Below are 71,043 nucleotides of genomic sequence, written 5' to 3' on the forward strand. Positions count from 1 at the left end.
GGTCTGTCGTTTTAATGGAGCTACTCTTGACTTGCCAATCAAGAATGATACATAGACTTTCCCTTCTCCATTTGTCATTCTGAGATAGCTGACTGTTCCATAGCCTAGCTCGCTGGCATCAGAGAAGTGGTGAATCTGGGTTTGCACTGACTCACCAAAATCATTTGACTTAAAGCAGCGTGAAACTTTAAAGTCTGTGAGTTGTGAGAGACTTCCGGTCCATTTGGTCCACTGGTCAGAAAGTGTGTTGGGAATGGTCATGTCCCATCCAAGGTCCTGCCGGCACAATTCCTGTAACAACAGTTTAGCTGGCAAGGTAAGTGGAGACAGAAAGCCTAATGGATCATATATAGAGCTTACCATTGAAAGGATGCCCCTTCTGGTAAGTGCACGTTCACTGATGGTGATGTTGAACTTGAAGGAGTCACTTTGGACACACCATTGAAGTCCTAAGGCTCGTTCCATGGGCAATGGATCTTTGCTCAAGTCCAAGTCTTTTATCTCTTTAATTCTGTCTTCTTGTGGAACAGCACCAAGGACAGCTCTGCTGTTGCTTATCCATTTTGACAAATGGAAGCCTCCTCTATGACAGACTTCAGTGAGGTCTGAGATGAGTTCCATTGCTTTTAGTTCTGTGGGCATAGATTTTAAACAATCATCTACATAAAAGTGTTCCATGATTGTGTTTGTTACCTCAGGAGGGAAGTTGTTTGCATTGTCCTGTGCAGTCTTTCTGAGAGCAAAGTTGGCTATGCTTGGTGAAGAGACTGCACCAAACAAATGAACAGTCATGCGATATTCCACTGGAGCATCATCCACATTCCCTGGCCACCATAAGAAGCGCAGGAAGTCCGTGTCACTTTCAGTCACCTGGACTTGGTGGAACATGGCCTGTATGTCCGCCATCAGCGCTATTGGTTCTTCTCGGAAACGTGTCAGCACTCCAATCAGCGTGTTCGTCAAATTTGGGCCTTGGAGTAGTTCAGAGTTAAGGGATGTCCCCTGAAAGGTTGCACCACAATCAAAGACTACTCTAATGGTCTTCTTTTTTGGGTGATATACCCCATGATGAGGGATATACCAAACACTTCCATCTGTCCTATACAGTTGTGCAAAGGGAACCATTTCAGCGTAGCCTTTGTGAATGACATCACTGAGGAACTCTGTATACTCCCTTTGATAGTACGGATCTCTTTTGAACTTCCTTTTCAGATTCAACAGGCGCTGTTCTGCAACAACGCGGTTGTTGGGCATTGTGATGTTATCTGATTTGAAAGGTAAGTTAATGCAGTAGTGACCCTCTTTCACTTTCACAGATTCATTGACAATGTTCAGGAATTTCTTGTCATTCACTGACATTTCAGTTTTTTCTTCATAGGCCTTCTCGTTGAAATCTGTGTTGTATTGACTCACCAGAAGTTCTTGCAGGTCGACCAAGGAGATCCTATTGGCAGTCTCTGTGGCAATTTCCACACCTTTGCTGCATCCTCCCAATGGACCATTTATCACCCAGCCTAACAGGGTTTTAACGGCATAAGGCCCATGTTTTTGTGAATTGATCACTTGCCAGGGTTCCATCACATTTGCTGCATTCATTCCAATGAGCAAGTCAACATCAGAGTCTATCTGGGGTAAGTGGATTTCACTGAGGTAAGGCCATTCCTTTAAGTCCTCATGTGTTGGGATGTTGTCTTTTGTCACTGGCATGGACTTTTGAGTGTAAACTTCAGTTATAGGCATGAATTTGCTACTTTTCAGCTCACTCACTTCCAGTCCTGACAGCAACACACTCTTGACAGGTCTTTCATATGACAATGTTCTCAATAACACAGTGGTTTGTTTTCCTTCCAGGCTTAACTTCTGCGCCAGCCTTTCCGTGCAGAATGTTGTTGAACTTCCCGGATCGAGAAAAGCATAAGTTTGAATGATCCTGTTTCCTTTAACAGATTTCACTTGAACAGGTAAAATTGAAAGTGCACATTTAGAGTTCCCGGCCCCATTATGCCTACAGATGTTTGATGACACAGTTGGGATGGGCTGTGGTGGTTCCACTGACCTGGAAGTCTCACCTTTGACCTGAAAGTTGATGTGAAGCACACTGGGATGGTTTCGGTTGCACATGTTGCATGACAGACAGTCCTTGCAGTCTTTGCTTAAGTGCCCTTTGCACAAACAACCAAAACAGAGTCCCTTTTCTTTTAAAAGGTTTAACTTTTCCCTGTGGGTTTTCTTCCTGAGGTCAGAGCAATGCTCTACTTTGTGGGCACCTTCACAGCAGAGGCATTTGGGATCATTGCTGTTCAAGCTTTGAGCCACTGGAGTGCTCAGTGTTGCCACGTTTGCTGCATAAGAAGACTTGGGCCTAGAGATGGACTTACTGATATTGAGACTTCTCCTGCCCGCAACCTTGTCTTGTATGTCTCCAAATATTGGGTTGGAACATATCTTTGTTTGTTTCTCAATGAACTGAACAAGATCTGCAAATGTGATAGCGCTGTTGTTCTCCAACCTTTCTTGAGCTTTAGTCCGCCATTTATCCCGCAACTTGTAGGGCAATTTCATGACAATGGCTTTCAAGGTGGAAGCTACATTCAGTTCTTTCATGTAATCCAGCCTTTCCGTGGTATTACAGCATCCTTTGAGATACAAGGCATAGTCGTTCAAGGCCTTTGGGTCTTCAGGCTTTATGGTAGGCCAATTAAGTACTTTCTCAATGTAAGCTGTAGAAATTTTATACTCATTGCCAAAATGTTCGTGCAACAGGCGTTTGGCTCTGAGATAGCCTTGGTTTCTATCCATGTGCTGGCAACTTTTTACTAACTCTCTAGCTTGACCCTTTGTGTACTGCTCAAGGTAAAACAATCTGTCTTGTGCATCTTCAGTTTTCATCTCAATGTTGTGCTCAAAAGATGACATAAATGACCTGAACTGCAAGATGTCCCCTTCAAAGATGGTAACACTTTTGGGTGGCAATAAAGACAATTGCTGTTGCTTGAGTAGCATAGATGTGATTTCATTTTGTCTATTCAAAATATTTATCAGATTACCAGAGGTTGCACTGTCTTGTACTGGCCTGCGCTGTTCTTGTCCTTGATGTGTTTTCACAGGACCTTCTGTGTCTGCATGTGATTTTACAATAACATCATCAGCCAGCTGTTTATATTCTGTACTAAGCTCAATTCTTTCTGAGAGATCATGAGATTTCTCAACAATAGTTTGCCGAAGAACATTACCTCTTTGCACTGACTGTGGCCTTTGAGCTGCGCCTATAGCCTCTTGGGTGTCCTGGAGTAGCCAGTGTTCTTTGTCGTTCTCATCCGAACCCGCTTGTCTGCTGCGCGGTTGGAACAAGGGTATATTCTGCACACCATACCTGGGTCGAACAGTCCTTCCACCGAGCATGTTAGCGGTTTGAGGTCCTGCACGCAAGGTTTCCATTTCCTGTAGGTACTCGTTCATTCCATCCGCTGGAGTGGAAGTCACTTGCTCTTCAGCACCAGCCAACACTGCAAGCTTGGCATTTACAGCAGAGAGCTCAGCTTCAAAGTCCAGAGTCTCCTTTTGCCTCCTTAATTCCCCTCTTTCTTTTCTTAGACGTTCTTCCTTTTCTTCTAAAGCATGTCTTTCTTTCAGAGCGGCAGTCTTGACTACAAGAACGGCCTTCTCAGCCTCTGCTACCAGTCTGGCTGATGCTGTACTAACATTTGTCCCTTTGCTTGATGCCCGAGTTACCACAGAGATGCTGTCCTGAGGACCAACTTCCTCCTCTTTCTCAGGTGGTGGTAAAACTGGTGGTAAAATTGGACAAGATTGAATCCACTCTTCTGCCTTGGCCTTAAACATTTCAATGGTCCTCATTTTTGGTTCATACCACTGCTTTATGTCTTTAACATGCTCATCCTTTGACAGGAAAGTTTGATAATGCTTGTGAACTTCATTAAAACTCTCCAGCATTTCTATGTATTTCTGTAAATCCTTTTTAACTTCCTCCACATTTGCTTGATCAGACATAAGTTTATTTATCTTATTCATTTTGCGAGTCATTGCAGCACTTCTATTCTTTCTAGCATTTTTTGCATCTTCACATGTCAAAGCCTTTCTTAACTCAATTTCTTCCAGCTCTCCTAGAGGTGAAGAAGCCGTGGCCGTGGCATTGGCATCCATCTTGATAACTAACCAAAGTTCTTTGTTCAACTTGACAAACTTAAAAGTTATTTTTCTTTCAAACTATAACTCAATATTCCTCAAAACTGATTCTTCTTAAGATACTAAACAAGATTCCTTTCAATGTTTCTTCATTAACATACCGATTGATCCAGATTCCCTTGGATTAACTTTGGGCCTTCAAACAATCCAGAGTGACACTCACTTCCTTTGTTCCAGTTTCCAGTTGCATGCATAGAAATCCATTCATCCAATGTCATCCAATGTTCTAAGAATCCATCCAGGGAGTCTTTTGACTAAATTGTAGTAGCGTATAAGTTTTTCCTATTTTGTCTACCACTTGTGGCTGAGTGGATCCTAGTCTTGACGCGTGTTAAATGATGAGGAGTAGTGGTTTTGTTCCAAGTCGGTCCCTTCTGACCATTTATTGTTGACAGTTGTGGTAAAGTAAAACAAGTAAACACTATAAGGCTTTCTATTAAGTCCAAGTCCAAAGTCAGCACAGCAGCACGGTCAAAAGACTGTATGCCCTTCTCAGCCACGCCCACAAGCTGCGGCCTACAGCTCTTAAGGTCATCCCCCTGGGGCTCCACCTTCAGCAACCTCCTCCAGGATCCTGTAGGTGGGACAGACAGACCTGTGCCCATACTCAATCCAATCAACCACTCTCCCATACATACGCACACAGACATGCACACACACACTTACTCCGGTCAATAAACAAAGAAAATATAAGAATTACATGAAGTTCAATTTGGCTCCTACACCCACCATTGAGAAGAGAAAAACTCAGGGAACCCAAGAGCTATACAATATTTGGTGGCATTCTGTTTTGCATAGTTGTGATTTCTGAAAGTGAACCTTTACATGATATACCTGTCTTAAACTGTCTTTTGTTGCTTGTGAAATACATACAATACACATTTTTGTATTAACAGATTGTTTTGTGGTGTTATTTATCATATGGCGTGACACCATATCATTTGGTGTGACATCAAGAAATTATGAAAATAAAAAGGCTTTTGGGGTCTAAATCATACAAATCTCAATGAAACAGATAGAAAATAGGGTCAGCAAAAGTCACAAGCATTTTCTTTCTTTTATATCAAGGTATGTCAAAATGAATATGACGTTTATTGAAAGATTGAGGACATATGCCTTACTCTGTGTATTGATGAAGAAATATACTGTAAAATGTAATAAATTTGCACAAGGAAATGCTAGATCTTGATGAAGTAATGATAGAAGATTATAATACATTGCTCACATTAAAAACAAAATACCCCATTATAATTTTACAAACAATAACTTTCATGTCACACCATATGACAATTTTAGTCACTACCACAACTAATTAGTGAATAAATATAAATTTCAACACAAAATCTAAAAGACCATACATATTTTTGGGAATGGAAGGGTCAGTACAACATGACTAAGTGATTTCCATGCCTAATATCTGAATTTTTTTTCAAAAACTTTTCTTCGGCCTAAAACGTCAACCACCCCTATTCTGTTAGAATGACAACTACTTCAAAAGGAAAAGGAAGAGAAGGCCTTTAAGAACAATATCAATATAACTCAAATTTCACTGCATTTGGAGTCTTAAAGGTTCTCCTTGGGGGACATCCTATCATGGGCTCCTCTATGTGTGTGCAGTGACCCATAACAGCACACATACACCCAACCTCCACCTCCCGAAATACTTGTCCTTCCTTCCCTGAATATCACAGATGTACTTTCTTTTTGAAAGGAAACAGTCTGTCTGTGATCAACTTTGAACCAACAGTTCAGTGTTCCAGTGTTCCAGTTCAAGTCAATTAGTCAGTGTTACTTAATAGGGTCAAGAACTAGGCTCCATGTCTATTTCAACACTGTTGTTATGAGCTTCCTGTAACAGTAGCAGTATGAGATAAGTAGAGCTAACGGTATACATCCTGTCTCTGAGCTCAACTTATTGTTAACTGAAATGATTAATTTAAACAGGCAAAAACATTCCTCACTGGGGAGGAGCTACACTCTTAAAGTGAATGTGTTGTCCCCTATCTGGACACAGAGCTGTGTTAAAAACAACACAAGTTGTGTTGTTTTCAACGCATTCGTTTTAAGAGTGTAGATGATCTGCAGTACCTGGCTCCTCTGGTGTGGGTCTCACCTACCAAATGACAGACTTATAGACGCAATGTGACCTGTTCACCCATCTAGGCCATGAGCAGAGAGGTCACAGGGAGATGAATGATGCTGGGCAAAGTGGAGGAATTTGATGCCGGAATAGAGAGGAATGTATGAGGGTTGGTTGATGGATAACAGAGGCTTTCTGAGTCTGGTAAAGATAGACTAAAATCTGGGGGTAAGCCATATCGGAGATGGTAGGATATGGTCTTGATTTATTAAGTTGTGTACCAAAACTGATACACAGGCACTTGACAACGTTTCCAGAAATGGAACTGGAACTTTTATTCAACATAGACAGGTGCATTTGATGAGTTATGTGTTTTGTCAGTGAGCCCAAGTTCAGGGGAACTAGGTGTTGGCATGCCGGGATTTGGGGGGGGGTTTGGTCTTTTTTTTTCTTTCCCTCTGAACTTTATCTGATAGTCTTTGGTATGATTTCATCAGACTGGTTTTCTATGCCAGATGTGGCAGTATCAAGGTCAAAGAGAGTAGCTCTGGTAAGAAGGGTCATGAGTCCAATGCCCAGGAAGCGTAGGCTACATATCTGATGAATGGATACAGGTAAATAGAAGAAGCCAATACTCTAAAGAGGTCACACGGTTATGGTTATGGTTATGGGATTTAACAGACACTTTTGTCCAAAGTGACATACAAATAACAACAATACAATAGTTCAATTTAACAGTAAACAATTTTTAAAAAGTTGGTAGGACTACATTAAAGAGAATAGCAATAATAAATGATGTGAATTCAATCAATAGCCTAATGAAAATAAACAAATACTATACAAACCATACATTTAATAAACTAAGTGGATGTTGAGTAGATATAATTATGCCTTTATAATATGCCACATAAATGGCATAGCTGAGACAGGAGCAAGGAACACTGCCTCTAAGAGTGTCAGTTGTTGACTTCTGTCCTTCTTCTTCTGGCAAAAAAAAACAAATATTTCCACTCTGGAACTCTGTGTTTACTCTATCACTAACAGTCAGTATTGTCACAGATTAACTGTACAGATTTTTGAACAGGAAATGAGTAACCAGACATTCACCAAATATTTCTATAATCAGCAAAGGGGTTTTCCATGATCAATCCATTACACAGTGTCCTTCAATGTCACAAAACTGAGTTTTATACAGGATAAAATACTATTTCTAGGCTTCTTCCTGCCAGACATATTTTCCTACTTTTCATTAACCTGTCTTGCCCTTCTTGTTATGAGACTATTCCATTATCTGACAAATAACCATGTCATAAATTACTCCAATAAAGAGAAACTTAAATTTAGTCAAAGGGAAATTTAATAACTCCTTTACTTCTAATAATTCCCTCTACTCTTTTATGCCAATATTGAAAGTGTCAGGGTTGCTTATTTGTTGTCCACTTTTCCTGAATGATCAAAACACATGAGGCTCAAGAGATGATGCAACAAGGAAATGATGAATGAATTACTCCCAGCTTCCAGTTAATAGAGCAGTAGCCTGGAGCAGTCTGATCAAATGAGTCAACATCTGAACACAGGAGCATGTGTAACCCAACATGTAGAGACTGATGAGGACCTCTTGCTACATGTTACACCTGGGAACATCGAATAGGTGTCCAAAAATTCTGCTACATCAAACATTTGACATACTATCATTTTACCACCTTGGCTATTACAGGGAAATTCCGCAGATTTTCTGCATTCCGCAGATTTTTCACATAGATCTCTTTTTTTCGAGTACTGTCAGTATGGAAAAAACCCGAAAACAATTGGTTCTACCTAGCTTGAGTTGCTGCAGCCAATAGCTAAAGCTGTCAGGTAGTTACAGTGCTACACTGTGGGGGTATGTCCATGAGCCCCCATCTTCATGTCCAGAATTCTCCTTTAAGACACATTTCTAACCACCTGTATCTCACTAAAATCCTAGAGGAGACTGTGTCAATTATATACAGTACGCATACCATATTACCTTTATGACCCCCTTCCAGATTTTTGTTCAATATATGACTGAAACAGCCCTGTTATAAGTCACTAGTGATCTCCTCTTTTCCAGACACAGGTGCTGCTTTCTAGCCTGGCCACTCTCACCTAGATCTCCTTTCAGATAGATACTGAAGACTGGAACTGGAGCAATGGGACGTGTTTCAACCAATACAGGGGGGAAATGCCTCTGCACATAATTGATAGAGCAACGAAATAGCCTACTGTGAATCCTGTAGGGACAACAGCCAAAACATCTTTCTTCTGATTACTGTTTTCTGTTATTTATTAAAAAAAAGTTTTTGCACTGTCAATATCTTGTACAACAGACGTGATAGCGACATCTAAACGTCTAGCTTCTCTAGTGACACGCTTTTTGCTGTAAACAAAATCAACCGAGGCGTGCTCAGGTCATGTGAATGTACAGGCAACTTTGCTCATCTGTCCATCATTGTAGAAAACCCGCCTGGATGATTTGATTGGTATGGGCATAGAAGCTTGTCAATGGAGAAAGGCCAGACCGAATTTCCTGACCTCAATTTTTTTGGCAGGATTGAATTTGGGCTGGCTTCCAGGCTAGTAAACGGTAGTAGCAATGCCTGCAAACATCAAACATTGCAGTCAGAAGAGTGTATACATTTATTTACAGCAAAGGTAGGCTCACATACATTGTTTCCTGACTACCGATGCTGCTTATTGTCAGTTTGTAAAGTTTGTCAGTCCCTCAAGGATCTGTACTTGGACCCCTCCTCTTTATCATTTACAGTACATACCTTGCCTTGGTCATATCATCATCATGGTCTCCATTTCTACCCTTACACTGATGATACACAGATCTACATTAGTTAAAAATCCAGCACTGATTTCCCTCTCCCTGACTAATTCCCTGCATTCATGACATAAAACTCTAGCCTGACGAGCCAGACCCACATCAAGATGTAGGGTCTGGGCACTCACTATTCGCAGTGCTCAGTCTGAGGGGCAGGATAAACGGTTGTCTTTCAAATTCCCTCTGCACGCAATAGGATAGCGCTACAACTCATGAATCCCATGCGTTTTCCCACCAGAGGAGGCTAGTTGTTCAAACTTTTGCCAACTTAAAAAAAACCTTAACTCGTGTCACGCTGTTCGCCAACAGCAACATCCATCTTCTTTGTTTTCAAGTAGCAGGGAATTCACAGCGAACCATCACAACTCTGCGACTCTAAGCCTGCCTACCAACTCTATACATGATGTGATTGGCCTGATCCAAGTTTAATTTTTCCAGCTCGCAAGCCAACAGAGAGTTGCTAGACTACCCTGGCAGCAAATTACATTTTTGGTGCGTCTAGATTTCTAGGCTAATAAAACTCTGGATGACCAAAACATTTCCTTACACTGAAGTAAGAAAACCTATAGACCCCTTCAATGTTTGTAATCAACCAGAGCCTAGGTTGGGTGCACGTGCAGCATGGGGTCAGAAAAATGGCACAGCTAATAGACCAGCATGTTGAGCTGTCAAGGTATGCACTGTCATTGTTATCCAAGGGCTGCAAACCGTACCTTGATAAAATAGTCTCAGCTTATGGCGATTGTCTGCCTGATCCTGAGCTAATAACAGAATGAGTAGATGACGTTAGCAAGTGGCCAGAGATTCATTAGCCCACATATACAGCTATCTGGTTGACAAGCTCAGCGTGTATATATGCAAAAAAGACACATACACACACACAAGTCAATGGGATTCTGACCCCGACATGCGCATACCTTTTCTGTGACGTCCCTACTGAAAAAACCAGCCTGACCAGCTAAAGGTGGTTTGCTGGTTGACCAGCTTGTTGACCAGCTTGTTTGACCACCCTATGATGGTTGACCAGCTAGACCAGCAAATCTCTTGCGAAAACATACCTTCAGCTGGTTTACCCACCTAACGATGGTAATTCAGCTGATTTTGCTTGTCGTACCACCTCAAGCTGGTCATTTTAGCTGGTGTTGCTGGTCTACACTGCTGGTTTAACTGGCCGTGCCAGCTTATGTTGGTCAAACCAGCATGACCATCTTACACCAACAATGTCAAGCTTGGCAGGCTGGTCACCAGCATGACCATCTTGCACCAGCTGTATCCCACAAGACAGGCTGGTCAAACCAGCATGACCAGCTTCCTCAGATGGTCACGCCAGCATATCCAGCTGGTGGCCCAACCAGCTACACCAGCAAAGACCAGCAAGAGCTGGAAGAAAACCAGCAAAGACCAGCTAAAACCAGCTACCAGCATAAGCTGGTTTCTAGCTGTTTTTTTCAGCAGGGTGGTATGGGGGGGAACACATGGGGGGATGGAAAATAAAACATATGTAAAGGATGACAATATCATGCAACAACGAAATGTATCGCACCAGATAACAAGTTAGTGCTGTTTTGCTGATGAAAATGTATGGTCTTTGTGAGTGTGTGTGTGTGTGTGTTGTTTATGGAAATAAATTAGTAGTGTATAATGGAAATAGTAAGATGAAATATGTGATAAAACTAAACAAAACTCCAAACAAAATCATGCAACTGCTCACACGTGTAATAATATAGGCTATGTCAAATACGATATTGTATGACCAGGTTCCCTACAGACTGCTCTACATGCATTTCTTGGCAGGAGGGACAGAGAGCAGATGACTTTCACAAGCACAGAGCGAAGCAAATTCCATCGTGTAAGGGTAGAACAAAACAGCCACAGAGAGAGAAAGAGGGAGAACGAGAAAAAGAAAGAGAGAGAGCATTTTTGGAACTCTAATCACTACCTGAACATAGCCCTCAGTGTGTATTTTTGATATGTGGACCAAATGACAAGGTGAAGGCCAGAGAAAACACCACACCTGAATCTACTGTGCATTCTCTGCCAGGTTAGGTTACACTCAGCTGGGCTTCCAAACAAAAGGGTTTGTTACATTTGGTGTTATAAAATGACAATAATAGGGGCACAATGGTGCTAACAATAGCAATGACACTATAGATTTTTCTGTATTACTAATGCAGAGGGAGCTAAGATGGGAGCATGATGAAAGCATGGACCAGTGCATCTTGGTGGATTGAGTGGCGATGTACAATGTTACCTATGTCTGGAAATAGTTGAGGTCAGTGGTGGTGAGTGAGTCAGTGTATGTGGGGTTTAGGCTAAGTGAGTGTGTTTGATCGGTGTGTTTGAAAGTCTTTTTGTGGCCAATCGATAGACCCCTTCACGGTCCACCCCTGCTGAAAAAAACAGCTAGAAACCAGCTTATGCTGGTAGCTGGTTTTAGCTGGTTTTAGCTGGTCTTTGCTGGTTTTCTTCCAGCTCTTGCTGGTCTTTGCTGGTGTAGCTGGTTGGGCCACCAGCTGGATATGCTGGCGTGACCATCTGAGGAAGCTGGTCATGCTGGTTTGACCAGCCTGTCTTGTGGGATACAGCTGGTGCAAGATGGTCATGCTGGTGACCAGCCTGCCAAGCTTGACATTGTTGGTGTAAGATGGTCATGCTGGTTTGACCAACATAAGCTGGCACGGCCAGTTAAACCAGCAGTGTAGACCAGCAACACCAGCTAAAATGACCAGCTTGAGGTGGTACGACAAGCAAAATCAGCTGAATTACCATCGTTAGGTGGGTAAACCAGCTGAAGGTATGTTTTCGCAAGAGATTTGCTGGTCAACCATCATAGGGTGGTCAAACAAGCTGGTCAACAAGCTGGTCAACCAGCAAACCACCTTTAGCTGGTCAGGCTGGTTTTTTCAGTAGGGCATCCTTGTAGGTTATCCAGTTGGCTTTATAGATATTGGGCAGGGCTTTATAAATACAGGGCAGTCGTGGCCTACTGGTTAGCACCTCGGCCTTGTAACCGGAGGGTTGCCGGTTCGAACCCCGACCTTGAGCAAGGCACCTAACCCCTCACTGCTCCCCGAGCGCCGCTGTTGATGCAGGCAGCTCACTGCGCCGGGATTAGTGTGTGCTTCACCTCACTGTGCTGTGTGTGTTTCACTAATTCATGGATTGGGATAAATGCAGAGACCAAATTTCCCTCACGGGATCAAAAGAGTATATATACTTATACTATTGATCAGTCCATAGGCCTATCCAAAAGAATCACTGACAGCATTTTAACTATTTCAGATTTGTTTACTGGGTCAGCTGAGACATGTGATTTCCAAAAATGTGAGTGAATTAAAGTGGTATACTCATGTGATACACATCACTTCCTTAACAACCTCTGACATTTACCACTTCTTATTAGACTTATGACTCCAAATAGGCTTTAAGCCCTCTGTGCAGAAGTGAAAGTTATGTCTATTTTCTATCACTCCTGGGAACTGAACTTAACCACTGGGCCAATTTCTCCTTTGGGAGAAAAAGATTATCTTAAGGATTATCTTATCTTATAAAACCTGTGCCATGGGGGAAATTCACGTTCTTCAAATGTATTCCTCTCCTTTTCTGCTTTCCAGAAATGAGAGCAATGGTTGAGAATACAGAGAGCAGACAGGAATGGCAGCTCTTGTGAGCCTGGAGTCTTCCTGTGCCTTTCTTCAGGATTTTCAACATTGTTGGCTTCAGCATTCAGCATTGGCATCAGATGTGGCTTGAGATGCGTGGGGAGCGGGAACCAGCTACCAGATGATAAACATTCTACCGTCTCTGCTGGACAGCAGCCTCATACCCAGTGATGCAGCAGCTTACTCATCCTCTCGCCCACTCCTCCTCCCTACACAGTTGTCAGGTTTTCACGCAAAGCGTGAGCAGGCCATCCAATATGTGACTATCTATTATTGAGAATCTCTGCGCATCAGACATGTTCATTAACATTGATAAAGAACTGGTGGTGAAGGGTTCTGGTTCATTAGCATAATGCTTGCACAATGAAACCTTAGAACTGGAGAGGTTATATAATGTCCATTAGGAGACCAAGACAACCAGTTTGGAAACTGTTTGTTTTGTGAAAGGGAGATTTTGACCTGGTTGCCCAGACACAAGAATCAATGGTTGGATCTCTCTTTCTCTGGCAAGCTTGAGGTGACAGCGAGTACATCCAACAGTTTAGATCACATTCTTTTCATCATGCTGTGAGACCCTTGCTTTGTGTGATGATCAAGTGTGACTGTGCGTGTGTGTATATATGTGTGTGTGTGTCTGTGTCTGTGTGTGTGTGTTTTTGTGTGTGGAGGGGGGTGGAGGGTTACCATTTTTTTTATTATTATTATTATGCCTGGGACTGCAAATTCAACAAATATGTGCTTTGTAGGCTATTAGATTTCACACAAACACACATATCACACAAATTACACTCTAATTAAGATTTATTTGACCACGTGAGTTAGTACCCACAAGTAATTTGTTTACAGCCGATGGTGTCACTCTAGCTTTATAGACAATATAAACATTGTATAACACAATATATAGACAAAATACAATCACGCTGGTACCAACATGTTGCAAGCAACTGATAATGCCTACTTGCAAAGATATGTTTGCGGTTACTTTGTTCTGCTTTCTGGTACGCCCCCTTTCCAACATGTCACATCCTCCTCGTTCAGTTCGATTGTCATAGCAACGTTCTACACTTAATGACCTCAGGTTTGTCAAAGGGTCATGATTTTTGGTGGATTTCTACAAATCATTGCTGTACACCCAAGAGAGATTATTCATAGTTACAGAGATGTTGACGTCATAACCCATACTGGCAGACAATTTCTTGAAGTCAAGAACCTTGTTGTGTGATTAAAAGTGTGACTGTGTGTGTGTGTGTGTGTGTGTGTGTGTGTGTGTTTTAAATCATGCCTGTGATGGACTATGTTGAATGAGGGATTATTCACACAAACACACATCTAACACACTTTCAGCTGCACAGGACTTTTAGGACCTCCCTTCTTCAATCTTTTGCAAATTCAACAAATATGTGCTTTGTAGGCTATTAGATTTCACACAAACACACAAATCACACAAATTACACTCTAATTAAGATTTATTTGACCACGTGAGTTAGTACCCACAAGTAATTTGTTTACAGCTGATGGTGTCACTCTAGCTTTATAGACAATATAAACATTGTATAACACAATATATAGACAAAATATAATCACGCTGGTACCAACATGTTGCAAGCAACTGATAATGCCTACTTGCAAAGATATGTTTGCGGTTACTTTGTTCTGCTTTCTGGTACGCCCCCTTTCCAACATGTCACATCCTCCTCGTTCAGTTCGATTGTCATAGCAACGTTCTACACTTAATGACCTCAGGTTTGTCAAAGGGTCATGATTTTTGGTGGATTTCTACAAATCATTGCTGTACACCCAAGAGAGATTATTCATAGTTACAGAGATGTTGACGTCATAACCCATACTGGCAGACAAATTCTTGAAGTCAAGAACCTTGTTGTGTGATTAAAAGTGTGACTGTGTGTGTGTGTGTGTGTGTGTGTGTGTGTGTGTGTGTGTGTGTTTTAAATCATGCCTGTGATGGACTATGTTGAATGAGGGATTATTCACACAAACACACATCTAACACACTTTCAGCTGCACAGGACTTTTAGGACCTCCCTCCTTCTCTCTGTCACTCACAAACACACACACACACACAACGCTATGTATTGCTGGACTCGCTTGTTAAGTAAAGTTAAATATCTTGTTAAGTTAAATATCTGATTGCCTCACAGTTTTTTTTATCTGGAAGGGTTGTAGCTTAGGCCCTAGCCTTAAGAGGACAGCAAAATGTTCTGCATTCTTAGAATGTAATGTAGCATGTGAAAGCAGTAATCCAGAACGTATTCCCACTGTCCAACTGAAATAACAATAGCAAAACCAAGTTCATCTTCAGTTCTCAGAGAGCGTCCTGGCCTTTTCACTTGCCAAAAGGCACCTGCTTAAGAAACTGCGAAAACACTTATTCAAACCTTCTCTTGATAATAGTAATACATTCTTTGTTTCAGTGCAATGCTCAGGTGTTTTGATTTTTTTTTTTTGGAACAGTGCATTGTGAGCCGCAGACAACGTGTGGGTGTAGGCCTACTGTGGGCCTGACCTGCGTGTGGGCGAGTGAACAAAAATAGATGATGCAAAAAATAAACGTTATAAAGTTTTTTGGTCGCATAATTTAATCCCTATTTCAAATGACCTACAGAAGGTTTGGTTAACTAAATTTACACCAGCTGTATTGAACCTGCCTCTGTGCCATTGCTTGATTTCAGTCAGGGGTTGCTTCTCCGTCTCTGGTAAAGAGAATTTAACGTCAATTCGCGTAGATAAAGAGTGTCAGCGTATTACTAAGAGCCCTTTCTTCCAGAGAAAGCTGTGGGTCTTTCTTACTCAGGGAGGCGGAGTGCATCAGCACGTGTCCATTCTCTATTTTATCTAGCCCTGCATGTAACTCAATACAGAACTGAAATAGACTGAGAGACCACAGCAACAGACAGTGGACTACCTACGTGGATTATTCATTGTACATTTTCACCGTGCGCCTCGTTTGTCATTATTTTTCGTTAAGTGGAGGTTTGTCACGTCTTGTAAATGTATGTGGGAATTTATTTTCGGGTCTTTTTAAGTTTGCTGCCCTTATGGGTTGTTGGTAAGTAGCCTAACTGAACTTTTGCCTACATCAGCTCATTCTAGCATCATAGTTCAAATGACCACAACACTATTACTTTAATACTACTATTACTACGGCTACTGTAGGCTACATTTTGGTTTGGTTTGTGCTCACATGTTGAACATTTAGAATCTAATGTCTAAACTTGCTTTGAAAGATTTACGCCGAGTCATAAAACTTAAATCGTGTAGCCTAAAGGACTTGTAAACGAATGCAGCATAAATTGTAATAGCCAAGTTGATCACCCTACCCCCACATTAAGCAAGGAGAGAATAAACTGTCTGCGTTAAAATATTAGGGTTGGAGAGTTTAAACTTAAAAGCTTAACCACAGGAGGGCGGAATAATGCTCCCCTGTGTTTGTTCCTGACCACGATAACGTGAAACGCCATTTCGACACCAACAAATAGTTTTCTGTATTGTGTTTAGATGCAAATCAGTGTCCTGAAGGCGCGATAACAGTCAATCCTAAGAGACTGACTGTGAAATATGGGAATTCTGTGGAGGTGAACTGTAGCTCCTCAGTACCGCACGATGGGATGGGCTGGGAGTCCGCGGTTGGGAAGACGGGCATTCAGGAGGACGTCCAGCTGGTCACCTGGACTGTGGAAGCGTTAACAGACTGGGATGTGACAGCCCTATGCTTCATCAATCGTTTGGAAGAGTATGAAGGACAGTGTATGACAGACCTTACTGTCATTGTGTACAGTAAGTAGGCTATCACATTGAAAACCTTGATTATTTTCAGCTATCCACACACACACACACACAGTGAGTACATTTGCAATCATATTTTTCAGCTGGTGTTAACTAATAATGATAGCCTAACTTTCACTCCTTACAGAGGATATAGAACATGCACCTGTACTCTCCTCTAATCACACTGGACCAATGATTGAGGGAACGACATATAATTTCAAGTGTGCCATATACAACGTTGCGCCTGTCCGATACCTCACTGTGACGTGGTACAGGGGGAATGTACCTATAGGTCGTCGTGCCCTAGCTAACAGCAGCGATAAGGCCAGCCCAGTAAATGTGACAGATACCTTGTGGATCACCCCAACCAGACATGACGATGGAGCCCAGTTTCGGTGCGAGGCAGAGCTCAATCTGGGAGAAGGGGGACCCCAACCGCCACCCCCTAAAATGACATCTCAGGATGTCAACATCACTGTACACTGTGAGTCTGAAGCATGTGTTGCTTAAATCACGGCAAGAGAAAATTCTAATCTGAGGGAGTGTGATTGCAATATGTTTGTGATTTCAAATGAAACAGAAGCACTCTCAACCTTTTTCCCTCTCTTCATTTGTCAAATGATAACCTCATGCAATTTATTCTTCATCATTCATAAATGATGCCATAGATTCGTTTTTGAATCACATGCATTATACCTTAGCCTATAGGATTAACCAAGTATCTTAGGCTAATGGTTAAACTTCATAATGATACTCAAATATGTTTTTGGTCTCCTCAGATGGTCCAGTAACAAACAACTGTCCAGATAGCATTCAAGTATCAGAGGGGGAAGAATTGGCAAAATTTTGTTCCTATGAAGGAAATCCACATCCTACTGTTACATGGCAACGAAATGGGCTACCCATAGACCCCAGCCGTCCACTCAGCAGAGAGGACGTTGGTGTCTATACTGTCACTGTTACAGGGCTGATGCGGTTTGAAAAAACGATACTTGTCCATGTGATGTGTAAGTGTACTGTCACACTATCACACAAGGTCTCAGTTATGTCTAATGTATGTGAAATGCATGCTAAAGATTTCACTTCTTTATGTTCACATCTATTTATTTATTATTTATTTATTTTGCATTCAACTACACATCTTAATATACTTGTCGAGCGTACGTTTTCCTCCTTGAACTGTCTCACACTTTGTTTTTAGATGGCCCAGTATTCGACTGTCCAAACAGTTACACCGTAGAGGAGTATAAGTCTCATAACCTGTCTTGTGAGGTGGAAGGTTACCCTACACCTGACATGCTGTGGTTTAAAGATGGTGAAGAAGTGGCTTTGCCAGATAAACTCTCCAGGGGTTATGGGGGGCAGTATTTCATCCTGGCAAACAGCAGCTATGGAAATGCCTCTCACTTGCTTGAGATCAAAGTTCTCTGTGAGTAGTTTTTTTTTTTTTTTTTTTTTTTGGGGGGGGGGGGGGGGGGGGGGGCAGGGTAAACTTTTAGTTACATGGGATAGTAGAAACAGGAAACTTGTGGGAAAGAGATAATGTGATGCTATCAGGATATCATTTTTATTATCATTATCCTTTTTTAATTGTTAGCCTGTTAGCCCAGCTCTGTCAACAATGTTGTCACCATGTCTAATGGTCATGGGTGTGTTTTTTTTTTTTTGGGGGGGGGGGGGGGTAAACTTTTAGTTACATGGGATACAGGAAACTTTTGGGAAAGAGATAAGGTGGTGCTATCAGGATATAATTATTGGTTGGACTCAAACCTATGAGCACATGGTCAATATGGTAGTGGATGCTGCTTGTGCAATAGGTCTACACTTCATCTTAAATGCTTTACATCCATATATTTTAAATGACCATGTTTTCTCATATAAACTGCATGTTTAGCTTGTTTAGGGCTATAATATAAGTGTGTGCATCTTGATCTTACATCCTCAGATCCTCCTTCACGTATTACTGAACTTGAGGACAGAGAGGTAGACTTGGTGGGGTCTGAAGTGGTGCTGAAATGTTCCTCTTATGGAGACCCTCGGCCACAGTATAGGTGGAGCTACCACCGGGTCAAAAATGTGAGGGTGAACAATGAGGATGGGGTGTCCCTTTTGCACATACATGGAGCCACCGGAGAAAACATAGGAACATATACATGTTTTGCCTTCAACAATCTTGGAGAGGAGAGCAAATCGGTCAGAGTCACTGTGAAAGGTAGGCTACAGAATGTCATTCTCAGAGGTGAGCCTATGTATGGCCTTATACTATGCACTGGCATTTCTCAGTTTGTGTCCTGACTCCTGACTGTCCTGAAAACCGTTACTTTGGCATATAGCGTCATTTCATTTAGGCTGTTATTAATTTACCGTTGACCGTGTAGGTTACTGGCCAGAGAATGAATGTTGTGTTATGGGCAATGTAGCATATTTTAGACGTGGGGGAGGTCTGATAGGCATTAGGGCTACATTTAACCGGGAGCCAAAGGAAAGGAAGAGAGATTGGGCAGTGCTTTTCCTGAACCAAGGGAAACGCGCCTCTTTCCCCCCACAATGAACTTAGGGAAAAGCCAGAGAAGTCTGTCGACGACAGCCAGATGAAAACCTACCAGTTGTTAAACGTGAATCAAAATGAAACTATCATGGATAGAATTTGTAACTTTTGTTGTTTGGAGTCTTTACGGAGCGGCATTGAGTAAGTGTTTGAAGCATTTCAGTTTCTCTCTTGTCCACGTTTTGTTTAAATGGGGGGAATTTTAGTTTAGTCAACTTCCTGCTGCTGATGTGTGCTGCTAGAAGCCTACGTTTAAACTGGGCACAAAAACTAGGCTGGTGTAAAGTAGCCTACGTTTTGGCATCTTATAGCCTATCGTGAACCGAATGGAATAGTCTTTAGCTGCGAGCTTGCGTGATGATGCTTTACCGAACAAAAAGTGTTACATTATCGCGTCCTTCTCACTCGAAATCAGTTGCCCTTGTCAGAGCTGAATGTTAGACATGCTCATACGAAAAGCTGTAAATATTATGCCACTTGCTCTGGAACGGATTTGGTCTATTCTACAGATGTGGCTCATACACCATTAACCGCTCCGGCCATAGGGCGAGCTGATCTCTATTTTAGTGCCACGAGTGATAGTCACACTGTGTTGGTCATCTGAATACGCCCTTCCACCAAGAACAGCAAACTTTTTGTCTCTGTATAAATGGCTACTTCTTTATCGTTAGCCTTTGACTTCTCAAACAACTAGAGCTGTTGCCCTCAGACGTCTCTGTCAACGACTGTATGTTGTCTCCATGTCTAATGGTCAGTCAGTTTGTCGGGTGTTCAATTCGATCTGGCACACAGCTTTCCGTGAAAGAATGAGAGGAAGTTGACATCATAGCGGGCCTGCCATGCCAGTCATTCATTATATCCTATTGTATCCCATTAGTGTCAGGCTGCTCATTCAGGAACTATCACAAATTATACTTGAATTGATTGTTAAATTGTACTAATATAGCAACTATTGTCTCCCTTTTTTTACTCATGCAGGTGTACAGGCTCCATGCCCAATAGAGTTTTCCATTGATGGCAAACAACTGAATGAAACAGTGGTGGAATATAGCAAGAATGTTTCAGTCAAATGTAAAGTGTCTACCAAAGCACAAGCAACGCTTCAGTGGTTAGTTTCACACAAACACATCACCACAGGAGACACTTGGACAGAGAGAGCCCTAACAGACTGGGATGTGAAGCCAAACTGCACAGCAACTTTTGAAGGCCGCGACCCCTGCCACCAACTCTTCAGTGTTACTCTTTTTAGTAAGTTATCATTAGTTCAACCCGTTATTCAATTAATTGTCATATATGTTTCCTTCTGTCATAGGCAGAGCAATTTTAAAAATACTGTTTTTTTTATCATCATTGATTGGGGTTTAAACAGAAAACATTGTAGGCTGTACAAATCCAAGCATAGTCTGTAGCAATGCAGTTTGTATTGCACATTGAATACAGTAGGAAGTTTTGGCTAAAACTGCCAAGACGTCTAGATAATAGCCAACAATCTGCTTGTTATATAGTTTGTACATACTTTTGTGATCTTGTGGTTTAGCAATTTTTAATTTCTTGTTTGGTTTCTTATCCGGAAGGAATATGCACACGTTGCGCTGTTTACATACTGTGCAATATAAGTCTATTATTTGCTTGTTTTTCAATCTACCCCTTTGACAAGTCCAACTGGATAAAGTCTAGTTGTGCAGAGAAGAGTATATCTCTCGACAGTATGTACCTGCAGCTTGTCATAAAGGAAAAAGGGGAAAAACAAAGTCAGCGATTGCTATGCTAAGGTGTTTTGTCTATTTTTATTTCACAGAATCTCCAGAGGTGTTATCCATCCGTTATCAGAACCACTCTCAACCAGTAATTGTTGATGGCAACAATTATACACTTGTGTGTGAGATTCTAAACATTGCTCCAGTCAAGAACCTTGTTGTGAACTGGTACAAGGAAATAAAATCGAATGAAAAAAATAGCTCATCAATGGTTTATGAAGAACAGTTCTCGGAAAACACCAACAAGCGACCTCAAAATGTTTCCTCTACAATCCTCATCAATGCCAACAAATCCGAAAACGGGGTGCAATACTGGTGTGAGGCCACGCTGAGGCTGGGACCACACGGACCCCAGGAAGTGAAATCACCAGCCCTCACCGTCCACGTGCACTGTAAGTGATGTTTTGATCAGGGAAACTAATTAAAGGTACAGTTTGTGATTCTAGGCTTGTTAAAGGTTTTTGAGATCTGGGCTCAAACAGCCAATCAAATTACACCTATACTGTGCCTAATAATATCTTATAATAAACCTATAAGATAACCCAGAGGAAGTTGTCAACCTGATCATTAAAAGAACAGCCTGGGTGGCTTCAATCTCCAAACTAAACAAAGCCAAAGGGCTCTTCTATTAGGAGGTTTACCACTTCCTGGTTAACTTGCCCAGGTCTGCCACTTAACCATTACCATGGAATACACCCCAAATGCCAAGAGTTTGACACTGACAGGGTTGATTCAGGGAACCACTGCAATGGAGTTGAAAGGAAATATCCATCAATACATTGCTACATAGTATAACAGGATTTACCCCATTTATACTTGATCATAAATATACATAGATTTTGTTTGCAGTCAAAGATCAAATTATCGTGATTTTTGGTGGATTTCTACAAAACATTGCAACACCCAAGATAGATTATTCATTACATTGCATTTTGGCTGACGCATTTTTAACCAAAGCAACTAAAAACATGGTTAACAGTTTAAGCTTTTTGAAACAATTTTCTTAACAATTCTAGGACAGGATTAAAAAATATGTCTTGTACAATAAGAATAAGTGCATCAGTGAGTGCTGTTTATTAAACAACCGAGAGTCAGCTCTAGTCAGGTGGTAAGTGCTAGGATCAGCAAGACTAGTTGTAAATAGTGCTATGAGAGTAGATGTTCTCTGAAGAGCTGGGTCTTCAGGTGTTTTTTGAAGATGGAGAGGGATGTCCCTGCTATTCAGAGCTATAGAATATCTAATTGTACAATCTCTGCATGACGTGGGTTTAATACCCCTAATCAATTATCACTCAGATATTAGTACGATTAAACTTAATCATGAAGGTTCAGCTGATCCGGAACCACACACATACAAGATAAACACTCATGCTCATACACTGATCCTATGGATGTGTATACTCATGGACACATTAGTCACGTTCTGATCAAAGCGGCGGTACTGAAATAGTATTACAGTTCAGTACTGCATCAGAATATTATAGATGTTTTTTACAAAGCACTTATACTTATTCATTTGGCTGACACTTATAACCAATGCTACTTACAGAAGTAATTTATTACAAGGGCCAGTCTCCCCACATCAAACCCAAGGCTCTTTCCCATGAGACATGAGCGAGTGGGGAGGGAGAGGGAAGCTGTTGATAAGAGGAGCTGGGCAGGTGGGAGGAGGCTCTTAGATAAGGTCTGTTTGCTCACCGAGATGCTTGGGGAAAGGTGGGGATGGATTGTGTATGGGAGCCCACACTGTGTTCCAACAAAGTACATTTATTCATTTACAGACACTGTTGTGCAAAGCAACTTACATGTCAATTATTATAAGGGCTAGTCTCCCCAGAGCAGCTTGGGGTTAAGTGACTTGCTACTGAATGCTAGCCTAGCTCATTAGCCACTTTTTTATCAGCATGTGTGTTGTGAGCACATTGAACCCATGATATTGGTGTTGGTAGCACTTTGCTGTAATTGACGTAGCATTGACTTTCTGCTACCCTTTCCCATGTCTCTTCCTACACCCTTTAGATGCACCAAGTATCATGCAGCCAAATGTCAGTGTTGTGCCTGTGTTCAACGACTACAAGGAGGTATTGGTTTGTGAAGCAGATGGAAACCCCAAGCCAGAAATCACTTGGATCTTCAATAATCAATCCAGCAAAGGACGCGATCTCACCATCAGCATCGAAATGGTGGGGTCGATCATCTGCAATGCAAGCAACAAGTATGGCATCGCTTTGAAAACCATCAAGTTGGTGCCCAAAGGTAAACAAAATCTCCAACGATGCTTAAATGCTGCTTTAGATGCAATGGCTGCTTAAGTGTGTCACTAATGCTTTCTCTTTCATTATTATTCAGTACGTTGGTCTGTAGCCTGTGCTCTTGCTTTGTGTGCTTTCTGCATGTAGCCATTGCATGCTTCATTCCCATGTGTCCTTGTCCTTTGTCCAAGAAAAATGGTCCACAAAACTCTGATCTGGGAATTTTTTGTAACCACCAGAGTAGCAGTACTCCCACTCATTGCCATTGTTTCAGGGTAGATAGTCATGAGAATGTCAGTTAGTAGGTACTTTTTTCAAATCCCTAGAGATATTCATGATTAACATTGTATCTGAGGTTGAAGACTATTATCTGAGCCAATGGACTCTGTTTGGGCACACCCTGCACATACAGAACTGTTTTCACCATGAATTCTTAAGCAACAGTTTTCCATTAAGGTTCTCCTCCAAAACAAAAGACAAAAGTGATACAGCTTATTAGCATGCAGCATACTCTAATATGAGTTGAAGCTGCTTAACATGGCTTTTAATCCAGTTGAGGAGGTGTGTGTCAAGTGATCTTTGAGACTAAAAGGACATCAGGGAGTCCCTAAAATCTCCCTCGGCATGGTGGACTGAACAGCACTGCTTGAAAACCTTTTGTGCCTCGCTTTGCTCCCTTTAGAAGAGGCAAACTGCCTTGTTGATGCATTGATGCACAGCTGTTCTAAACTGGAATTAATTGTTCTTACTTTTGGATGATAACGTCATGATGGACGCCGTTTCCATGGAGAGTGATTGACAGCTTTTTGTTTTTGTTTCTCTTGCAACAGAGGACTACTTGCCCCTGATTGCAGGCTTCGTGGCTGTCGTCGTGGTGATCATCTCCGTGATCTTTGTGTTCATCTACTCCATCTACTACACAAACACCAAGATGGGCCACTACAGCCTGAAGGACGCCAAGCCCAACACGCAAAAGGGCGACGTAGCGCAGAACGGCCTTGACAGCAGCCTTCCCATGAAAAAGCTCTCCCAACAGAACATCTATGTCATGGGCATGACTCCGTGACTTTGATGCACCATCTGAGGACAAGCCTGACTTAAACAAAGCAGGCTCGAGATAGATTTGAGGCTCTGGAACAGCCCATGAGACACTTACATGAACGGAGAGGGTTATGGGTCCTGAGCCTGGTTCACACTTCAAAAGTCTTCATCCAAATCTGCTCAAACCTTGGCAGATCTGTTTAGCTTGGCAGCACAACAGAGAATGACATTGTTAGAGAATAGCAATGCCCCCCCCCCACCTTTGTGATATCTGTTTTGCCCTGGGAAGCCAAAGGACCCCTTGTGGTGAATGATTCAGTATGACACAGTACAGCCCATGCTGTAACCTAAAGCTTATACAGCTTACCTACTAAGTGTAGCCTACCAAGAGAATATTGCACATTCCAGCATGTTCTTTCCTCCGAGTCAGGTATGTAGTTTGGGTTCCTACTGCATATGCAGGAGGTGCTGTGTTCTGAGGTCATCACTACTACATTGTCATCAACATGCTGGACTGGATGTATGGCACCGTTTTGTTTTTGTTTGTTCGTTTGTTTGGTGCTTTTGTAGATTTCTCTTTCTGGCCCTGTGGATGAAATCATGTTGTGCTATCTCCTGCATGTTATGGGCCATATTAACTTATAATTGTATGTCAGTATGTCAGTATCTACATATATGAATGTAAATATGAAGAGTTCAGATGCAAAAACCCTCTAAATGCCACCTCCATCACACTGAGATCATGGTGGTGAGTGAATGCTCTCCACACATAGTCTACGTTGATCAAATAATTTTGTTTCAAAACCCGCTAAATACCACTCTTTACCTGGTCTGAAGTATCGAAAAATCTATTGGAGCCTAATGAAGAAATGCTCATTTAAAAGAAAAATGGTCAGACAAATTTAGAGGGTTTTGCATCTCTGTCATTACTGTTTGGGAATTTAAACAAGATGCAAAGCAGACGGCATGGGAAAATGCAGAGCTCCTGACTTAGATACAGCTGGGTTTGTTTTAGAGAGACGTACTGTAGCACAATATCCACCGCTGAGTGGAAATTATGAGTCGTTAAAATTAAAATGTAACTTATCAAATGGGCAAATACCCATAATGGGATATTTGTAGGACTGCCTATGGTATTTGCTATGAGGGCCTATATGTGCCTATATGAAGGATGTCCTTGGCTTTGCAGAAATGATATTGACTGCCTGCATTAGCATATATACCTGCCTTGATTCTGTAGCCCGTTGTACACTGGATGAGATCTGTGATATCACACTGTAGGCATATGGAGTCTGTTTTTACGAAGATGGAAAGCTAATCTGCATAATTGAAGGATGTATTTTATTTATATAAAGTATTTCATAATATCTGTTTTTTGACTGCTTCACTTAATCAGAATGTCACATTTATTTTGAATTTAGTGCACAGTTACATACATTGTATTGCACATGTCCTTCCAGGTATGTGCAGAATAGGCCTATGGACATTGCTAGTTTTTAGAGAAGCAAAATAGAGTCCACTGGAATACAATTTTTTTTTTCAATGTGTTCAGCTGTCTTGATAACGATCCTACTCAATCTACATGGCTTTCTCAATCACAAATCTGCTTATCAAAATTATGGTATCTTTCAAAAGTAGACAAAGTATGGTAGCCTATTACAGCCACATGAAAAAAAGAGAAAGAAATGATCACAAATTAAGTGAAATTCGAGAGATACTAATTGAGTAGGCCTACGTTTTTTTTGGATGTGTTGCTGATCGGATCATAAACGTCCACAGTAAAAGTAGTAGTGAAACAAAATGATTTTGGAATTTGTTGGTAGACAACCCATCATGAGGGTGGTGGGTCTGACTCTGGACTGGCAGACTCCACTATTGAACCTTTTGGAGGTGTTGTGGACCTATTTCAACGAAAAACACAGATGATGGAAGGTGCTTGCTTGATAACCTCAGTGAAATGCTCACGATGGCTGTTCTGTTGGTGATGTTTTTCACCCACAAGGGTTCAGGGTGTCCACGCGGTAGTAAAAGGTAAAAGCAAAGTCCTTTTAGGCAAGTCCCTCCACTCGGCGGCCATATAGCAATGCTTTTTGGGCACTCATCGGGCATCCTCTTCGGCAGAAATGCGCGTGAGCAAGGCTTCACGACACCAATCTTGCTCCAGCGGCGAGTTCACAACACATGATTGGCACGATGTCTTCACAACACACCATATGATTGGGTCAATGTATTTACATCACACCACATGATTGGCTCAATGTATTCACATGTCGACGTTTGGCCGAGGAAGGGGTGTGATATGTGTAGACAACGGCCATATTGGTGTTACAAACTAACCCCATTGATTTCTATGGAGGATTTTTTGAGTGCTGTGTCTCCTCATTAGAAAGTCTCTGGTAAAAGGGTGTGGTAGTAAATGGGTGGGTCACACTTATACCTTATAGTAAGTTGTGCTTTGCATAACTGCATAGTTGCTGCTGCTTGATGTCGTATTGGTAGTAAAAAATATTGTGGAGGTAGTAAAAAGGTTAGCCTGGGTTTCCCCATGATGCAATAGACATGCGATTTTATTCACGCTGCTAGGCAGTCTGGATTCCATGGACCAAATTTTTTACCTAAAAGAAGGAACCAATCACAGAACGGAGGCATTTGTAAACCACGTCTCGAATACGAGAAAATGAATGTGTAGTTCCCAGTTAATTACTTTTATAAAAAAGTTAATTTTGAGGTGGAAAAGTACAGCATGCTCATTTAAGTCAAGTAAACTATACTTGAATTGTTGAAGTTTGTGCTATAAGGCCATGAGACATGTTGGTTACTTCTAGGGATTGTGGGTAAATGCTATTTTCTTATTTCTAATGGTTTTAGACATTTTAGAGAGTAGACATACCTCTGGGTTCAATGCAAAATGTCTTACTTTCTCAACTAGCATATAACCTGCCCACTTGGCGGTGTCACAAAGTTGAATACTCAATGCTAACTTGCTTTATGTATCTGTACTTCCTCTTGGGGAGGAGTTGATGTTTGCCTTATAAGAGTAGATTCTTGGACCTTTTTAATTTCTATAATTCTATAAAAGCTTTAGCAACTGGACTAATAATTGTAAAAAGGAAGTTTATATTCACAATGTCAACACTGTGGAACTAAATTTGTGTAGGTTACACCTGTCTCTGCCTTCAGCACAATCAATACTTTAAACTCTGCACAGGATTAAGGTGTGTGGATGGTCATACTTGATGGTTTGTGGCACCAACAAATAATTACAACAACAGACATGACAACGATATGATATAGCCTTTAGTGTCACTGTCACTTAATTATGTGTTTTATTTCAAGATTACATTTCATTAAGGATTGATATGATAGATAGATATTTCATTACATGTAGGCCTACTAATAGACTAGACCTAGCCTACTCATAAACAGACGCAATAGCTGCATCTTTTGCTCGTTTCTCCTCTCCTTTGCTCTTTTTCCCTAACTGATGGCTTGACCCTTTCTTGTCCTGTGTTTATTTGGCACTCCAGAATCAAATCACCTATCCCTCAACACAGTCAACCATTGTCAAAATGAAGTGTGCAGATTCGTTTTGTAGGTTAACTTTTTAAAAAAAAAAATCACAATCCAGAAAAATAACACGTAACCAATGAAGACGGGCTCAAGAGAGGTGAATCCCCCGGCCGCCACTCCTCCTTTCCCTTCTCAACTTCTGTGTGTGAGAACTTCTCAGCAGCAAGCACGGGCGCATGCGTATAGGGCGCCCACTCCTCACATGTAGTCTGGCAGCCCAGAGCCTTTTGATCAAACGAAAAAGGTACCAACATTTGAGTACAGGGGCATCCAGTGGATGACCTCTCGTATGCAGATATGGATGTCTGCCGGAGCCCCCACTGCTGCATTTGGCCCCTGGGGGCCTCAAAGAGGGCTGAAATGTTTTTTTTTGTTTATGCCTTTAATGATAGGACAGTGGAGAGTGACAGGAAGTGAGTGGGAGAGAGAGCAGGGGTGGGATCTGGAAAGGACCACGGGGCGGGAATCAAACCTGGGTCGCCGGCGTACGGTGCAGGTGCCCCAGCCAGTTGCGCCACGGCTGGGGCCTGAAATGTTTTTTAATCTTGGTCAATTGTATGATATTGTATATTGGGGCCGCATTTGAGGGGTGTCTGGCAGGCCCTTTGCAGCAAGTAATTTGTCTGGCATGGTGATTTTTGGGTTCGGTAGGATGTGCTTTTTCATTTCATGGTTTCATGTGGTACCTCCTTCATTTGATCTAGGCCATATCTGAGGGCAAGGCCGTAGTCATGATGTCAACATGGGGGGCGGGGGGGCAAATCTGTGGTGGGGTCTGAGGGAACCATGCAGTTCTGTCTGACTTACGTTACCCCCTGCATTAGGCTATAGACTGGCTTCTGACAGAAATGACGTTTTGTGCCAACATGTAGAAACACTAGGCCTACTACAGCCTTTAATTGGTGAATGGAGGTGCAAATTCCTTTCTTAGGTTATTGTCTGCGATTCACATTAACTGTATCACCGCCAGTGCATTGTAAACGTTTTTCCAACTTGTGTGCCGTTGCCACATTTGAATCCTACGTTTTGCCTGCATGGATGCGCGATTGAGTACGCATCTAAATAATATGCAAGATGCAACAACCATTTCTAAGAGGCCTATAAACGGTAATTTCTGGCATTACTAGCATATGAATGCATTATTTATGTTGAAAGACATGTGAAAGAAATGAATGACACAGGCTTGTTCACTTTCGCTATCATTGCGAGAATAGGCTACAATATGCATGGGCGGATTATGAACTTTCGGGCCCCTGGGCCCAGATGTATTGAGGGCCCCCCACTTATTGTCGTATATGTGGGAGGGGGGATTTGGGGGTCCTCCCCCAGACATTTTTTCATTTGTTTGATGTGATTTCCTGTATTCTGGTGCATTTTGGGGATGGCCAATACTAAATTCAATCAGATTCATAGCCTATATCCTGATTTGTTGATATTGAGGCAATGATTCCATGCAAAGGCTTGGGCTACACCTTTCTAACAAGTTTTGTGAAAATTGTACTGGTAGCTTTTGCGATATTGTTGACAGCCCTACCTCACCGCAGGGTGCAGTAAATGGAAGCTTTTAACAGCGCACGCCACTAACGAAAAACGGAAAACCACCAGGACAAACCACTCAGGGGTGTAGGCTACTCTGGAACCATCACTAGGTCACTAATTTGTGTGTGATTTACGTTTGATTACAATATCAGATGCGTGTTGGTTTCCTGTAGGCCTAGTCTAGTTTCCTGTAGGCTTTTTTCTTTCTTTATTTTTCTGTATATTGCGGGGGACATTTTGGTCATATTTGAATATTGGGGGGGGGGCACGTCACCCTCAATGTCTATGGTGACTACGGCCCATGTCTGAGGGGCCCTTTTTTGGTGTCTGCCGGGCCCTTCACAGCGAATAATTTGTCTTGCAGGGGCCATTCAGTGTGTGACCTGCATGTTCATATCACATTGGTTTGAGATGAGGCCTGTTTGAGGCCTCAGCCCCTCTATTCATGGGTTTCATCAGGTCCCTTTCCACAGGTGTAGGCCTATTAATCAAGCACCATGCAGTCTGCATTCATAATCTAGGCGCTTGATTTTATACACCTGTGGAAAGGGACCTGATGAAACCCATGAATTGTATTTTGAGAGTGCAACATCGCGCGCCCCACTAGAAATGTTTGCGACTTCACGCACCCACTTGCTAAGTGTTCGCGGCCCCCAGTTTGAGAACCAGTGTAAAGAGATAAAATGGGCTACGGTGTTGGCCCTAAGATATGGAAGCATATGAGTAGCTTTATTCAAATGAGAATGCAATCTGCAATATGCAATTCAAAAAGACATTACATTAAGCAATTGACAATTCATTATGCAATTTAATATTGCAATTTGCAATAATATCCAACAAATTGTATTTTAATCTGCAAAGTGACAATGAAATCCTAAAATCAATTCCAATAATTTTGGTTAAAAAATAGAATAAACATGGATTGAATTGCATTCCATTTTGCCATGGTACTTCAGTCTCAAAATTCAAATGGCAATTCATTTTGCATTTTAATTTTCAATATTCAGTTTCATCATTTAACTGTCAATTCGTTTTGCAATTTAATATTTAAAGTGCAATGTAGGATTGCATTTTAAAAACATATTTGGCAAAACTGTCAATGCCAGCCTGAAAAGATTTTGGATTATTTTGGGCAAAACGTTTTGCAATCGTTTTTGAGGCATTTTATTCAAATGGAAAATAAATAGCGCCCCCTGTGATTGCATTGCACTTTAGTCACGCTCTTTGTGTTGCAAAATTCAAATGGCCATTCAATCTGCCAAACGCATTGCAATCTGTCAAGTCACTCGTCAAGGCGGGAACTAGGCTACGTCACTTCCGTGTTTACGTCTTACCCAGTTAGCGCTTGCAATAGAGCTGGTAAGTCCCGCCCTTTCCGCTGGACCTCTAGATTGAAAAATCGTCAATGCAAGTGAATGTGAGAAAATAATTATTTTCTGGTCCCGTTTGATTTGTGCCATGAATGTGAACATATGTCATCTGTGAATTTTTAATATAATTTTTCATGTTACGAGTTTGACAGTATATTATATGATTCTTCGGCTATCAGTTGTGGAAAAGACATAACGAAAAAGACTACATGTCGCCTGTGACATGAGCTAGCTCTAATCGCTAACATTAACTGAGATGCTAGTTTTTGTAACGGCAGGAATAAACACACATGGTAACAAAAATATTTGAAACATGTCTAGCTTCACTCAACACATTAACACTACGATACAGTGTGATTGTAAAGTTGTATGGTTCACTGTGTTCAAAGTCGATCTTAATAACCCTCTACATCTCGACCAACTGATGGTTGTTATGGGAAACTAGTGATCTGTCGTCTAGCGGAAAGTTGTAGTCCACAAAGTGCTCTCACACAAAGTTTAACCGCATCAAACTTCTACCCGCTCAATTGTAGCATTCTTTACACGAAAATTTATATTAAAAATTCACAGATAACATATGTTCACATTCATGGCAAAATTCAAACGGGACCAGAAAATAATTATTTTCTCACATTCACTTGCATTAACGATTTTTCAATCTAGAGGTCCAGCGGGGATAGCGGAAAGGGCGGGACTTACCAGCTCTATGGAGGAGTTTGCAGCCGCACTAAGGTCTCTGGCTGATTATGTAGAACACCACCGTGTCAACGAGTCTGACTCAACGGACAGATTACTGAAAATGGACGACAGAGTGGGTTATCTAGCCCTACTTGTCTGATTTGATGTCAACCTGGTCCGTTCAAAGATTTCTGAGGCCTTACAGCTAATGGGCGCTAGCCGGTGGGGAGACCTTCTGTGGATTCCACTGGAGGGAATAGAGGGTTACCTCTATTCACGGAGCTCTTTGGAGTTCACAGGACAAGTAGGGCTAGATCGCCCACTCTGTCGTCCATTGTCGTTAGTTAGGCTAAAACTCACACAGCCTTTCCTTGCCCTGCTCTCTCTCTCTCTCTCTCACACACACACACACAACGGAGACTCCCCTCCGTGGTCTGGCTAGCCTCATAAGCAGACCGGGGGGTGCGGTCGCTCCGGGCCCACGTTTGGCCAAATCGATCTCGCTGAATTGTTGTATACGATGCTTATTTGTAGGCTACTGATTGCTGGGGGGAGGGGGTGCTACTAAAGATGCCGCTGGTTGGCAAAGTTATCAGCAGCAACATAAGAGCCTTAATAATGTAAGAACACAGCTGGGTCTCGCGGACACTAGGCCTACTCGCGGTCACGGTTAACATTATTCATCAACTGTGACATGATATGTTTGCGCCGCCAACACCCCCCCAATAAAAAAAAATGTGCCCCCTTGAAAATCGCAAATGTCCCCTCTGTCACTGTACTCTACAGCCGGGTCTGTCGGCCAGAGACTGCAAACTCCTCCATTGCAAACGCTAACTGGGTAAGACGTTAACACGGAAGTGACGTAGCCTAGTTCCCGCCTTGACGAGTGCCTTGACAGATTGCAATGCGTTTGGCAGATTGAATGGTCATTTGAATTTTGCAACACAAAGAGCGTGACCAAAGTGCAATGCAATCACGAGGGGCGCTATTTATTTTCCATTTGAATAAAATGCCTCAAAACGTTTTGCCCAAAATAATCCAAAATCTTTTCAAGCTGGCATTGACAGTTTTGCCAAATATGTTTTTAAAATGCAATCCTACATTGCACTTTAAATATTAAATTGCAAAACGAATTGACAGTTAAATGATGAAACTGAATATTGAAAATTGAAATGCTAAATGAATTGCCATTTGAATTTTGAGACTGAAGTACAATGGCAAAATGGAATGCAATTCAATCCATGTTTATTCTATTTTTTAACCAAAATTATTGGAATTGATTTTAGGATTTCATTGTCACTTTGCAGATTAAAATACAATTTGCTGGATATTATTGCAAATTGCAATATTAAATTGCATAATGAATTGTCAATTGCATAATGTAATGTCTTTTTGAATTGCATATTGCAGATTGCATTCTCATTTGAATAAAGCTACCCATATGCTTCCATACTAAGACGTAAAATATAGTCACTCCCGCGGCCCGCCCCACCCTTCAACAAGTTCCAAACTTGCTGATTCGTCCAAAGGTTGTCCCTGCTGTATGAGTGACTAACATATCTTCAATTCATTTCGGCTACTGAACATCGACTGAGAAATGCAATTAGTTCTGCCAAACAACCGGTGCTATAATTTAGTCTACTCTACATGAAGACGGTCCACAATCAGATTGGTAAAGTTACCGTAGGCTGGTGGAGTTGTAATTTACAGTGGTCAGTGCTGTGGATATAACGTACTGTACTGGAACCGATGACCTAGACTTGTTAAATTGTATTTTAAGATTTTTGCTACCAAAGGCTGCTAAGTAGGCTAGCCTACTCTTATAAATCTAACGACCGAAAACTGCGGAAGAAATCATCTCAACGATGACTCGACTATACTGTGGACTGCTGTTTTACCTGGTGTTGCTTGGTTTTTCAGGTAGGAAATTGTGTCAATTCTCGCTGTTCTGCACTTGTAGCCTATGTGATGTGCTTGAGTTAACATAGGCTACTATTCGTGTCTCTCACTGTTCTTTCCAATTATTGTTGGATTCATATAATTTATATAAGTAGGCTAGCTCATGATCAACGCATAGGCTATAGACTGGCAACAATTTTTTCCACACGACTTTTTTAAATTAGTCATGGATTCGTCGATGGAGCAGACCTAGCCCATATTTTCGACCATGGCACTCATGTTGTAGCCTACCCTATATCTAAAAATACATCAACATGCTTGCGGGCTAGATATTGTAGTCAGGGCTCGTCTTTTGCTACTTGGATATAGGTTGGGGCTATGTTGAGTGCAGGCTAAATTCCTCCTGTTTTTGGACATTAGATTTTCTGGAAAATAGCACCCCCACGTTTGATGGGGGGGAATCAAATTTCCCAGATGACATCATAGGTGTGGCCTTGCTTTTCAAGGAATACAAGCCAAGTAATCCCAGATTTAGCAGTTTGATAGATGGATAGATGTCTAAATTCTAGGATAAACGATCTTAAGGGGTTTATCCCCAACTTTTGTAGGGTACCAATGAATATTATGTAAAGTATTGTAACTGTAAGGGCTCAGCCATTCCATTAATGAATGCATGAACATTTTGGTTAGTTTAATGTCTGCACCAAGATTTGATCATTTGTTTCTGAATTGAGTTGCTATAGGCAAGTGGCGTGTGCCACCAGGTGCAGTACAGTAAAGTTTTTGATCTTACAGCTACTGTTTTTCATTTATGAGCTAATACAAGGTTACACATGGCTTGGTAATAATTAATAACAACATAGAACATGTCCAATTAACTCAAATCCCAAAAAGTGAAACATATTTAAGCAGTTCCATCATACACTTCTTATGTATTGTATAATAGCAAGCTTCATATTTGTGTTCTAAGACACACTCTTTTTTTTTTACATTAAGTCTACTTTCATCAGATTCAAGGTAGAGAATGAAGTAGAGTTATATCATGCTATGGAGGCTCCTTTTTTATGCATTGCATGAAGCTGTAATTATCCCACTGTGTTCCCATAGGTGGCTGTCAAGTTGCAATCAGTCCCTCTTCTCTGGTGGTGAGGTATGGAGGTCCTGCTTCGTCCACCTGTCGTTCACTCGTACCCATCGACGGCATGGGCTGGGAGTCCCCTGTGGGGGCTGTGGGTATGGAGGGGGGAGTCACGGAGCTCAACTGGACGGTGAAGGAGCTGAGAGAGTGGACAGTGACTCCACAATGCTTCATTAACAAAAAGGATGGTGAACAGTGCATGAAAGAACTTTCTGTTCTGGCTTTCAGTGAGTCACCTTTTAATTATCTTGTAATGAAGCCTTGTGTGATATAACTGATTATCTTTTTTTATTTTTAAAAATTATAAATGTTTAAATGTCAGGGTTTATTTGTCATTGTTCTTTCTACAGAAATGCCAGACAGTGTGGCCCTAGTGGAAGATGATTCTGGGCCCAAGTATGTAAACAAGTCGTACAGCTTTGCTTGCCACATAAAAAATGTTGCTCCTGTCAAGAACTTGACTGTGAAGTGGTTTAAAGGAGAGAAGCTGTTGAAAGTAACGACTCTGCATGAAGATCACGAGGGTCAAGAAGGTCCACAGAACAGGACTGTTAAAATAGAAAGTGTCTTCTCTCCACCTGATGATGGATCAGAATATCGTTGTGAAGCTGGACTGGATTTTACACCTGATCTTCCTATTCAGTCACAGTCGGTCCTCATGGCTGTCCACTGTAAGAGACACTGCCTATGGGTCTAAGTTGTACATCAGTCAAGCATTTTTACAGTACAGTAGAGAAGACATTTTATACTCTTCACTTACAGAAGACTTATTCTACTGTAAGTCTACTGTAAGTCTTCTGTAAGTCGCTTAGGACAAAAGTGACTGCAAAATACTATAACAATAAGACAAAACATGAGGTGTTCACACTGTTTACTTGTTCTGACAGACTGACTTTAAGCATCTGTTTCTGTACTAAAATTCTGCACTTATTGAATAGTTAACTGAGTTCTACAATCAAAAGAGCAATGGAATATACACTAATAAAGTAAAATCATGTTTGCACCATTTTCAGTACAACCCACATTGAATCACAAGTAAAGTATAATAATGATAATTTATGTAAAGTAACTGTAGAATGGGACTGTATTGACTATATCTATTTAGCACTATTAGGTGCTATCAGAGTTCAGATATCACTGAACATTTTCTGCTGTGTACTGCTGATTTAAATGCCCATTTTAGAATGAGAGAACAGTGAGAGGAAATTGTGCCTGATGACTCAGTTTAGTGATGCCTCAGACTTCCTTTTTGCTTCTTTCCTCAGATCCCCCAGATCACGATCATTCAGAGATTGAGGTCTTAGTCCTGGAGGGTGACACCAAATTGAACTGCACAGTCAATGGCAACCCCCCTCCTGATTATGCCTGGACATTGTCGGGAGCACAAGAGAAGATAGAGAACAAGCCTGTCCTTGCTGTTAAACAAGCTGGGGACTATATATGCACAGCCTCCAACAAGCTTGGTAGTAGCAACAAGCATTTCAAAGTACAGTCCAGATCTTCAGGTAAGAATTTATAGCTTGGCGTGGTGAGAATCCTTATCAGAATTTGAGTCTAGTACCACGCTATTTGAATTTGATAATGGGACGCGTTTCAACCAAGCCTGGAAGCCAGCCCAAATTTACCTTGGCCACAGAATTTGAGAATGTCAAATGTTTTAGTTGCTGTTTTCTGTTTGTCTTTTAAAGTTATTGCGCTGTCATCGTTATCTTGTATCACAGACGCTAGCCTATAGCAGAATCTTAACATCTCACTTCTCCAACGGCAACGATTTAGTTGGAAACAAAATCAACTCAAGCGTGATCAGGTGACATGGAGGACTGCTTCACTGTTTCTTATCTGTCCATCATTGTATAAAGCCCAACCAAACGATTTGATAGGCCGGGACACATCCAGATCAAATTTCCCTCCCTCAAATATTGTGGGCGGGGTAAATTCAGGGTGGCTTGCAGGTGAGCAGCTCAGAAGTACTGTATATTTAAACGCCTCTTTCATCTTCACGCTACGTCATGGCTTTGGTGCTTATTGTGTCGGTAGGGAAAAAAGAAAGAAAAAGAAACTGTGCTTCCTATCTCGAGTTATCCTGCTAGTGCCTAGCGTAGCCAGGTGGCTACAAAGCTACTGTATGCTATGGGGGCAGAGTTTAGACTGTGGTTGTGCCTCTTAACAGACTCATAAGTGCTGTGCAACCTGAACAGAATCCTTACAAGACACCACTATGTGTGGTGCCAAGTGTGGAAAAAGTCACATACTTCTGTTCACTTCCTGTAAAGTCCAAATACTGGAGTCCAAAGTCCATGTTCCATCTTTTCACAACAGCCAGAATTAACACGATTGTTACTCAATCTAGTTCTAATTTAAAATACATCACACCTCTTTTACGAGGTGGCCTTAATACTGAAGAAAAGCACTGTGGGCATTCTTGGAGCATGTAGGGAAGAATACACATAACCCTAAAGTGTGTAAAGGACTTGGAATGAGAGAATATGTTCCTAAAAGCTTACGTGTCAAACTAATACAATTCAATAAAAGCATATGCTCAAGTTCGGCATCTGTTACATAAGATCGTATGGATAATGTTTTCCATCGATATGACATTTCTGCCACTTAACCTGGATTAAGTTGCCTCCTGCATTTTACTGTATGTGTGGTGATTGGTTGACTTGACTTTTTTGCACAGTGATCATAATTCTGCTCCCCTTCTCTGCGTTCTGCCACAGGTACATTCTGGACCATTATCATTGTTGGTGTTGTCGTGGCTGTGCTGCTAATAGTGTCATATGGAGTATGGAAGTGGAAAGCTGGTCCCAATTCGATTATCTGATCAACAAGCAGTGCATCAGATGCCCAGAGAACATGAACAATTCCCCCACCACCACAAGCAATGCATGCACTATTTTATATATTTACTTTTTTGCCTTTAATATTATGTATAGTTTATATGCTTTAGATCCCTCTGTGTTTTTGGAAGTCTTGCATGTGAGGGACTGTGGTATGGGGACTACAATGGCCAGGGTGAAGGGCACTGACGCTTGGGGATGAGGACGGTAAAGGTTTGGACCACAGCATTGTACAAGGAAGACTGGGCCTCTACCTGCAGCAGTGCACAATGCAAACCGAGCCTGTATCAGCAGCTGTTTGTGTTTTGTTATGCTTTTTTTATTTCTTTAAAAATGCTATTAATGCACTGAGTTATCTTTTGCTACTCTTTGTCTTTGTAACTTTTTAGCTTATAGGAAGTATTGTGTGGTTGATTGTGTGTTCAGAGCCTCATGTCAGTCGATGTGATTCAAATTATCGGTGAAATGTTATTTTATCATTTCAAACACCTCCAAATATGCTGTACAGAATAGTTGTATTAACAGTAGACACTGTGCCTTGTCCTTTTCAGCATTTAACTAAAGTACGTGCTAATGGCCTTAAATTATATACTGTTACTACTGTTTCTAAAATGTATCCTATCCAAAGTAACTCACTCTTACTCAAATGCCTTGTTAGACATGTGTTTGAGCAGCCATCTTAGCTTTTCACATTTGCATTGTATTTTATTTAGTGACCCTCAGGTGTTGAGTATGTTAACCACTGTGCCATAGCCGCTTAATTTAGTTTTAATCCATTTTGATTTTATTGACTCATAGCCACAAAACCTCTTGTCAGGCAATTGATAGATGGTCACTAGTCTGATTGGAAATCATTTTGCTCATAATGGCGACACTGACTGTTGCTGGGGATTTAGAATTAGATTGTTTCAAGGAATGTGACTTGATTGTTTTCTGGCCGAAGATATGTACAGTGAAACAGTATCTTTCAGTTAGATTTAACAGAGTTGTGTATATTTGTTATACTCAGGGAAGTGCACTATAAGCCATACCAGACAATTGTATAGACAATTGGTCAATACATTTGTCAGCAGGACTATAATGTATAATGTGATTTATGACTTCCAAAAGCTTTAATCTTCATGCTGACTTCTGACCACTTTGTAATGCCAGAGACACTTTTTTGGCAGTCTAACCACTTTCACTTTTCAGATTCTCAGTGGCTTTTGTTAAGTGCTCTCATTGTTTGTTTTGTGTGCCAAAGTTCTTGGCCTTAAGGAGAAATGAGTTCATCAACATCTCTCTGCCTTGAGACCGTGTTGTTAATACATTTTATCGTTTTGAATTCCTCCCTGTGGTCATCCCTCTTTGTTTGGCGGATGAAATAGTTTGTTTGTTTAATCATGTCTGTCATAGATTTACCAGTATTGCATCAGTACTTTGAAACTTTTTCTTCATGACTCACTCCTCATTAGCACATTGCCTACATGTTTAGATGGGAGAGAGAAGTGTAGATGAACTATGTTTCAATATCAGTAACAGTTGACACCCTTTAGGCACATGTTCTATCTGTCCAGGAGTAGTTTTTTGCTATGTAAATTCACTTTCCCTTTAGGAAGTTCTGATAGGCATGCTTCTCCTCCTCCATACCCAAACACACATCCGAAACTGACAGTTTATCAGTTGACTGACAGTTGACAGAAACTGTCCTTTGAAGAACTGTGACTATGGGTGAGAGCCTCACATTATCTGCTTCTAAGGTTATAATATTTTTTAAACCTTAATGTGCAGTAAAATTGGTGGGGCTCACACATGTTCAAAGTGGCCTTTAGGAGAATCGAGCATGTGCTCTTCTCCAAACATGGGATCTAGGAGACATCAGAAAAGGAATAATGCTCCTGTCCATATAAGCTAGCTTTTCGTATTTGTCTCAAACATAAACTGGCTAGTCAAATAAAAAAGGCTATCAGTAGGCTACTTTGAAACTTTTGACTTTGACTCAAAAGTCCTCCCCATAGCACATTGCTACATGTTTAGATGGGAGAGAGTGTAGAATGACTGTTTCAATATCAGTAATGGTTGACAACACCCTTTAGGCACATGTTTGCCCTTGCTATCTGTTGCTATGTAAATTAAGAGGGACCTTTAGCAAAGATTGTTAAGGCGGAGCAAGATATTTCATCAGGAGCCACTTCCGGGAACCCGGATCGCACGAGGGGGGGGTCAAAATCCCCCTTTATGCAGAGCAGAGACAGCGACTGCTCCATTGAAGTCTATGGGCATAGCTCAGAATTTTACCACATATGCTAAGGTCTTGGTTCTATAGAGTTAGGAATGTGAATTTCGGGCACGTTTCCATGATCCTCAAACCCTTCTGAACATTTCAGGTACATTTTTAGCATTTTTGAGCATTCCAGTCTGGAGAAAATCGACTTTATATCAGGTGTGCGCCGGTTATTTATGCCGCTGCTGTTGGCCGGTTGCAACGTATGCTCATCAATACGTCATCGACACGCCTCTTTATGCAGACAGGATTCGATCCCCATTTCGCGCCCATAGACATGAACTACGACGAAGTATCTTGCTCCGCCTTAACAATCTTTGCCTTTAGCTTTCTGAAAGCCACGCTCCTCCATGCCCAAACACACATAGCTTCTAATGAAGCAATGATATATTTTTTTAGACTTAAAGTGCGTATGTCAGGTTAAAAAACATTTTTGACAAATGAAGGGACATGAAGCAAGATAGTAGTGAGTAGTGATTTTTCTTGAAAAAAGAACTTTAAATGCAATAGAACAATATTTACAGTTATTTTTATTCGTTTGTGTCTCATGACGTCACTGTAGCTTTACGCCGCCATCTTTACGACCGATTCGGGCAGCTCAGCCGCCCAGTGGTCATACAACAGCTGACCGTCTGACAGCTAACAGCTGATAACCCACCACAAACTGCTCCCATAAAGTCACAATCGCCTCGTTTCCCTTCCCTTCATGTTCTTTCAATGAGTATAAACCATGGAGTGTATAAAATACGTATAAACACATCTTACATTAAAGGACATTATCCAGATTAATGACAGCTAGCTGTGAGCTAAATGACACTAAAATGAGTGGTAGGCTAGCTTGCTAGCTTAGAACTCACTACATGTAGTAAGAGTAAACTACCACCAAAATCATACATTTGAATTGTTTTTACATAATACTTACATTTCCCATGATTAAATATAAATCCTTGGTGGCCAGGTGCCGTACTTTCACGTTTTTGACCCATCCAGCCACAGCATATTGATAGGCAGGGGAGCAGTTGAAACACTTTTTAATTAGGTCTAACGTAATTTAGCCTAAAACCGATCGTAGCACACTGAAAGCTAATATTTGGTCACTATAACCTATCTGTCCTCTGTCAAATACAAATGCATTTCCATCTTTGAACAAAACCGTTCAGGAATTATTAGCCTACAGCAAAAGTGGGACGTGCGTTTCATTCCTCCCTCCTCGGGACAGTTGAATAAGGGGACGAATGAACATAGGCCTAAGACTACAATAATATAAAACGTCCCGCAACTTCAAAATGTTACTAGCCTACATATCATGAATGGTAGGCCTAGGCCTACTCCCAATAGGGGTTATTTTAGATAGATTGTTGCAAGGCTATAGCCTCTTCGTGCATGTCTGATAACTCATTGCCATCATCGTGAAGCGTGTGGCCTATGAAGCGGTGTTTGAAATATCATGCCCTGTGGATGATTCTGCGATGTTTATAGCTAGAACGGTAAGCTTTCCCATTTATATCATGTTTATATTGTTGGAAATGTCGTTTCACTAGGTTTTTACGTGGGTGGCCACGGCACATCCAAATAGGCCTAGGCTTAACGACCCACCGGCCGTCAGCGCATGGATAACATGGGAAAACTCGACCCCCCTGGTGGGCCCAAATGCATTTTCATCTTCCTAAAACTGTTTTTCCATGTCTCACCTCCATAAATGATTGTTTAAACACAGATATTTGTGCATTTAATTAAAATACATGGAGTTACAGCCTGGCCGGGACGATTGAAGCTTGTTTCAATCGTCCCGACACAGACATAGCCTATCACTAGGCCTAGCTTGTTTTGCTTTCCATGTAAACAATTATGCGATATGAAAGTCTGAGATTGTGGAGAACTAAATGGTCTACTTAATAAGCATGAAGTCGAACCTTTAAATGAAAATACTCATTAGGCTAACAATCAAAAAATAACCTCTAATGAAGTTTACTTTTGCGCATCAAAACTCGTTTATCGCCTGTAACTCCGTGATACAATGACATAGCAGGAAGATATTTGGCTGATAGAAGGATGTTAACATGCTCTATGTTTTGACCGAAGGACGTTTGTCTATCATCATTAGCCTACACTCGGAGAAAACTGGAATGTTTCAATCGTCCCAGCTCTCCTATACTCTTCAATGCCTTCCACTGTACGGGGAGGGGTTGTATGTATCGCGGAAAGCCAATTGGGCAAGCCTGGGGCAGATCATAAGGGACAAAATAAATCTGGGGGTAACAAATAAGGATTGGAGCCTAAAATTTAAAATTTCTCAACATATCTCTCTCTCTCACACACATTCAAATGTGCAGTGTGGGCGGCCATACTGGGCGAGATCGGTCGTAAATATGGTGGCGTTCTATTTGATAGTGACGTAGATGGCACCTATGAATAACGTAAGTTACGCATGTAACTATGGATCTGTGAGACCGAGGGATGACCGTCACTACGGTCTAAAAAAGGAATGATCACCTTCGTTCTGCCTATCACCGAGACCATATGTCAACAAAGTCATGCCCATGACCTCCGGAAGCAGAACGACTCGAGCTTGTAAATAGCGGAGATTGCTCCCGGTTCAGTCTCCTACCTTGAGCGCCTCAGGATGGTCCGAGCGACAAGGATAGTGACGGTCATCCCTCGGTCTCACAGATCCATAGTTACATGCGTAACTTACGATCTGTTTCGACCTCACTCTGACCGCCACTACGGTCTAAAAAAGGGATGACACATACCAAAAAAGTCGCGAGGAGTTCTAAGCTAACCATTAAAACCTCGCTCGGTCACGGACATGAGGGCAGCGTCGCCAACCGGAGCTGGGCGAGTGACGTCCACCCTATAAAACCTGGTAAAAGTGCAAGGCGTCGCCCATGAAGCCGCTGCACAGATATCGCTTGCTGGTACCCCCTTAAGGGCAGCCCAAGATGTAGCCATACTCCTGGTGGAGTGAGCCCTCGTACCCGAAGGGACCGGCATTCCCAGAGCCTGGTAGGCATGGGAAATAACCTCAACCAGCCAATGCGACAGCCGCTGTTTGGAAAGCGGTAGTCCCTGCTTCGCTGCCTGTGAGGCAGCAGACGGCTGGAATTGGGTCAGCTCCAGAACCTGGTTGATAGACTGCTGACTTAGAACCTTAGGCAGGAAGGCTGGATTAGGCCAAAGTGACACGCCAGTGCCCCCTGCCTGCCACCTCAGGCAGTCTTCGCTGACGGAGAGGGCGCACAGCTCCCCAACGCGCCTGGCCGAACAAAGAGCCAGGAGGAAGCTAGTTTTCAGAGACAAAGATCACAGATCTGCATCTAAAATGGGCTCATACGGGCCTTCAGTAAGAGACATTAAAACGGTGGGCAAATCCCAGTTTGGTGCCCGCAAAGTGCGAACTGGATGCAACCGGCGGGCCCCTTTTAAAAACTGACCAATCAGTGGATGCCTACCCAAGGGCCTGTTATCCGCACCCTGGTGAAAGGCTGAAATGGCCGAGGCATAAACCTTCACAGTACTGACCGCCTTGCCTTGATCCAAATAGGACTGCAAGAAGCGCAAAACTTGTGGCACAGGGCAAACCGCTGGCTCAAGACCCAAGCTGGCACACCAATCCGAAAAGATCCTCCACCTGAGTGCATAGCAAGCTCTAGTAGAAGGAGCCCTGGCGTTGTTCAGAGTCTCCTGCACAGGCTCAGCTAGCTGTTCAATGACTGACTCTGCAGGGGCCAAACCCACAGGCGCAGGGCACCTGGGTTCGGATGCCAGATCTGCCCGTCTGCTTGTGACAGAAGATGGCTGCCATGGCTGACCCCGCAGGAGCCGGAGAAGGTCTGGAAACCAAGGCCTCGCCGGCCACCGTGGAGCAACCAGCAGAACTGTGTGTTGGCCCTCCCTGATCCTCCGCAGGACCTGAGGTACAAGAGGGGATGGAGGAAAAGCGTACAACAAGCCTGTCGGCCAGTCTTGTGACAGAGCATCCAGGCCCAAACTGCCTCCCTGTCCCACGAGAGAGTACCACTCTGGGCAGTGAGTTGTTTCTGCCGACGCAAACAGGTCCACTTGTGCAGTCCCATACTGAGCCCAGACCTGGCTGACCACCTCTGGGTTCAATCTCCATTCCCCCGGGAGTGGCCCGGTCCTGGAGAGAATGTCGGCCGCCCTGTTCTCCACACTTGGAACGTGTACTGCCCTCACTGAAGCCAGACGCGGCCATGCCCATGACAGCAACTCCTCCGCCAGCTGGAGGCACCGCCAGGACCTCGTGCCGCCTTGGTGATTGACATGATACACCGCCGAGGTGCTGTCTGACCTCACCAGAACATGTTGGCTTCGCAACCCTGGCAGGAACCTCTGCAGGGCGAGATGGATGGCCTTCAGCTCGAGGACGTTGATGTGCTCTGACGTCCAGGAGGGAGGCCACACGCCCCTCGCTGACAGCCCTTCCCAGACAGCTCCCCAGCCTGTCAGAGAAGCGTCTGTCGAGATGACTTGCCTCTTGTGAGGAAGGCCCCCCAGTGGAACACCCTGGAGTAAGAACCTCCTGTCCGTCCAAGGACGCAGGGCTCGGATGCAAGCAGGAGACTCCCGCAACTTCACATGCCTGTCGTCTCTCGGGTGGAGCTGAAAGGCATTGAACCAACACTGCAGGGGGCGTGCCTTCAGCAGGCCCAATGGCAGTACCGCAGCTGCCGCGGCCATTAAGCCCAACAGCCTCTGGACTTTGTGGGCGGTGACCAGTCTGCCCAGCCGAAAGCCTGTCAGAGCCTCGTTCAAGCTGTCTGCCCTCCGTGGAGAGAGAGTCGAGGAGGACACCAAGGAAATCCGCCTGCTGGCAGGGCTGCAAGTTGCTCTTTTTCCAGTTGACCGTGAAACCCAGGGCCTGGATATGGGTCAGAACCGTGTTGGTGTCATGCACCACCTGCCCCTGAGATGGGGCACAAATTAGCCAGTTGTCCAGGTACGGTAGGATCTTTAGGCCCTGGACCTGCAGGGGGGCTAGCGCGGCTGCCACCACGCGAGTAAAAATTCTGGGGGCCAGTGAAAGGCCAAATGGGAGGACCTGAAACTGGAACACCCTGCCTTGGAAGGCGAAGCGGAGGAAGGACCTGTGTGCTGGGCAGATAGGGACGTGGAAGTACGCGTCTTTTAGATCCAGAGACGTAAACCACTCCCCTTCCTGGATGGAACGAATCACTATTCCAACATGGACCATTTTGAATGGCAGCACCTTGAGGTACTGGTTCAAGGGCCTGAGGTCGAGGACCGGCCGGTAACCTCCGTCTTTTTTGGGCACAATAAAATATTTGGAATAAAACCCAGTGTGCCGTGCGTGCAGCGGTACTTCTGAGATGGCCCCTTTCAGAAGCAACTCCTGGACCTCCTTGACAAGCACGGAATTTAAAAGGGGGTCTTTCACAGACGTCATCTTGACCCCTGAAAACGTAGGGGGCCGTCGTCGAAACTGTAGGCGGTAACCGTGAGTCACCGTAGCCACAACCCAAGAGTCTGGCACAATCCCTTCCCAGGAGGTCCTGGACAGCTGGGAAGGGCAATCGACGGGCAGCCCCGGATCCCTAGGCAGGACCGCCACCGCGGCCTGCACCTCTGCCTGCGCCCCGTCGAGGTCTTTGCTGTCCTCTGGGCCAGGGAGTTGGGGCTGAGCTCTGGTCTGGTGCACGAAAGCGCCGGTCCCGTGGGGCAGCATAGTTGATACTTACCTGTGGTGTTCGGGCGGGCTGCCTTACCTGATGCTGCCCTGTGGGGAACCGGAGCCCACCTGTGGCACACACGCTGACTAGTTTCTCTAGAAGCGCCAGCCTGTTCCACTCTGTCCAGCACCCCCTGGGAGTCTGGATGGAACACATGCCCAGGCACCACGGAGAGACCTAACAGGTCTGTCCTGATGGCATCAGGGAGAGAGGTTTGGGCAAGCCACACCTGTCTACGGCACAGCACCGCAGAGGCCATAGCACTCCACACATCACGCGTCAGCTGGGAGTGGGCTGACAGTGCGGCATCCACCAGGGCCCTTGCATCATGGTCCTCCGGGCTCATCGTTTTTCGCAGAGCTGCCAGAGTGATGGCCAGGGCGTTGCCCATACGGGCTGCCCGTGCTGATGCGTCAAAGCAGTGACTGATGAGACGGTCCGTCTTGGCACACTCCTTACGCGGGCAGCGTGGATTGGGAGATGCATTGGCAGGCCCCAGGGAAGTCCAGGCGGCGATGGACTGCTCGACCGGTGGCATATCCCCTATCCCTGAGTCGGCCTGATAGGCAGCCTTTGCCAGCTGACGGCAACCTGGATTGAATTGGGGGCGCTGTAGCGACTTACCCCATGCCGTCTGCAGCACCTTCGTGTAATCCACTGCCACGGGTATACAGGGTGGTGGGCTGCTGTGCGAGACGCCTTCCCAGACGCCCCCAAGGGAAGCCATGTCTGGCATAGGGGCCTGAAGACCCAGGATCTTGGAGGCACTCAACACCCGTGACATCAAGGAGCCGACGGGGACCTCCCCTGGCACCGTGGATTCATCAGTTGGCTGCACCATGTCTGAATGTAGCTCATCCAGGAGGCCGTCCCCGCTTACGTCATCGATCGTAGAATGAGGGGCATGGAGCGACAGCACATCCACATCACCCAGATCAACATCCGCACCATGGCTCTCAGGCCTGGATGGGGAGAGACCTTCCTGGCCAGGGGGCAGAGAAGGGGATGACGTGCCCTGGAGACCCTCCAGCCTGTCCATCCTCCTAGCCAGAGCCTGGAGAGCTGAGAGAATCTGAAGCGACTCCGTGCCATTACCCTCGGTCACGGCAGCTGGAGCCGAGCGCTTAGCAGGTCCAGGGACCTCCACCTGATCATGCCTGGAAGGGGACTCATGTTGCCGTTTACGCTTGTGCGTATGCTTACGGCCATGCCTATGAGAGTGGGATGGTCGGTCGGGTGAGCGCCGCCTGTCCCGTCCACGCACGTGGCCACATGCCTGGTCAGCCTGGCGGAGCCGTTCCTCCCTAGGAAGGTCACAGGCTGCGCTGCAGGGGCTGTCGACATCCTCCAGGAGGTGGGCGGCCCCAAGGCAAGTGGGACACTCTCTATGCCCGTCATTGGGGGCCATCGTGGCCCTACAGACTCTGCAGTAGTGTGCCGCCATTGCCTACCACAGAAAAACACAATGCAATACAACACAATACAATACAATAAGGCACTTACCTTGGCCGTACAACGCACTGGGTCTGCAAGCAGCAGCCCGTAAAGAGATACAGCAGTGGTGTAATACAGTACACGGGTGGCCTGAAGCAGCGTGCGGACACGCTTAGCAGGCTCACACTGGCCCAGCTAGCTGTGGACAGCAGCGACGGGGTACACAACAGATACACAAAGAAGGCAGCCACCAGTGCGCGAACGCATGCGCCGACGTACACCAGTGGACAACTGGAGAAAAGACACACAGCAGCCCGCACCTCGTGCAAGACTGCACCTAGCAGACACAAACAGCTAAACTTACCTTTTGCAAGTAGCCTAGCACACAACAACAAAGCTAACAAGAAGCACACAGTAACATTAGCGCCTAAGCGGCCGAGCACATACGCGCTGATCAGGCCCACACAGGTTCCGGCTGCCAGAGCAGTAAACAGAAATAATAACGGTGGCCCACGCCGGTGTGCAAACGCACCCAGCAGGCTCACACCAAGCCCAACTAGCCGCGAACAGCCAGATAAGGTACACAGTAGTTAACAAACAACAACCCGGAAACCTGGCACACACAAAAGGTAAATAACACTGAAACGGCAGCCCGCAGCAGTGCGCGAACGCAGGCAGCAGGCTCACACTAGCCCCTCCACCGTGCGGTATGGGGTGAACTCAGGAAAGGCGTCAACAAGTTAAACAAAGTTAAACGAAGTTTCCTGAAAAAAACACAGGTTACTGCCACATGCAGACTAACAAACACAGTCAAAGCAAGAAAGCAGTGAAAGTACATACTCACGTATCACAGGTCTCAGATGAGGCGATCGAGGTGAGAGACTGAACCGGGTGCAATCTCCGCTATTTACAAGCTCGAGTCGTTCTGCTTCCGGAGGTCATGGGCATGACTTTTTTGACATATGGTCTCGGTGAACGAAGGTGATCATTCCTTTTTTAGACCGTAGTGACGGTCAGAGTGAGGTCAAAACAGATCTGAATTTATGAACATTCCAGGAAACATTCCAGACACAATGATGACCTCATAAGAGGGAGTCCAGCAAAGTTGGTCAATTAAAACACATGGGATGAGGGATCATAAAGTAGTTTTTTTACACTGATGAGGCCAAAAACATGACCTAATTCCAGTATGTCATGCTAGAGTCTACTACCTGCCTGACATAAAAATATCCTGATACCTTTTTTCTTTACTGGCAACCATTATTGATCTTAAAATGTGATGAAAAGGATATGGGTAAGTAGCAATGCTTGAAAATGCCAGTTGTGTCACTTGCCATTACATAGGCCATTATATAGCCTAAACTAAGTAGAATCAGTAAGCAACTCATTAGTCTGTGTTCAGCCAACCATGGGCATATATGCTTTTCTTTAGAAACCTGACTATAAAACCATCAGTGTATATGTGCTACCACACATTTGCTCTTTATATACATCTGCTTATCAACTAATGTTAGCTATAGACAGACTATTAATTTGCTTACTGATTCTACTTAACTTGTTGTATATGAAAGCCTATGTTATGGCAAATGACACAACTGCCATTTTGAAGCCATGATACATACTAATAGTGATCCGATCCTACTCACACCCCTAATCAATTTCTCACTGATGATTGGATGCCCATGATTTACCTAAATTTTGTAGCCTATTCGTCTTCACTTTGTCCCTGCCAGTCAGGCTCATGCTTATGAACCACTGGTATGTCATAGAGAACATTTTTGGCCTTATCAGTGTAAAAGAAAATGCACTTAAAACCCATTCTCCCCTATGCTCAACTTTGCTGGACTCCCTCTTATGAGGTCATCACTGTGTCTGGAATGTTCATAAATTCAGTTATAAAAATAACTGTAAATATTGTTCTAATGCATTTAAAGTTGTTTTTTCAAGAAAAATCACTACTCACTACTATCTTGCTTCATGTCCCTTCATTTGTCAATTTTATTTTTTAACCTGACATACGCACTTTAATGGATGTGCCTGGATAGACCGTCCCCTTAGGGTCATAAGGTTATATCTATGGAATGCTCTGTATGGAATTCTAAAACTTAAGCTCAATATCCCAGAGCACTCAAAACGCAGATAGAACCTTATAATAGATAGATAGATAGATAGATAGATAGACAGATAGAGTCTTTATTGACCCATAGGGATAATCATTTCCACACATCTTCTTTTCATGTGCCATAGCACAGCACCACATATAAACACATAAAACATGTAACACATATATCCGATTCACCCATGTGACATATCATCCACACAGCATATAAAACATGTAACACATACTGTATCCCATCCGACATAGAGCGGGGAAAATAAGTATTGAACACGTCAACATTTTTTTCAGTAAGTATACTTCCAATGAGGCTATTTGCATGAAATTTCACCAGACATTAGTATTAACTCAGATAATCCACCCATATAAAAAATCCAAACATTAAAGTCCATAGGTAGAGTTATGTGCAATAAAGTGGAATGACACAGGAAAAAAGTATTGAACACGCCTGCTGAAATTTCTTAAATACTTTGTGGAAAAGCCTTTATTTTTAACAAAAAACCTTTTTATAGCCCACCAGTATGTACTAACCCAGCTTATATCAATTTGCACAGATAGGAGGGATAATTTCTCTAACTACTTATAGATTCCAGTTTGTTCCTTGCCATTCCCTGCGTTTGTGTACTGCTTTATCTTAGCGTGTTCAATACTTTTTCCTTGTACCATTCCACTTTTTTACTCATAACACTACTTTTAGACATTAATGTTTGGATTTTTATATATGTGTGGATTACCTAAGTTAATACTAATGTCCGGTGAAAATTTCATGCGAATAGTCTCACTGGAAGTATACTTACTGAAAAAAATGTTGACGTGTTCAATACTTATTTTCCCCGCTGTATCTCATCCACACAACACATATATGACGTATAACAGTAACATATCCCATCCTCATTCAACACCAAAAAACACATTGAGACACCCACACATCAAATGTGAAAACTAAAGCAAAACTGAAGTGGTGGTAAAGCATTAAAGTTTGTTCTGCACTGTGATGGCAGTGGGGACAAAAAAAGGCTTTAGTCCGGTTCAGTGCTCTGTCTCTGCAGCCGGATGGGAGAAGGCTAGAGTGAAGAACTGATTCAAGGGGATAATGCGTCTTTAGAGTCAGTCAGATCAGTGCCGCCGCTATACAATGACGCGCATCACGCAAAGTCGTTGTAACAAAAGTACTTTTTTTTGGGGGGGGGGGGTCAATACATTTGGCCAGCAGCAGCAGTAGCTGCTGTGCTGTGAAGTCAGATTGATGGGTCTCACATGTTAAAAGTGGTCTTTCGGGGAATCGAGCATGTGTTCTTTTATCCTGGAGCCTCCAAAGGAAAATGAGTTAGCTTCTTGAGCACGAGCTAGCTTTTTCATATGTAAACATAAACTGGATAGTCAAATAGTAAAAGGCTATCTGTATGCATGACAGAAGGCTCCCTGAGAACATCCGCTTGTTTGACGCTGTAAGGTATGCATGCATGCCCTATCCTGCTCAGGCAAGCTTTGTCATACTATTTGTGTTTTTTCAGTGATTGTTCAGACCTGTTTTATAGGGTTGCTGAGGAACGGTATAAAGTAACTAAGAAGCATTGCATTTTCAATTTGACAGAGCCTGGGCTGTATATATTTGTAGAGATTCCTCTTGGGGACCTTATGAACTGAATGTGAAATGTGAATGTGGTTCAGATAATACAGAATTGACTATTTTTTCCTCTGTTATTTTCCAGTAAGTGTCTGGATCGTTTCCAAATGAGTGATGAATGAGGACATTATTTGTGTGTGATGTTTATAGTATGTCTTTTGGGAGTCTCCACTGTCCTTAATTCATAAATCATAAATAAATAGTTCTTGCCTTGAGTCATCTCAGTATTACAGACATGAAACATGACTACAAACAATAATTACCAACCCCATATTCATTATGAGAGCAAGCAATGTGATAATTGAACACATATGCACTTTGTGTCTTTTTATGGGACAATAATCCAAACCTTGTCTGATTATGTGTGTTAGCCTATTTAATTGTGCTGATGACTCAAAAGGTGTAGAATTGTGTTCTGTTACTTATTGATACAACTTGGTACGATTGTGCCAGACATTTACTTTGAGTTACAATACTGGAAAAGTGAAGTAGGCCTAAACAAAGTGAAACTAGATGTACCGCATAGCGGTACAACATATGACCGCCGCTCAGTCCTGTACATCCATTCCGCGAAAATAAATCATATTAATGAATTTGTCTCCATCTTCTACTCCATCCCCCACTCTTGAAACTTTTGTGTATGCTTGTTTGGAATGTGTGTTTGCGGGCCGCACACAAAGTAGCCTACTGGCTCTGCAAAGGTGAATATTTGTAGCACTTGCCAAAAAATGTGTAGCATTGTTATAAAACCTTTAAAATATCTAAACAATTACAAGTAGGGCAGTTCATCACAGTCCATCCATTGCAACTGGACTGATGAAAGGTACACCTGTAGGCTACATTGTATTTGGGAAAAGCAGAAGGTATAATGTATTTATTTATTTATTATTAAACAAAACAATCCCTGTCAGTTCCATGCAGTTTTCAACAGCTATCAAGAAGAGAGGTCATGTCATGGATTTTTGTGAATGTTTCTTCTTATACATATGCATAAGTTTAGTCATCTAGTTCATATGATATTCAGCTTTATTGTCAATGCACAAATTAAATACCAGTAGTCTAAAACAAAATGCCGTTTTACCCAGTGGTGCAAATAACTGACATGTCCAAAAGGGCCTTCATGAAATGCGTTGCTAGACTGTTCATACACATTTTAACGGGCCAAGTTGAAGAGCTACTGTCCATTATTGTTTGTGCAAATAATATGCTGATTCATGTTCCCTTGCATTTTGCAACTATGAGGTCCATGGTTAGTCTGGCTTTTGCCAGACCAAGCTCAATCTTCTAAGAAATCGAAAAGGAATCGCCGGCATATCAGGCTGAGTTCACCCAGCCTAGTCCATGGTAGGCGCCCGATAGAAATATTGTTTACTTTTGCGATTGAGATATCCACGCAATTACACAACATAAATTGTCACTAGGCTATGCTGGCGACCCAAATAAAATCTCCTTTGGGAACCAATGGCTTACAGTATCAAGCGGACTTAAGCTGCCACCTCTTGGCATATCAGTAGTAATACATTTCACGCAGCTGTGTGAATCACGGAAAGCGACACTTCTAAATGGAACCCAACCCACTGTATGCCTACAGTAGCTCAAGGTCTGTGGCTAAAGCAGCCATAATGAAAGCGTTATCATTGTTTGGATACTTCACACACACGTGTTTTTTAATCGCGTAGACTACTACTACCAAGCTGGAATCAAAGCACATCGACTCCCCTCTCACACCCTAAACACGCACTTCGAACAAACAAAAAACGTCTCTCACGCCATAGGCAAAACTGTATTGGAACGGTGTAACGTTGGTAGGCTACTAAATCATCCACAGCAAAGAATGATTGTTGTAGCACGTGCAACAAATATGTGTAGGTACAGCCCTGCCCTGGATACATCTCTCAACGTGCGCTCTAAAACATTTGGTTTAAATGGAGATGTAGATCACGGGTGCGTTAATAAATCTACATTGCGGCGAGTTGACACAAATTATTCACTTTGACGAATTTCTGTAGTTTCAGTCCTAGTTATTTTGCTTTGAGCCATGCTCTAGCTTACTTGAATCACCTTTGAAAATAGAGGTTTGAAGTAGCCTATATGGGTGTTTGGGAATGAACGTTGACTCAGATGCTTTTTGAGACTTTGAGCTAAATGTCCCAGCCAGGTGTTTAGGATGCATCATAGACAGGTTATCTTTCAGGTAGCCTATATATTTTCCATTAGAAAACCATCACGTAGCGAACGTGTTGTGGCTAACTCATTTAGCTCCTGTTAGTAGCCTAGCTTATGGTCATAAGCAAATTAGATGACAGTCGAAAGATGCAATTAGTGCTGTTATCAATTTTCTTGGTAGCCTATAACCGCATGGTTTTCTACAAATACATCAATAATCAAATTGGCCTCCATCACTCAACCAATGCTAACGGTAACATTATTATACCTACTCTAGGCTATTGATATAATTTAAGATTAACGTATGGATGGGGGGGTGCAAATCACAAATGAGTGATTATGGGCTAGGTTGATGTGGGCCCTTGAGACCAACATACCATAAAAATGTCATCCTCGGTGCCACAGTTCAGGTAGTTATTTAGGAAAAACTGCATTTTTTGGGTTTCGGGGGGCCCAGCGCGGGGGGTGGGGGGTAGTGGCCCCCGGAGACCAAACGAAATTTTTCCGTAAAAAAGTCAAGTGGGGCTACATACCCACCAAATTTCATGTGCCCCGGTGGTTCGGTGTCCCGGGTATCGTTGACCAAAAATTCAGGAAGGAAAAAAAAAAAAACTTTGACAATCCCTATATGACCGCTTTGCTAGCTTCGCTAGCGGCGGTCATAATAAATGCAGGGGGGAAAAGTACCCTAAGAAAGTGAAAGAAAAACAAAACTGTCAAACAGATCTTTCTGCTGTGTGCAAATATCCCACTAAGTAAACCAGGGCCAGACTAAACTTAACACATCCAGCACTGTGAGGTTTATCTCTGGAATTATGTTTAGCTACAAACACGGCCTCAGTGCAGTGTTTGTCTTTTGTTTGATGTGCTCTGTTACTGAAGGACTGGAGGACGAGCATTGCCAAGTAACTGTTTGTGTAGTCCGGATAAGGGTTGCCATAACAACCTCTGCACTGCAGTCAGGGCTGGGACAGCATGCCAGAGTAGCCTACATGGCCCTGGAATTAACACTCGAGCACAAGCAAGGGGTTAAAATTAGGCTTTGAAATGGTGTCACACGGTGTGTCTTTTCATGAGATATGATATCATAGCATTGATATGTGAAAAGATCCTGTTGAATGTTGAGTGGTATGATGGCACAATTGAATGGCTGTATAACAAAATTTAGGTCACCTCTCAATAGTTAGGCTATTTTACCATTTTGTGCAAATGAGAATACAATGCTGCAATCATTTGGGGCTAGAGGCTCTGTTCATATTTCACGTTCAAGACAGACACACCCAGAAACAGCTGTCCACTGCTGTTCAGAGAAGGCCTGGTAAGCAGACTTTTAGCAGACTCTTTTTAATGCTTCTTAAAAACACAATGCTCTGCTGTGTTTTCATTCCCATGTCTGGTCCTATTGGTGAGCAGCTGTTGAGCAAGCACATTAATGCAGTTCCTCACAGAATAACTGGCCTTTTCAGAGAGCATCTTTGTGAACTGTCAGCTGCTGATGTAAATTCATGGATGTTGTGATTGAGACTAGCTGGTGTTTTTAAGTGCAACTGCCCTAGCTGTCAGTCTTTCCTTCCTTGAATTCCTTTCCATCCTTTCATACCCAAGTTTCCATCAATCCATATCTACCTCAAGTTTTCTATGTTTGTGATAGGCTATTGAAAGGAGCAGACTGTTATTTTGTAACAATGCACAGTGGGGGTTGGGAAAGAGAAACATTACTATGCTGCAGAGAGAGTGGCTTTCTATATGGCCCGGGCCTGAGAGTCCCCTTCATGCGCCTTAGCCGAACACTGAGATGAGAGGCGAGCGAAGGTCCCCGGGAAGGGGGGCTTTTGTTAGCCAGAGTTCATGACGTTGCCAAGCAGGACAAAGTCGGAATTCCGCTCGCTTTCAACCCAAATCACAGCAGAGTGAGGCGAAGTCTTAATCAAAATGGAGAGGACCACGTTGAGATGCTTTTATATAGTCTGCATGTTCTGCACAGGTGAGATGGTCGCTATTTGTATGTGCGCAACAAGGCTTTTAAAAACAGAAGAAAAAGGCATTTTGTTTACCGTGAGTCGAAATACTGACACGGATAGAGAAAGTCACCGGGTAGCTAGTCATACTCAATTTATTTTAAAACAGACTTTAATGGCTTAACTAAGAGGGTTTTTGCATTTCCTTTGTGAATGTCATTTTAAAGCATGCTATGACAGAACTGTAACGTAGCCCAAATGTGTCATCCAAGCCAACATAGCCTACTTTAGGAATTTTGAATGCGGTTATGTAACTTCAACCGATTAAGTCCAACCCTTGTATTAATGTGGCGATATGGTATGAAGGCCATGCAGTTTTCAAACCTGATTTGTAGAACAACCTGTTGAACATGATTTCGGTGCAGTGCATCAGTGCAGTGAATGTTGATTGTCTAAACTGTTATCTCTGAGAGGTGCTGAGAGGATGTTATCAATGTAGTCTACTGTATCCACTCAGCTCTCGCAGGTGACAGTTGCTCGCTTGAGCTGAAGCCTGCTAGGGTTGTGGTGGCCTTCGGGGAGCCCGTGACGGTCAACTGCGTGGCCTCTCGGCCGGTACGTGTGTTGGGCTGGGAGTCAGCTGTGGGCGCCACGCACACGCAGAATGACCTAACTGTCCAGTGGAAAGTGGACAGTCTGATCGACTGGATTGAAGAGCCAATCTGCTACGGAGTATTTTTCACAGCGCCCAGGCAGTGTGAGGAGAAACTAAATCTCGTCCTTTACAGTGAGTGTATAGTAAAATAGCCAACTCAATTAATGCATAGAAAGGAGCCAATGATTGTAAGTCTTACATACTATTGTAAAACAGTTCAACTGTCTGAAAAGGTGATCATGATGACAGCAGTGTGCTGCATTCAGTCTGTTTTTGTTTTCAGAAACCCCAGACAGTGTGTCTATCAGCCTTAATCACACAGGTACCATGGTGGAGGGGAAGGAATACCAGCTACTGTGTGAGGTGCAGAACATAGCGCCCGTACAGTACCTCACATTGAGGTGGTACAGAGGTCAGACCGAGGTGTACAACCACTCATTCTCCGACCTGACACCGACCACACCGGTCCAAGTGTCCTCCTCCCTGCTCATCACTCCGACCATGGCAGACCATGGGGTCCAGTACACGTGTGCAGCTGAGCTTGACCTGGGCATCGACGGTCCCCGACCTCCTCCCCGTGTCTCCTCAAAGCCTCTTGATATCACTGTACATTGTGAGTATTATTGTGAACTTGGCCTGCTTTGCAGGGCTGAATCTACTGTGTATTTGCTTTTGATATGAGTGATTAATCTCATTTTATGTATTCCATTATTTATCTCTCTCTCTCTCTTTCTCTTCCTCTCATTTTCTTTCTCTCTATCTGTTTGTCTGTGTGTACATTTGTATGATGTGGTGGCACATTTGGGGTTTATCTGTGTGTATGTGTGTGTCATCTGTGTGTGTATGTTTATCTGGCTGTATGTGTATGTGTATGTGTGTGTGATGTGTGTGTGTGTATGTGTATCTGGGTGTATGTGTGCATAATCTGTGTGTGTATGTGTATCTGTGTGTGATATGTGTGTATGTGCATATCTGTGTGTATGTGTATGTGTGCGTGATCTGTGTGTGCGTGCGTATCTGGGTGTATGTGTATGTGTGTCTGCGCCCCTGTGGACACCATGCTCCAGTCTCTCCTTCCTTCTCCCAGCCTGAGGACGAGACCCTGGAGCTGAGCAAAGGGGATGAGGCGTCGTTGAACTGCACGGCTGTGGGGAGCCCCCCGCCATCATACACCTGGAGCACCGCTGCACTTTCCCTGGAGAAGATGGAGGACCAACCCATCCTGACCTCCACTGCCCTGCGGCCTGGGACTTACACATGTACTGCCTCCAATATACTGGGCAAGAAAAGCAAGCAGTTCATCATCAAGCCCAAACCCTAGGCATGCCACTGAATGAGGATGTACGCCACACCGTTATATGCTCATGCCAGCTCCATGGTTTCAACTAGCCTGATTTGTTGTGTTACCTCTTCTCAGGTGGGCAATGTGAGAGGTCATTGTGAATGTCCAAGGGAAGCCAGTGCACATAAAGTGTCATTAGAACTGAAAGCTGACCACTGAATATACTGGATTCTTTGTTGGCTGACATTTTTTTCAGTTTCACACAGCTACAAGTTGGCCAGGTGATACTCTTGTGGTGTGGAATTTAGGCCTGGATCATTTTGTAGCGTATTGTTTTAAATAGCTCTTTACATTTTTATAGATTAAATGTTTTGTTATTTTAGATGTGATGACCTCATAACTGTGTGTCAGTCTGATAATGAGTTGACACACCAGATGTCTCTCAGAAAATGTTTAAGCTAATAATGTTTCTGATTTTTTGAGTGGTGTTTTGTTTCTGTTCTGAACAGGTTGTATATTCCAACTAATATTTCTATGTTACTTTCTTAGAGCTTTCTTATTTGATTCAACATAGTACAACTTGGTATTTGTTTTTTCTGTCTGACCTAATACTAATACAATTGCAAGTGTAAAACATTTTGTTGTTCTATTGATTTTTGAACTGCCCTGAGTTGTTTTTACTTTCTGTTGAGTCCGCACACTCCAGTCTGTGCAGATTTTTCTTATCTTTTATATGTTACCTACCAATCCTGCACCTCGACAGATGAGCGGTGATCTTTTATATGTTACCTACCAATCCTGCACCTCGACAGATGAGCGGTGATCTTTTATATGTTACCTACCAATCCTGCACCTCGACAGATGAGCGGTGATCTTTTATATGTTACCTACCAATCCTGCACCTCGACAGATGAGCGGTGATCTTTTATATGTTACCTACCAATCCTGCACCTCGACAGGTGAGCGGTGATCTTTTATATGTTACCTACCAATCCTGCACCTCGACAGATGAGCGGTGATCTTTTATATGTTACCTACCAATCCTGCACCTCGACAGGTGAGCGGTGATCTTTTATATGTTACCTACCAATCCTGCACCTCGACAGGTGAGCGGTGATCTTTTATATGTTACCTACCAATCCTGCACCTCGACAGGTGAGCGGTGATCTTTTATATGTTACCTACCAATCCTGCACCTCGACAGGTGAGCGGTGATCTTTTATATGTTACCTACCAATCCTGCACCTCGACAGATGAGCGGTGATCTTTTATATGTTACCTACCAATCCTGCACCTCGACAGATGAGCGGTGATCTTTTATATGTTACCTACCAATCCTGCACCTCGACAGATGAGCGGTGATCTTTTATATGTTACCTACCAATCCTGCACCTCGACAGATGAGCGGTGATCTTTTATATGTTACCTACCAATCCTGCACCTCGACAGATGAGCGGTGATCTTTTATATGTTACCTACCAATCCTGCACCTCGACAGATGAGCGGTGATCTTTTATATGTTACCTACCAATCCTGCACCTCGACAGATGAGCGGTGATCTTTTATATGTTACCTACCAATCCTGCACCTCGACAGATGAGCGGTGATCTTTTATATGTTACCTACCAATCCTGCACCTCGACAGATGAGCGGTGATCTTTTATATGTTACCTACCAATCCTGCACCTCGACAGATGAGCGGTGATCTTTTATATGTTACCTACCAATCCTGCACCTCGACAGATGAGCGGTGATCTTTTATATGTTACCTACCAATCCTGCACCTCGACAGATGAGCGGTGATCTTTTATATGTTACCTACCAATCCTGCACCTCGACAGATGAGCGGTGATCTTTTATATGTTACCTACCAATCCTGCACCTCGACAGATGAGCGGTGATCTTTTATATGTTACCTACCAATCCTGCACCTCGACAGATGAGCGGTGATCTTTTATATGTTACCTACCAATCCTGCACCTCGACAGATGAGCGGTGATCTTTTATATGTTACCTACCAATCCTGCACCTCGACAGATGAGCGGTGATCTTTTATATGTTACCTACCAATCCTGCACCTCGACAGATGAGCGGTGATCTTTTATATGTTACCTACCAATCCTGCACCTCGACAGATGAGCGGTGATCTTTTATATGTTACCTACCAATCCTGCACCTCGACAGATGAGCGGTGATCTTTTATATGTTACCTACCAATCCTGCACCTCGACAGATGAGCGGTGATCTTTTATATGTTACCTACCAATCCTGCACCTCGACAGATGAGCGGTGATCTTTTATATGTTACCTACCAATCCTGCACCTCGACAGATGAGCGGTGATCTTTTATATGTTACCTACCAATCCTGCACCTCGACAGATGAGCGGTGATCTTTTATATGTTACCTACCAATCCTGCACCTCGACAGATGAGCGGTGATCTTTTATATGTTACCTACCAATCCTGCACCTCGACAGATGAGCGGTGATCTTTTATATGTTACCTACCAATCCTGCACCTCGACAGATGAGCGGTGATCTTTTATATGTTACCTACCAATCCTGCACCTCGACAGATGAGCGGTGATCTTTTATATGTTACCTACCAATCCTGCACCTCGACAGATGAGCGGTGATCTTTTATATGTTACCTACCAATCCTGCACCTCGACAGATGAGCGGTGATCTTTTATATGTTACCTACCAATCCTGCACCTCGACAGATGAGCGGTGATCTTTTATATGTTACCTACCAATCCTGCACCTCGACAGATGAGCGGTGATCTTTTATATGTTACCTACCAATCCTGCACCTCGACAGATGAGCGGTGATCTTTTATATGTTACCTACCAATCCTGCACCTCGACAGATGAGCGGTGATCTTTTATATGTTACCTACCAATCCTGCACCTCGACAGATGAGCGGTGATCTTTTATATGTTACCTACCAATCCTGCACCTCGACAGATGAGCGGTGATCTTTTATATGTTACCTACCAATCCTGCACCTCGACAGATGAGCGGTGATCTTTTATATGTTACCTACCAATCCTGCACCTCGACAGATGAGCGGTGATCTTTTATATGTTACCTACCAATCCTGCACCTCGACAGATGAGCGGTGATCTTTGACTTTATTACTTTCTGGTGAGTAAAAAAAAAATCTCCACAGTTTCCATGAAGACAAAAAAATGTAACCATATTTATCATGCCCCTCACTTGCATTGCAGTCTCTTATGTCAAGAATGTCTTCTGCACTGCACATTCCTCATATATTCATGTAAACAATATATTGGAATAAAGTGTCAAAGAATATTGCATATATGGCATCTGAACTGACTGTTATAGAAATTGAACAAACAAAAACAGAGCTGCAGATCTTTGGCGTGCCCTGAACTGGGGATTCAAAGACAGGCAGTAAGTAAAGAGTGAGGCTGCATTTCCAGAGTTTGTGTATTTCAGAAGAAATGCATTAGCCTACACAGGTTAGAAAAATATCAGGGGACTCTGAGGTATCCTGGAAAGAATGTCCTGAAAATGATAGAAATGTAACCTAATAGATAATATGAGTGGCCAGACCTTTTTTGCTCTGTTTTTGCTAACCAGTGGCCTTCTGGGACAGGGAGAGAGAAAAAAACTAACAGAACTGAAGAGAAATGAAATAGCCTCCATGAATGGGTGTTTGTTGCTTGGTCTGAAGCTGCTCTTGTGGCCTACATGCAATGCCATTGTTTTTTTTTTTTTCATTTCTTCACTTGCTTTTGTTTGTCTTTTGAACAAGGGTCTTGATGCACTCTGTTTCTATTCAAGGCTTACGTCATACTCTATCTCTTCTTGTCTTCCTCTAAATGAAACACGACAATGTGAGAGATCAATTGAAATGCAAGACAGACAAGCGAACTCTGGTTAAATATGCAGAGAGACATCTTTGACACAAGTGAGAATGTGTTGCAGAGCTCTAGATTTCTCAACACATCTGGGTCAGCTAGGCCTGGGAACAGTGATTTGTTTGTTGTTCCTGTGCTTACTAATGCAGTTTCCCTGTAAAACTAGAATATTGTTTGGAAAACGGTCAGCTTGTTTTGTTTTACACTCCAAAACAAAGCATTTTTTAGTTACAGTCATACTAACTTCTGTATTCTATTTAAGTGTGCTGATTCACCAGTAACCAGAGATAGTCAAAAACAACTCATTGGTCTTTCCTGTTTCCGTGGACAAGACGTTTTTGTTTTATCTGGACAATGAAACTTAATGATAAATAATAGAATATAGTTGCAATAGGCTAGTAGGAGGCTGAAGCTAATAAACCATCCAAGCAATTAGACCTAACTTGAACACGGTTACACTGTAAATAAATGACAAATAGTTTTGCAGGTTTAGTAGGCCTTCAACTATAATGTAGGCTATTCATAGCCACATAATAGCCAACTAATGTGATTTAATAATGTAAAACAGCAATCTAATTAACAGTTGCAACTGGCACCATTCATTCTTTGTCTTTTTTGTAATACAGAATAACACCACTAGATGTCCCCATGTTCCATATTAACATTTTGTTGATTACTTGATTCAGAAAATTATAGATTCTGTTGCGTTCCATAATCATAATCAAACACGCGTGGAAGACAGCGCGTTAGACATCATATATGTGATATATTCGCTGTATTTAACTATATAGACGTATATAAACATAGGCCTAAATTCTGTTCCATGGCGCTGTTCTGTGTACGGGTATTTCCAAACAGCTTTAGGGGAGTGGCTCCGCTCAAACAATCGCGGACGCGCTTGATAGCCGTCACGTAACAAGGACTGCGTGCGACGAGATCAGTGAATGCGTGATCATGCGATGAAAACTACGAAAAAGATCGTTTTAAGTCACAAAGGATAACCTACCAAGAAGTCTGGGATCAATAACACTGAGGATTCAGGACCTTTCAATTGAATGGTAACACATATTACCACACGTCTACACATTATTAAGCTATTATGTAGCCTAAGCGGAAGGGGCTATACGGTCATATTATATTTTTTTGATAAGTGTTAACCAAAAAGTTTATTGTCCTGTAGCCTATTAACTGATTGTCTAAGACTACCTAAAAGTCAAATTGCGTTGTCTTTGTTGAAGGTTACGAATGCATTATGTGTACACATAAGTAGGCTACATCATGTTTACTTTCACTCTTAAGATCTTGACTGGTCTCCCCCGGAAGGCCTTGCCAGTTGATTGTCGAGTGCATAGGATAGAAGTGTTGTGTTGAAATAGGATAGTCCGCCTTTGCTGTCAGTTTTTTCCGTTAGTGGGGCCGTTTAGTGGGGCCCTATAGTTGTAACCAAGAATAAAAAAAAAATGTTTCTCTTTCAGTGGTGTATGTGTGAGACTTGATGGGCGATGTCTAGACGCGGACGCTACAGGCTCACCAAGACGGGGCCATCCACCTCTGAGTGTGAGACTCCTCAGGGGCCTGGCATTCATGTCTATCTCTTCTGGACCAAAGGCGGCGAGCGTTATCTGACCCACAAGGACAAGGTGGTCACTGCTGAGGAGCTGTCAATCAGGGCAGCTCAGGATGCTGGTATGGAATATGACTGCAGTTTCACATCACATGACAAAATACATTTGCTGTTACAAGACGAGGGGGACAATCCTTGTAATCGTTTGTATTTTACTTTTTAGGGATTACTCCGATGTGCCACAATCTTTTTGCTCTATACGACCCTCAGTCTCACTGCTGGTACAGTCCGAACCACAGCTTTGACCCACAAAATGTATCTGTAGAAGTTCACTTCCGCATGAGGCAAGTACAATACCTGAGTGAATGTCTTTGTAAACACATATGAGGATTGTGGGTGTTCCTCCGTTTGTTCATTGATCATCCAGCCGAACCCTGGGCAATTAGACCGAATGAGGATGTACACATTGCAACACTGTTATGTTCATGGTTTCAACTGGCACGAACTTCCTCTCAGGTGTTCATCATTTTATGGTCTGTTTACGTAGGTTTTACTTCCGTAACTGGCATGGGTTGAGTGACAAGGAACCTGCCGTGTTCCGCTATGCCCAACGGACAGCGGGGTCAGAGAAGTTGGGCTCCCCTCTGTTGGAGATGCCCTCTCTGGATTACCTGTTTGCCCAGGTGAGCCTAGACTAAACCACAGAGTTGTAAAAATCCACCATCAGAAAGTAGAAGTCCTACCATGTAGGATCTACCTGAGCACATGAAACAGATGATCAGACTTTCACCTTTGATTCCACTAAGAAGCTAATCTACCTGGCTGAGGAGTTGTGCTAATTAGAATCTCCTGGGTTAGTGAATGGTTGGGACAAATATGGGGTAGGACTTTTACTTTCTAAAGCCAGACTTTAACAACTCTGCTTAAGCAAACATGCATTGTAAACTATAAGAAATGCCAATGCATTTTAGTGTTATCAAAGTAAACATCTGTATAGTAATAGTGAAGTAGTATAAATGACTGATTGCTGATTGTGTAAAGTAGAGATTTTATTTCAGCTAAAGATACATCATCTGTTGTCCTGCAGGCAAAGTTTGACTTTGTGAATGACATTGCGCCCATGGAAGATGTACGAGGCAATGCAGAACTGGTTCGGTATAAAGATGAGAGCTTGGGGATGGCTGTGCTTCACATGTCTCACAAGGCCCTGCAGTCGGACTCCAACCTGCAAGATGTGGCCAGACACATCAGGTAAATGCTTTTCAAAAACACACTCTGGAATGACTCATGTTTATGAGGTAATAAGGAATTCATGTTAACTGGATTGTTAACTTGCTCTTTCAACTTTGATTCTCCCTGCTTCCTGCTCGAGGATTTTTCCTGTAAAAAGGGAGTGTTTCCTTTGAGCCACTGATGACTCTAGGGGTTTGGGCATCAGACTTAATAAAGTACCCTGAGGCTATGTGCTCAAATCAAATGAGTCAAATAAGTTTTTGAATTGGATAGAACTGCTTTCAAGCTGGGTAGACCCCCACCCCCCTCCCCTCCCCTCCCCTCCCCTTTTTTCCCTCTTCGTACCGACAGTACTCGGTGATCGTGAGAAACAGATCTGTTTTTGTTTTTGTACCGTCAGTACTCTGACTTCGAGGAACAGAGTTCGGTGTGAAAAAAATCGCCGGAATTCTCCTTTAATGTTTCCAACACAGCATTTTTAATGTTTTCAGTCAGTTCAAATCATCAAATGAATCCACTGGAACTAGACTAAACAGTACCAATTCGAATTGAAATTAATTGCAATTCTGGTTTTACTTTACGGAGCTCTGTTTGGAAAAAGCACTGACTGGTGTCTGCTTGGTGTCACCCATTCTTCCCAGCTACCTGCGCTGCATCCCGCGTTCCTTCTCCCGGCACATCTCGCGCGACAACTTCCTCACCAAGCTGCGAATCCGCCGCGTCTTCGCAGAGTTCGTGCGGAGCTTCCAGCAGCACACCGTGGCCCAGGGCAAGCTGGGCCCCCAGGAAGTCATGTACAAGTACCTGGCCACCCTGGAGAACCTGGCGCCCCGCTTCGGCACAGAGACATTCGTCGCGGTCCGCCTGGCACTGAAGAAGGACGGCGACAGCAGCGGCTCTTACCTGAGCGACTCCCGGGTGCAGGGGGACGTGGAGGATGGCGCTGAGCAGGAGGCCACACACGAGGTTATGATCTCTGGCACCACAGGCATCCAGTGGAGGGAGATCTCGGCTCTAAAGGTGTGTGTCCTTCCGAGGAATGAGATCTCAGAGGAATCACGTTTCTCTGAGCATGATGTGACATTTGTTAAGGTCACTGTTCTGGTCTTTCAGGTTCAGTGCTTCAGCTATCTGGCAAATATGTGGGGTAGCGTCTCTTATCTCGGTCGGCTTTGATGACCCCGCTATTAGGGGAATGTGTGGGGTAGGCTATCAGGGGAATGTGTGGGGTAGGTTACCTGGAGAATGTGTGGGGTAGGCTACCTGGGGAATGTGTGGGATAGGTTACCTGGGGAATGTGTGGGGTAGGCTACCTGGGGAATGTGTGGGCCAGTGTCTCTTACCTCAGACTGCTTTGATGACTATCGGGGGAGTGTGTGGGTATGAAAATATGGTACTTGCGGTCCAAATCCACACAGGATGTAGCGACGAGGACAACAGCAATAGCAATTAATGTTCAATACTTAGGCAGCCTCACAGCAAGCTGCCACATGGCCTGCTTCTCCAATACTTCAAGCCTCTACTAGCAGAAAAATCCTGGCTTTAATAAAGTCAACCAATTGGCCTAAATTGGTAGATACCAACACAGCAGGGGATCTTTCCAACACAGTTACACATTGACAATACAGACATTGACGAACTTAAACATACATTGGAAACATCACTTAACACACAGATCACTACTAATTAAATATTCATAATTAAATAATAACACTACAATACATACAATTATTTAAAATGGGGATGAAAACCACCCCTGCCCAATCAGGGAGTGAATTAGCCAATCAGGGAGTGAATTAGCCAATGTCAGGGTGCTCCAGTGTCATGGGGGAAAGACTTTGTGCGTGACCAGGAAGTGTAAGCTGTCAGTGTTTGTGCATGTGTAGGAGAAAAATACTGCTCAATATCAGTTTACATGTTGCGGGGAGGGTCAGGCGGATTGGGGAAAAGGAGGGGCTACCTTATCACGGTGTGGTAGCCTACCCTCAGTCTGCTTTGATGACGCCGCTACCTGGGGAATGTGTGGGGTAGGCTACCTGGGGAATGTGTGGGGAATGTGTGGGGTAGGCTACCTGAGGAATGTGTGGGGAATGTGTGGGGTAGGTTACCTGGGGAATGTGTGGGGAATGTGTGGGGTAGGCTACCTGGGAAATGTGTGGGCCAGTGTCTCTTACCTCAGACTGCTTTGATGACTCTTTACTTTTGCCCACTGGCTCCTCAGGCTCCGGACAACGACTACCTGGGGAACATGAACAGTAAAAAGAAAAACAGGCAACAGTCCTTCTCCCAGGAACCAAGCACCCCAGACAAATGGAACAACTTTTGTGACTTCCCTGAAATCTCCCACATCGCCATAGTCGGAGCCAATGTCTGCATCTGTCATCAGGACAATCACGCAATGGTGAGAGACTATCATGCTCATGTGGCTGCAGCTTGGAGTACCACTATGAGTGCTACACATTGTGTAACTCAGAAGGGTTCAAATGATGTTCAAATGATGTATAGTACTAGATAAATGCAAAGAAATCTAATTTGAGTTATTTTCACATTATTTCAATTTGAAATGTTAACTGTAGCGTGTTACGCTGTCCCAGATCATTTAGAGCTGCCAGAAAAGGCTTAATACCAGTGCATCAGCATTAGCTGTTTGTGGGAAGCCATCTTCTTTGATGGTTTGCAGCATCCCAAGTTATTATAACAGACAAAATATGTATTATCTGCATCAGAATAACTGGAATCTCACTTCACTGCTAGATTTGCTTCCATAAATTGTTAATGTCTCTGCTGATTCTTAGCTGTCAAACCATTTTGTGTGTCTGTAGGATCTGCAGCTGAGGTCCAGTCAGGAGGCTCGCTCCCTCGTCTCCCTGCTGGACGGCTACTTCCGCCTCATCGCCGATGCCCACCACTACTTGTGCCATGAGGTGGCTCCGCCCAGAGTGGTCCTCAGCGCAACCAACGGAATCCACGGCCCCCTCAGGTGAGTACTGGGCCCAACAAGCCCAGGTGTGCCTTCATTGCAAGAATTCAGTGGCAGCTGGCACACATTTAAGGATAAGTATATATACTCTTTTGATCCCGTGAGGGAAATTTGGTCTCTGCATTTATCCCAATCCGTGAATTAGTGAAACACACTCAGCACACAGTGAACACACAGTGAGGGGAAGCACACACTAATCCCAGCAGTGAGCTGCCTGCAACAACAGCGGCGCTCGGGGTGCAGTGAGGAGTTAGGTGCCTTGCTCAAGGGCACTTCAGTCAAAGTTTGAACCGGCAACTCTCCGGTAACAAGTCAGAAATGCTAACCAGTAGACCACATTTTTCAATAGTGGTTTTCCCCCAGACTAATGTTATGTAATAGATGTCTGACGTTGCAACACTAGGAAGGAAAGAACCTGATGCCATCATGCATCACCACCTTATCACCCAACACCATAAGTCTCTTACTGAGTCAAACAAACGGCAAACTGCTTATGAACTGTCTCTCTCTCTCTCTCTCTTTCTCTTTCTCTTTCTCTTTCTCTTTCTCTTTCTCTCTCTTTCTCTTTGTCTTTCTCAGGGAAGAGTTTGTCCAACAGAAACTGAAAAAAGAGGCAGGCTCAGAGGGGGTATATATCCTGCGTTGGAGTGTCCTGGATTACCATTGCATCATTTTAGCTGTGCTGAGCAAGAATGAGGTAGTCACGCATAATGTTTCAGATACTAAGCAATTATTCGCCTGGTAGCCCATGGCTTGCTTATATTTGGTTAGAGTATCTGTGTCTTGTTACATTGCACCCCATTTGCTTGTATGAGTAGCAACACTAAACCTCTGGAGGGAATCATCTTGGTAAAGCTCCAGTCACTTTGTATTATAATCTGGTGCAGTTTTCATCAAATTCAGTAAAGCTTTATGTGCACACCCTTGGGATCTGTACATGGCACGGATGAACCATACACTATTCCACCCAATCTACTACATCGCTTCATACACTATTCCACCCAATCTACTACATCGCTTCAGGGGCACGGTAGAGAGGGGCACACCAGCATCAAGGACTGCACCTTTAATACCCTTATAGTAAACATCTCTGTCTTCATCCCCCCGAAGGCTGTGCTCGTCCTCGAGCCTAAGGTACTGGTGTGACTCAGCAAGTCAAACGACTGTGCTGTTTAACACTTGGTGCTTTTCTTCCAAAGAAATGAAACAATTTTCTTTTGGCTACTAGGATCTTAAAAAAAAAATCCACAAAAGACCATTTGCAACCCTCCCTGAGTGATTATTAGTTGACTAATTATTGCTGTATTCATATTAATTGTATCTCTGGTCCATTCTCCCTTTGTGACCTGTAGAAGGGTGAAACATACAAACAGTTCAGGATCCTTCAGAAGGAGGACAAGTTTGTGCTCGAGGGCTGGAACAAGGAGTTTTGTAGTGTGAAAGAGCTCACCGATGGCCTCAAGACCTTCGTGCTCCGGTCTGGTGACGACTCGTTCACTGTGAAGAGATGCTGCCCTCCCCGCTCTGCAGGTATGTCTGTGCTCCGTCACTTAAAGTATCTCACAGGGGTTCAAATCTTGCCATGCCATCACTGCATGCACCAGCATAGAGCTCTTTTCATAGTGGAAATAAGTTGATTTAATGATTTAATTATATAATACAGTATATATGGTACATTAAATGTACAATATAATAACATACATTTCCCATAATATATGTTTTTCATCAGTATGTGCATTTTCTGCCAAACCCATAATCTTAGTGTTGGTAGCATCTTGCATAACCAGTTGTTCTACGGGTTGAGCCACAGGAAGACAATTTAGGTCATATTGTCATGGTATTGGCGGTGGTAGCATCGTGCTTAAAAATCTGGGCTAGCAGCTATCCAAAAAAGTTGTGGGTTCAATACCCGACTTCCACTGTTGTGCCCTTGAGCAATGCACTTAACCCCGAGTTGCTCCTGGGACAGTGGCCCTTGTATAATGGGCATATGTAAGTCGCTTTGGATAAAAGTGTCTGCTAAATTAATAAATGTTAAATGTAAATAGTATTGTCTGCTCACTTTTGTGTATATTGTTTTGAAATGATTTCATGTTTTCATTTCTGTCCCATTGGCAGAGCTTTCAAACCTGCTGGTGATTAGACCGGGCGCCAGCAGCAGCAGCAAGCCGCTCTCAGAAACCCTCAACCTGAGCCAGCTCAGATTTCACCAGATTAAAGACAAGGAAATCACACGCGTGGGTTTCCCCCTGTCCCATTGACTTTCTTCTTCTGCATACCTTTACAGAAATGAAATTCATTAGTGTAATACCTGTCATTTCTGTTTGTCAGTTGTGTTCTATCAATCTATTGATCTGTCAATCTGTCTGTCGATCTATCTATTTATCTATATATATATTTTTTTATCTATCTATCTACTGTGTCTGGTAAAGGCTTTTTGTTTAACTTGACAGGATCAGCATCTGGGAAGGGGCACCAGGACAAACATCTACTCTGGCCGCCTGCAAGTGCATGGTGGGGCTGAGGACGATGAAGACGAATCGAATAACAACCACATCAGTGCCAAAGGCATCCGAGTAGTTCTCAAGATCCTGGACCAGAGCCATAAGGACATAGCCCTGGTGAGAACAACTTAAAAGACAAATCTGGCGGGTTTTCACATAGATCTCCGTTTCTCAAGGTCACCGAGTACTGCCGGTACGAAACACCCACCCCCCACAGTTGATTACCTGCAAAAGCATGTAACCTGCTCAAAATCCTTACTGGTAGTTTATGTCCCAAAAGCAGATTATTTATGCCAACCAATATAGTGCCACCAGAATGAAAAGTTCTTCTGTCACTGGAACGAAGATAGTCAAAATGCTTAGCCGGTTTATCTGTTTACTCTGTATTTACTTTGCACATTTGCCATAGGCTATATCAATTTCAGCAGTAGACAGATACACATTACCTTTGGTAGGAGACTTTTACAGTACTGTTTGTGCTGCAGTTTGTTGCCAGACCATGTAATACATTGTTATACCGTACAGGAAACAAATGTAAAGAGAACACATATCACATTAGGTAACTGGTTTACCGTTCAACACTTTTGCACGTAATGATTCAAGCAAGGAACTAATGGTTAAATGGTTTGGAAGGAAAGACTATTCAACAGAGAACCTGTTGATCTACTAGAGGATTTCAATTGTAATCTGAGAAATGCACCAAAGCAACTAAGAAAAACTACTACTACTACTACTACTACTACTACTAATACTAATAGTAATAATAGAATGTATAATACCGTTTAGACAAAAAAGCTAAATTAAGATCCAAACACTCCACACAAAATATGAAGAATGAGAAAAGCCCCAGTATAATTTAACTGAAAGTCTGTCTTTTTCTCTGTCCTCCTCTCCCTCTCTTCCCTCTCTCTCTCTCTCTCTCTCTCTCTCTCCCAACCCTCGCCACCCTCTCTGCAACCCTTTGTGCTGTGTCTGTTCCACTCCACAGGCATTCTTTGAGACGGCCAGCCTTATGAGCCAGGTGTCCCACGGTCACCTGGTGTTTGTCCATGGAGTATCAGTAAAGGGATCTGAGAGTGAGTTCTGGCTGTTGCTGATTCCTCTTTCATGCACATCCATCTCTTGCTTTTGGTCAGATTTGCACCTGCCTCTGCCACAGTCTTGTCTTTGTTAAATACAAATAGTTTTCTGTAGGAGTTGTTTCAACAGTCACTATAAACTAATAATGCTATTATGTTGTAAAGAAAGTCATTTCATGATTACAGATACCACATGGCATGAACAAATACAAATGTGATAATATAGAAATGTAAGATATAGAGTAAATACTGTATACTGTGTATATATAAGGAATATAAATGAGTATTAATGACTACAATCTCCCTGTAGACGTCATGGTTGAGGAGTTTGTGGAATTTGGTCCCTTGGATAATTTCCTCCGGAAAGAGAGAGGGCGACTCACTCCGCAGTGGAAATTTACAGTGGCTAAACAGTTAGCCAGTGCTCTCAGTTACCTGGTAAGACTCTTTAGCATGAGAGAGGGGTCTAAAGGCATATCTGTTCAGCATGCACTTAGTTCATTAATCCTTTCTTATGAGTTATGTTTTGTGTATTATAGTATTGGTTTATTTTTTTTTTGTTCATTTTCATTAGGCTATTGATTGCTTTGATATTATTGTTTATTATTGCTATTCTTCTCAATGTAGTCTCACTAAAATTTTAAAACTGTTCACTGTTCATTTTAACTATTGTATTGTTTTTGTTTGTAAGTTGCTTTGGAAAAAAGTGTCTGCCAAATCCCATGATCATTTATGGTATTTCTTACACTGTTGAACATAGCAGAGTCATAGTGCCACTTGTCTATTTGCACATTTTCTGCAGTTGTTTCTGTAACTTTTAGATCAGTTTTTGTGTTATGATTCTTACATTGCAGGAGACAAAGCGCTTAGTCCATGGAAACGTCTGCGCCAAGAATATTCTGGTGGTGAGACGAGGACTAGAGGAGGGTACTTCTCCTTTCATTAAGCTGAGTGACCCGGGCATCTCGCTCACGGCCCTGACACGTCAAGGTAATTGGGAAGATAAACTGGCTGTCGCATGAAGTTGTGATGTCAAAATGAAGCTACTGCATAACAAGGCCATTTCAAAACTGGTCTCAGGCCTGTCAGATTTTTTTCGTCACATTTGATAATGGAACAGGAAACCAGATAGCAGCCACTTCCTTTTAAAGTTTCACACTCGCAGTGACATTTAAGTTTTGAGGTTTTGTGTCGTTTTTTGTTCTTCCGCAGAGCGTGTCGAACGAATCCCCTGGATCGCCCCGGAGTGTGTGCCGCCCGGAGCTCCCCTGGGCCACGCCGCTGACCAGTGGAGCTTTGGCACCACGCTGCTGGAGATCTGCAACAACGGAGACCTGCCTATGAGCACCAGCTCACCCCACGAGGCACG

At 43.1% G+C, this 71,043-nt stretch overlaps 4 protein-coding genes and 2 long non-coding RNA genes across 7 annotated transcripts in view; 4 read left to right on the top strand and 2 right to left on the bottom strand.

Moving 5' to 3' along the window:
• Nucleotides 1–15,643: 15,643 nt before the first annotated feature.
• On the top strand, nucleotides 15,644–25,547 carry LOC121705823 (vascular cell adhesion protein 1-like). Its single transcript, XM_042087072.1, has 10 exons — nucleotides 15,644–15,863; nucleotides 16,313–16,591; nucleotides 16,728–17,066; nucleotides 17,362–17,589; nucleotides 17,784–18,011; nucleotides 18,528–18,794; nucleotides 20,109–20,378; nucleotides 20,929–21,279; nucleotides 22,907–23,143; nucleotides 23,970–25,547. Exons 1-10 carry the CDS (start codon nucleotides 15,806–15,808, stop codon nucleotides 24,203–24,205), a joined length of 2,493 nt encoding a protein of 830 aa, XP_041943006.1. The 5' UTR covers nucleotides 15,644–15,805; the 3' UTR covers nucleotides 24,206–25,547.
• A 7,305-nt stretch (nucleotides 25,548–32,852) lies between these two features.
• On the top strand, nucleotides 32,853–38,542 carry LOC121705924 (peroxidasin homolog). Its single transcript, XM_042087257.1, has 5 exons — nucleotides 32,853–33,257; nucleotides 34,344–34,601; nucleotides 34,725–35,045; nucleotides 35,640–35,879; nucleotides 37,095–38,542. The coding sequence occupies exons 1-5, from the start codon at nucleotides 33,203–33,205 to the stop codon at nucleotides 37,196–37,198; spliced, it is 978 nt and encodes a 325-aa protein (XP_041943191.1). The 5' UTR covers nucleotides 32,853–33,202; the 3' UTR covers nucleotides 37,199–38,542.
• A 14,659-nt stretch (nucleotides 38,543–53,201) lies between these two features.
• Nucleotides 53,202–57,205, top strand: LOC121706123 (hemicentin-2-like). Of its 2 annotated transcripts, none has more exons than XM_042087605.1 (4): nucleotides 53,202–53,849; nucleotides 55,007–55,276; nucleotides 55,428–55,757; nucleotides 56,212–57,205. In XM_042087605.1, exons 1-4 carry the CDS (start codon nucleotides 53,741–53,743, stop codon nucleotides 56,463–56,465), a joined length of 963 nt encoding a protein of 320 aa, XP_041943539.1. In that variant the 5' UTR covers nucleotides 53,202–53,740; the 3' UTR covers nucleotides 56,466–57,205. The 2 variants fall into 2 exon arrangements, with proteins under 2 accessions (XP_041943539.1, XP_041943540.1); XM_042087606.1 differs by lacking the exon at nucleotides 53,202–53,849 and adding an exon at nucleotides 53,898–54,515.
• On the bottom strand, nucleotides 57,024–59,736 carry LOC121706124. Its single transcript, XR_006030972.1, has 2 exons — nucleotides 59,534–59,736; nucleotides 57,024–57,181 (listed from the first exon to the last, which is right to left on the bottom strand). It is a non-coding gene; the product is annotated as an uncharacterized LOC121706124 (long non-coding RNA).
• A 1,474-nt stretch (nucleotides 59,737–61,210) lies between these two features.
• Nucleotides 61,211–71,043, top strand: part of tyk2 (tyrosine kinase 2) — an 18,693-nt gene continuing 8,860 nt past the window's right edge. Inside the window, exons 1-16 of the mRNA XM_042086494.1 lie at nucleotides 61,211–61,372; nucleotides 61,790–62,000; nucleotides 62,102–62,222; nucleotides 62,426–62,561; nucleotides 62,966–63,129; nucleotides 63,753–64,131; nucleotides 65,333–65,512; nucleotides 65,934–66,091; nucleotides 66,671–66,788; nucleotides 67,444–67,621; nucleotides 68,210–68,328; nucleotides 68,545–68,712; nucleotides 69,584–69,671; nucleotides 69,985–70,112; nucleotides 70,529–70,664; nucleotides 70,887–71,038. Coding sequence (XP_041942428.1) covers nucleotides 61,817–62,000; nucleotides 62,102–62,222; nucleotides 62,426–62,561; nucleotides 62,966–63,129; nucleotides 63,753–64,131; nucleotides 65,333–65,512; nucleotides 65,934–66,091; nucleotides 66,671–66,788; nucleotides 67,444–67,621; nucleotides 68,210–68,328; nucleotides 68,545–68,712; nucleotides 69,584–69,671; nucleotides 69,985–70,112; nucleotides 70,529–70,664; nucleotides 70,887–71,038 — 2,409 coding nt within the window. The 5' untranslated portion in view covers nucleotides 61,211–61,372; nucleotides 61,790–61,816. The remainder of the gene's footprint in view (nucleotides 61,373–61,789; nucleotides 62,001–62,101; nucleotides 62,223–62,425; nucleotides 62,562–62,965; nucleotides 63,130–63,752; nucleotides 64,132–65,332; nucleotides 65,513–65,933; nucleotides 66,092–66,670; nucleotides 66,789–67,443; nucleotides 67,622–68,209; nucleotides 68,329–68,544; nucleotides 68,713–69,583; nucleotides 69,672–69,984; nucleotides 70,113–70,528; nucleotides 70,665–70,886; nucleotides 71,039–71,043) is intronic.
• Nucleotides 63,566–65,337, bottom strand: LOC121705507. The gene is made up of 2 exons (XR_006030818.1): nucleotides 64,455–65,337; nucleotides 63,566–64,177 (listed from the first exon to the last, which is right to left on the bottom strand). It is a non-coding gene; the product is annotated as an uncharacterized LOC121705507 (long non-coding RNA).

This window comes from Alosa sapidissima, chromosome 3 (assembly GCF_018492685.1).
Source record: "Alosa sapidissima isolate fAloSap1 chromosome 3, fAloSap1.pri, whole genome shotgun sequence".
In the NCBI taxonomy this organism is placed as follows: Eukaryota; Metazoa; Chordata; class Actinopteri; order Clupeiformes; family Clupeidae; genus Alosa; species Alosa sapidissima.

Bases quoted from the DNA above. Each gene is read 5' to 3' on its own strand.
- LOC121705823 (XM_042087072.1), top strand. From the start codon at position 15,806: ATGTATGTGGGAATTTATTTTCGGGTCTTTTTAAGTTTGCTGCCCTTA. The intron at 18,795-20,108 runs GTAGGCTACAGA...TTACTCATGCAG, and splicing joins GGTCAGAGTCACTGTGAAAG to GTGTACAGGCTCCATGCCCA. The intron at 21,280-22,906 runs GTAAGTGATGTT...TACACCCTTTAG, and splicing joins CCTCACCGTCCACGTGCACT to ATGCACCAAGTATCATGCAG.
- LOC121706123 (XM_042087605.1), top strand. From the start codon at position 53,741: ATGAGAATACAATGCTGCAATCATTTGGGGCTAGAGGCTCTGTTCATA. The intron at 55,277-55,427 runs GTGAGTGTATAG...TTTTGTTTTCAG, and splicing joins ACTAAATCTCGTCCTTTACA to AAACCCCAGACAGTGTGTCT. The intron at 55,758-56,211 runs GTGAGTATTATT...ACCATGCTCCAG, and splicing joins TCTTGATATCACTGTACATT to TCTCTCCTTCCTTCTCCCAG.
- LOC121705924 (XM_042087257.1), top strand. From the start codon at position 33,203: ATGACTCGACTATACTGTGGACTGCTGTTTTACCTGGTGTTGCTTGGT. The intron at 34,602-34,724 runs GTGAGTCACCTT...TTCTTTCTACAG, and splicing joins ACTTTCTGTTCTGGCTTTCA to AAATGCCAGACAGTGTGGCC. The intron at 35,046-35,639 runs GTAAGAGACACT...TTCTTTCCTCAG, and splicing joins GGTCCTCATGGCTGTCCACT to ATCCCCCAGATCACGATCAT.